We start from the raw sequence: 63,988 nt of genomic DNA on the forward strand, positions 1-63,988 counted from the left end.
CTCTGCCCAATCCTGTCTTCTCCTACTCCCTTCCACAGATGTTGGTTCTTCACAAAAAATCCTGTATACCAAATTCCATCTCAGTGTCTGCTTTTGGAAAACCCAGTCTGAGACATTGCCAAACCTATGATCTTTTTTAAAAAACCTGTTTTTCCAGTGGCATGAGATGTTTGAAATAGCCTGATAGCAGTCCCAGCTCCTAATTTGGGGGAATCATTGTTGGGTTCTCTGGTAGAAATATTCCTCCTCTGGGTACCCTAAGTCAGCAGATCCAGACTTTCAGAAATGAGGTAATACCATTGAGGATGGGTCATCATATGTCAGTGTGAGAGATACTACCTAATTATACTCCTTGGTATAAATACTCTAGATCCATGTATTTTGGGGGAAGAAATAGCCCTATTTTAAAGCAGATGCTACATGCTGCAGAGCAGCTCCCAGTGTTTCAAGGCATTGTCTACTAGCTGCTACTGCAATGGACTCTTCAGTGCTCAAGTCCACTGTTTTATAAGGCCAGCTATTTCTGGGGAATGAACTATTCCCCTAAATAAATCATCCACCCAACCAGTGTATGGAAGAGCCAGGATTCCATGCCAGGACTCAGATTTTTCCACTGGATTGATGGTTTTCAACCTTGACTGCATGTAGGACTCACTCAAGGGTTATTAAAGATGCTGATGCCTGAGCCCCAACCCACACCAAATAAGTCAGAATTTTGGGGGGTGTGGCACTGGCATTTTTTACAAACGTGTTCCAGGAGTTGAGGACCACTGCACTGTGTCCTAGACATGTAGCTCTCATTCTCTACCACCCCACCCAGGGAAGGGGGCTCTGTGAGCATATAGTTCTCATGTGGGTGAGAGTCAGATATATTAGGAGAAAGGTTTACTTGCAGGGAATGAAAGCATGGAGCTGTATTTCTGTACTGTTTTATTTTATTTTATTTAAAGATTTATTTATTTATTTTAGAGAGAGAGAGAGAGGAGGGGCAGAGGGAGAGAATCTTCAAGCAGACTCCCCACTGAGCACAGAGCCAGACACAGGGCTTGATCCCACGACCCATGAGATCGTGACCTGAGCCGAAACCAAGAGTCAGGCACTCAACCGACTGAGCCACCCAGGCGCCTCTGTATCTCTGTACTGTGTTTTAAATAGGAATAGTTTGGGAAAATGTCATATTTTACACCATTTTAAACTGCAATTTTTTTTTATTGTTGCTTTAGGCTTAATCGTAGATACACTTTATTTTCCTTGCAAGAAAACAGGTGGAATGCCAAGAATTATCCAGAGAGAATTGCACTCTGCTGCAGGGCAGGAACCATGGCTGTTTTGTTCAAGGAGGAATTCCCAACATCTAGGCATAGAGCTTGACATGGCACACAGTGAGTACTTGATAAATTTCACTGGATGGGTAAATGGATGCTGGAGTGAATGAATGTGACGCAATACCATGCATTTCTGTGGGGATATTCCCAGTAGAGATAGGATGGAAGACGCTCATCCTAAGGGTCCTGGATGAAAGCTGCAGCTGTAGGGAGCAGGGACATTTATAGGGAACATGGGGAGGCAAAGGAAGTTTAAGGTTCCAGTTAGGGAGACTGACCCAGTTAAAGGGCCAGCTGGAGAGCTTAAGTTGGGGAAAGAAGTTCGTACATAGTAAGCTGGGAAAATAAACTAAAAGCATGAAATGGTGGCTGAGAGCAGTTATCTCATTACTTGCTGAAAAAGAGCAAAATCGAAATATTTGGAAAGAGAAACCTATTGTTAAAGTTGAAGAAGAAAGTTGGAGGGAACCATACACAGCATCGGGGTATGAAGTGAATGGTGTTATGATTTGTTAGAGTGTGGGCATAGGTTGGGATTTTGAAACTTATTGGCTTAGTGGTTTTAGTTTGCAGAGGACAGAAAGCCCTGTTGTGGCATTGGAGATATTATTGTGGGACTTGGGGTTTTCAGAGGTCTTGTTCTTTTTTTGTGGGTTTGGGCGCAGATTTGCGTAGCACGTGCGTCACAGAAGTCGCATTAAGAGAGAACTGGACACTGGCTGGGTTTTCCTTACACTGGGCATTAGGAACTTGACTCAAGTTGCCAAGCCAGATCCCTGTGCTCAAGGACTAAGTGATGATTATACAAGTTATTTATGCAGTGCGCCTGGAGGTGAAGGGTTAGCTCTCCTTCCAGCCCTCCCCCTGCCCTTCTGGGGGAGGGGACCCTGGCCGAGAGCAGTGTGAAAAATGGATTAATGAATTATGAAATATGTGCCACGGGTGACACTGTGGTCCACATCAGTTCTTCAGTTTCTCCTTGGTCAGTGACTAGTGCTAACTCCTGACCGGTGTGGTTAAGGGGACAGTTTTGATTCTGGGGATGCTCTTCTGGGTGTTTCATGACATCTCTTCCCCACAAAGGCTGAGGCTCACTTAATTTCACCTCTTGTCCTTTTCTCTGTTCAAGACCATAACCGGCAGCTCTCCACTGTTACCCAAGTTTTGTCTGACTGGGAGCAGAGCGGCTGGGGCTGCAGGGTGCCCGGAGAGCCTGTGGTTCCCGCCCCATGTTGGGTCTGTGGTCCCTAGCGCTCTGGGACCTCCTAAAAGTTAACTAGCCTTCAGTAACCGGCTTCCTGGATGAGCTGGACGGTTAGACAGCACCTTTATGATTTCCCATCATTTCCCCTTCTAACCTGCTCTCCTTTCTTGTTCCTCCGCACGCCTGCATGGAACCTCCCGCAGCTCTTATAGCTTTCCTGATCACATTAATATACCCCCCAAGTCTGGTCAGATAATCACAAAAGTGCACACCCTCATCAAACTAGCGTTTCTCGCCTTGCCCAGGCCAGGCTCAGTCACAGAAGCATGAGATGGTGGAGGGAGGGCTTGACTTTTTGTCTTATTCCCCTCCCTTCTCTCCTCCTCACTCCTACCCACCCCACCCCCAAACTGTACTTTATTCCAGGTGACAGGAAGGTCTTCCTTGATAGGGACAGTTGAAATCTGGTATTCGCCACCCATAGGTGGAGCATATCCTAAATGTTCATTTTCTTTTAAGATTTTTTTTTTAAGATTTTTATTTATATATTTGACAGAGAGAGACACAGCAAGAGAGGGAACACAAGCAGGGGGAGTGGGAGAGGGAGAAGCAGGCTTCCCGAGGAGCAGGGAGCCTGATGCGGGGCTCGATCCCAGGACCCTGGGATCATGACCTGAGCCAAAGGCAGACGCTTAACGACTGAGCCACCCAGGCGCCCCTCCCCCATTCACTTTATTTTTATTATTATTATTTTTTTAACATATAATATATTATTTGTACAGGTCTGTGATTCATCAGTCTTACACAATTCACAGCGTTCACCATAGCACATACCCTCCCCATTCACTTTAAATACACTATTTTTTAGAGCAGTTTTAAGTTCCAAGTAAAATTAAACAAAGTATAGAGAGTTCTCATACAGCCCCTGCCCAGCCTTCCCCCAGCCTCCTCCACTGTCAACATCCCCCCACCAGAGCAGTCCCTTTGTTACAGCTGATGAACCCACACCGACATACCATTCTCACTCAAAGCCCGTAGTTCACATTTGGGTTCACTCTTGTACATTTTATGGATTTTGACCAATGTATAATGATAGGTACTCACTAGTACAGCATCATACAGAATAGTTTCACTGCCCTGAAAATCCTCTGTGCTCCACCCATCCCTCCCTCCCTCCCCTGTTATCTCTGGGCGACTACTGATCTTTTTACTGTGTCCCTAGTTTGCCTTTTCCAGAATGTCGTATAGTTCGAACCATATAGTATGTAGCCTATTCAAATTGGCTTCTTTAACTTAATAATATGCATTTAAGGTTCTTCCATGTCCTTTCATGGCTTGATAGCTCATTTCTTTTTAGTGCTGAATAATATTCTGTTATCTGGGTGTGTACCAGTTTATTCATCCATTCACCTACTGAAGGCCTTAGACCTTTCTTTCATGTGTCAAGTACCAGATTCTTTATCTCTCAAATTCTAGGGATATATACCAAGCTTTCTGAATGGTTCTATTAAGGCTACCCTAACTTAATATGGTAGGCAGAATAATGGCCCCAAAGATGTACACATTCTAATCCCCAGAGCCTGAGAGTATTTACATGGCATGGCAAAGTGGAATTAAGTTTGATAATCAGCTGGCTTTAAGATAGGGAAATTATCCTGGATTATCTGGTTGGGCCCAATATAAAGGTCCTTAAAAATAGAAACAGAAGGCAGAAGACTCTGTGTCAGAGTGATGTGATGTGATGTGATAGGAACCCAACATGCTGATGCTCTGAACCAAGCAATGTGGGGGCTAAAAAGGGGGAGTCATTTCCCAAAGGAAGGGGACTCTTGATATCAGAAATGGGGATGGGAAGGATGCTGAGGAAAATAAGCAGGAGCTGTCCCGTTAGATACTTCTATAAATACATGCACGTAGTTAGGTATAGCTGTGGATCTATGTACAGACGTACACACACGCACATGCACATGTACCTACAAGGACGTAGTTAGGAAGAAAGACTGTGTACAGCTTTTTTTTGGTGGTAGATAGTTTTTTTTTTCTTTTTGCTTACCTGGATTTTTTTCTATAATGAATATCATCATTAGTGATATAATAAAGAAATAAAAGATTTAAAAAGAAACTAGGCATACTTTTCCCAAGAGTCCTTTGTTACTTTCCTGACATGAATCTGCCTTTCCTGCTAAGGTCACAGGCAAGAGCTCTTTGACTTGGATGGTTCAAAGCAGCTTGAAACACAGTGATCCTTCCATATAGCCAGGCGACTCACCCATATCCACACCACCCTGCTTATGATGCCACCAGATGTAATGGCCTGTTCACTGAGGTCTGGCCCATTGTCATTGTTCCAGAGAAACCTGCCCCTACATAATGTCCTGAAAAAGAGGAACCTTTTCCCAAGGTCAAGGGAGACCTGGAGAGGCCCCCTGCAGTGTCCTTGGTTCTTGGTCCTTTTCAGTCTTGGGAGAGTCTTGGGAGAGTCTTGGGAGATGCCCATGTTTTCAATAAGAGGAACACTATTTCTGCAGGCAGTCTCTAGCTGTCTTTCTCCTTGCATCTGGTGCACAGTGGGTGTCCCAGAGGAATGCAAGGATGAGCGGTCCCACCGAGAATTGCTTTCCTGTTGGTTTCTCTGCCCTCGCCCCTGTTGCCAGGACACATTCCTAGAGGGTAGCCTGGGATCCCTTGATTATCTGGGGTCTGCTGGTCAAACCTGGCATCACATTACACACAAGGGTCCTCTCTGAGGCTGTGGACAAGGCTGACCAGCTGTCACAGTGTCTTCTTTCTCACGTCATAGCCATTCTCCCCTCTCTGCGTCCCCCTTCTCCTCCCCACCCCCTCTCCCGGTGTGTTGTCCACTCTAATTTCCTTGACTGGAGGGACCTGGATTCCTCTCCTTGGAGATGAGTCTTGGCCCTCCTGGGGCATTTCAAGCAGCCTAGGTCTCCTCTCCACTCCCGCTGATTGTGTCCATGGTCCACCCCCAAGCAGAAGGAGAGTCCTGACCAGAGAAGGGGAGAAGTGGCCTGTTTCCTTCCTCCACCCTTCTCCAAAGAAGGTCTTCGAGCCCCAGGGGCATGGCGAGTGGGAAAACAGAGAGATGAGCATGAACTTCCCTTCCTCTTATCACAGCAGTGATTTTTGGTCACTCCAAGTCTGGCCCAAAGTTCCTCCTCTGTTTGGAAGAGCTGGACTTGCCTGAGTGTCCAGGAGAACCTCCCATTTTCCTGGCAGGAGAGTATGGCTGAGGCACCTGCCTCCTTCTCTGTCTTTTTTCCTCCCAGGCTGTCAGGTCAGGGGCCAGAAAGACCCCCAGAGGGATGCACGGGAGATGTGCTCAGTCAATACCTGCAGATAGGTGAGCACAGCCTTAGGAAAAGAGCTCGTGACTCATTCCTTCCCTGCCAAGTGGGAAATGAAACTCCTCATGGCTGGGACTTTTACATCCACCATCTCTAAAACCTCAGTGGGCCCACAGTCCAGGATTTCGGTTGCTTCTTGCTTAGCTTCCTCATGCTGGATCAGCAGAATATCTATGTGAGGCTCCCATTTCCATCACTCAGAGTAGACACGCCCCCCCAAGCCTAACCCTTCTTACGCAGTGGGCTCCAGCTTGGTGCAGCCTCTGGATCCTTTCCTGGGACCAGTGAGAGGGCATATAGGCATTTCATCAGTACCTCATGCTACAAACCAGCAGAGGTTTGGGAAAATCAACTCTTTGACAGGGAAGAGGCCACACACTCCAGGTCATGTTGTGTGGCAGCTTCTGTCCCTCACATGCCTCAGGAGGGGACCAGGATCCCCAAAGCCCCTTCTACCAGAGCCTTGAGTAACTTGGCTTCTTCTCTACCCCAGGCCCTGGACTATAACAGGTTGTAGATGTAGGGCCAGAAGCCAGGAGCAGAAGGGCTGAGATGACTCTGGGATTTGACTGGGTACCAAACATGATAGCCCAGAAGCAGAACATTCTAACCCCTTCTGAACACTGGTGGAACCAAGGTTCTGCAACCAAATGAGCAGCCTGAAGAGAGTGGGTATAGTCATAAGTGTTCAGAGATAGGCAGTGAGTTAGTGTGAGGCCTTCGGTTTGGGGGATTAACTAATGTTAAAGGTTAGAAGAGGTAGCAGTCCTGGAAACTACAGACAGAATGTGGGTAGGGAGGAGATGAGATAGGGTGAAAGGGACACCACCCCTGTGGCCCAGCTTCTTTCCCACCATGTGGGAATTGTGGTGAAGACTCCCCTCTGGGTCAGTCCTCATCCAGTGAGAGGAGCAGCTCCAGTCTGAGGCCCAGCCCACCTGGAGAGAGAGCAGCAAGGGACTCGTAAGTATAGCGGGCTGAGTAGGGAGGTGGGATCCTCTCAGATATAAAAGTAGCAGAAGCGCCTGCAAGGAGAGGTGGCTATTTCCTTGGCCTTCCTCATTTATTTCCAACCCTTGTCCCTGACGCCGCACTGTCATCCAGATCCACTGGCCCAGATTCAGCAAGGCTGGGCCAGCTTTCTCGTCCTGTGGCCAGAATTGTCATGCATTTTTGGGTAAGGTATAAATCACAATTCTCTCATGTCTTTGCTGTGGAAATGAATGAGAACTGCTAGAAAGAAGCAGTAGCTTCTGGAAGACAGATCCCGATCCACAGACTGTAGGTTTCAGGGTTGAGAAATGATCAGCCATCAACTCTTCCATCCACTGATTTCCCATCTATTTAGCCAGCCGGCCAGCCAGCCAGCCAGCCAACCATCCATCCATCTAATCTGGACCAACTCCCTTCCTTTTCCCTCCCTCTCTCCTCTCCTCTCTTCCATCTTCTCTTTCTTATCTTCCAAGTAATATTTTAGAATCTGTTATGTACCAGGTTTCTCAGATGTGGCAGACTTCTTCAAAGCATAAGAAGCTTCCCAGGAGAGAACTTAGTCCTTCACTGAGCCCCACATCAGCTCCTATTTGCCCTTGGCTTCTCCCACATATGAAGGAGCAGTTCCTGGCCTGATGGCGCTGAGCCTTCCCACTTTGAGAAGCTCACAAGTGCAGGAAGCAGGGAGGAGAACCCACATCTTACACTTACATGTTGAATCTCCAAGCCCCACTTTTGTAAAGGGATGCTGTATCATCTAAGATGCCTTAATAACAGCAAGTATTTTATTGCGGTGGTCTTCTTATTGGTCTCCTTGCTTCTAGGCTTCCCACATCCTATTCGATGTTCCTCACTACTATCAGAGTGAACTTTCTTCAATGTCCCTGTCCTTGTCTCTCTCCTACCCGAAGGCCTTCGTTGGCTCCATATCACCCATAAGTCAAAGTTCAAGCTTCTTAATATGACCCCAGGTGCCTCTAGCCCCATGCCCTTCCCACTCCTGTCACATACTTTACATTCCAACACCACCAAACGGACCTCCATGCTGTCTTATGCCCCCATGCTTCTAAATATGCTAATCCTTCTCCCTGGAACTTTTTACCATTATTCCATCTTTGTGCTTCCTTTGAATGGTGCATATTCTTCTACTGTTACGCTCATCACACTGTATTGTAATTTATTTGCTCTGGTCGGTCTTTCCTACCAGACTGTGAGCTGCTGGAGGACAGACTATGAGTTAGCCATAACTAGTCCTTGCACAGGGCCTGGTACTTAGGAGGCCCAGTATGTATCTGTGGGATGAATGCACGCATAGATGGACGACGGATGAAGGAAGTCCTTGCACAGGGCCTGGTACTTAGGAGGCACTCAGTATGTATCTGTGGGATGAATGCACGCATAGATGGACGACGGATGAAGGGAGTCTTATAAAAGAACTAGAGTAGCGCTGGGACAATAGGGTTAAAGTGTCTGTGTAACAGGCCCCTGGAGAAGACAAATGGCCTCTTCCTGAGAGCTCAGAACTTTGCAGAGAGGATTGACCTGTGGCTGTGGCCAGGCAAGGTGCCTAAGCCAGGAATGGGGAACTTTGGGATGATATGACCACCTCCTGTGGGACTCACTTCCCGTTTCTTCTAGATAAAAGGTCCTTGGAGAGCCAGCCAGCTGGAAGCACGTGTGCTGCAGGGGTGAGCGTGCAGAATGAAGGCTGCTGAGAGCGAGGTCCCAGATGTGCACTTCACTGTGGATAAGCAGAATATCTCCCTCTGGCCCCGAGGCAAGCACCAGCCTCTGCTCAGAATCTGCTTGCTGCTCTGTGTTCTGCTGTTGGCGGGTCCTTCAACAAATGTTCTCTTCTTCTTCTGGTAGAGCCTCCTCCCAGGACTGGCCCGTGTCTGGTTCTGAGGAAGCCTCTCACGGTCCAGGCTACACTCATCATCTTGACGCTGGGCCTGACCTCCTCCAACCTGCTGTAGGCCACTCTCTGTAAGTCCTCAGGTTTTATTGTCCCAGTTTTGTCCTTCTCCACAGCCAGCTCCCTCAACGTCCAGACCCTCTCCTTCCTGCTGTCCAATTGTGTCTCCCACTTCTGGCTTTTCCATTCGTCTCATTTCTCCTCTTTCCAGGTGCATTCATGGGGGTCCCCTGTCCCCAGTAAGATGAGCTGCTCCTCTCTCCTTCCTGATTCCAGGGAGATTTTCCTGATTGGGATCAGCATTTGCATGCTTGTGCTCAAGGATATGCTCTTTTGTCCGCAGGAAACATTCACCCATTTCTTCATCCCATGTCATCCCCACCCCGCCCCCTGAGCTGTGTCCCTTTTATTTGGAGCCTTGTGGGCAGCCCTTAGCAGTGAGCAAACTGTTTCCTGACCCCACAAAAGAAGGACTTCCAACTGTGTCCTCAGCCCCAACCGACGAGGTGGAGAATCTGCCAATGAGCAGAGAGATCTCCTGGTTCACCATTCTTACCAGGACCCCTTCATGCTTTCTTCATTCTTCTTCCCATTCCTGCTAAGGTCACATCAAGGGAGGCTTCCTACTTGTTCACCGGATGTGTGACTTATCTTTCCTCCTCTTTTGCGTTGCCCAGCCCCTCATGTTCTCTGCTAGCAGAGCCTTCTCCCTCCCACCAGGTCTCCAGACAGCAGGGGAAGGGAACATGTGTCTTCTCCCTTCAAGGCTTTGGGACAAAGTTGGTCTCAGACTCAGAGCCTCTGAGCAGAGTTTCCTCTTGGTTCATCATTGGTCTCCTATCTAACATGCAAGCCTGTGACCTGAACAGAGAGTGACAGTGGGTGGGACAAGGGAAGGGGAGAAATTGTTTCATAATTCCCTCTTTCCGTATTCTCTGGAGGAAAAGTCACTTTCAGATTGGAAGTCTGTCCTGCCTGGCTGGCTCCCATCCTGGCCACAGGGGGCCCGTGGGCAGATGTGGGAAGCGTGCTGCCCTATCTGATGTCACTGCAGGGGAGAGAGCTGGAAAGTGGGTGATGGAGCCCGGGGATGCAACAAGCAGGTAACTAGGGCATCCTTTGTGCCCTGAACACACAAAGAAAATTTAGGACTGGGTACTAATCCCCACTTCTGCTTGCCTGTGAGGTCCTCCAACAGAGTCTGTGTTTTATTAGTCTTTGCATTATCTGCATCTCCAAGAGTTCCTGGCCAGCACTCAGTGCCCATCGCGCGTGTTTGTTGAATGAGTACATTACAAATGAATGGAGGGTAAGCAACAGGTCTTTGGGTAGCTTGAGCCTATCCCCTCCTTTCCCTTCCTTTTATCACCCTGACAACACTCCCAGTCCCTGGCAATCCCCTTGGCTGACCTCTTGACTTTCTCAAATCCAGATCCCTGGTTTATGCACACAATATCAGATGTAAAGACCAATGCCCAGTTGCTGAAAGGCCGTGTGGACAACATCAGCACTCTGGGTTCTGAGATCAAGAGGAATAGAGGTGGTGTGGAGGCAAGCAGCATCCAGGTCCGGATGGTGAATGCCAGCCTGGATCATGCGCGTTCTCAGATCGGGAAGTTGGAAGCCGGTGTGAGGGAAGCCGATGCACAGATCCAGATGTTAACAAGAAGATGGGAGGAGGTCAATGATTTAAATGCCCAAATTCCAGTGTTAAAAAGAGATTTGGATAAAGCCAGTTCTTTAAATGCAAAGGTCCGGGGACTCCAGAGCAGTTTGGAGAACATCAGCAAGTTGCTCAAGCGGCAAAGTAAGTGACTCAGAAAAGAATGTTGCAAGCTGACCAGTGGCCCGTGGGGCCTTAACAGCCTCAAGCATGAGGCCGTCAGGCTGGTGTGTGTGGAAGGAAGGGGAAGAGGAACCGGGCAGGCATGGTTGGACAGTTAAGAAGCAAGGGCTCAGCAGTGGGCTTGGAGGACTTAGGGGCTGTTCAGGAGAGAAGGGACCAGGAGCCAGCATGGGCTCTCACACCAAGGCACAGAGTATGAAGGCATTAGGGAGTCTCTGTCCTGGCCCACACCTAGCTATTTATCCATTGAGTTCCTTCCCCAAAGCTGGGGGGCTCAGCCCCTTGTGATGGTCGACAGAGAATTGCTTCCCTCTCGGGGGATAGACAGATTCTTGATCAATGTCTCTAACTCTCCCCTATCTTAACCCAGAGACTCTACCACTCTCAGCCAGACTTTCAGCAGGTCGGACAGTGTCCCTGAGCCCCACACAAGGACCCCAGGACCCCAGAGCCCAGCTCCATCCACTGCTGTCTCTGCAACCCCACTCGAGAGCCACCTGCAGCCAGCACCCAGAGGAAACAGGGACCCCAGTGTTCATCTTTCACCTTGTTCTCCAGATGACGTTCTGCAGATGATTTCTCAAGGTTGGAAGTACTTCAAGGAGAATTTTTATTACTTTTCTCAAATCCCAAAGACCTGGTACAGTGCCCAGCAGTTCTGTATGTCCAGGGATTCACACCCGACCTCGGTGGCCTCAGAGAGTGAACAGGTGTGCTGTTCTGATGGGCTCTCGGAAGGGGGTGTATTAATAGCTGTTTCAGGCAGGATGGGCAGGAGTATGGTGCAGTGACAAAAATCCCCAAATATCAGTGACCTGAGAGTGGGGGATTACTTCTCAGTTACACTGCATGTCCAACAAAGGCCTGCAAGGGGTTCTGCCCATTGTGGTTACTCAAGGACCTACGCCAAAAGAGACTTCATCTCAACGTATGTTTCCACAATTGCTGAAGCAGAGAAAGAGAACATGTTGGCTCTTAAGCTTCTGCCTGGAAATAACAGACATCATTTCTGCTCATACTTCACTGACCAAAGCAAACGATGCAGTAGTCCCAGCTTCAGAGAGGGCTGGAGGTACAATCTTTCCATGGGCCCAGAAAACAAAAGCATTTGTGTATAGCATTAAAAACACTACGTAACCCAAGAAATCTCCTACCTGGTCAGCAGAATATTGAACGAGCCCCTTTCATCTGGGAGGTGGGCTAGTAGAGTAAGAATGTGTGCTCTGGAGTCAGTCTAGAATCCCAACCCTGCCCCTAACTAGCCCTAGAGCCCCGGGTAGGTTACTTAACTTCATTAGCTCAGCCTGTTCATCAATGAAACACACATGATAATAGTCCTGCTTCAGAGAAGAGCTGAGTAGATGCATATTAAGTGCTCACTACGTTTAGTTATTATGATCTAGGCCCTTCTCCTGGGGTCCCTGCTCTGGGGTTTAGCTGAGTCTTTCTTGTGCTTAACACCTGCTTCCTGAGGGGCCGAAAGGCCTGAGTCCTGTGTCTGTTAGTTGTGGGGTAAAGACAAATCAGAATTTGGAAGATGGACTCTGGGTAGGGAGAGGAAGGGGCTTGAGAGAGGTCAGTGTGTGGTGTGTCCATGGAGCTGTCACTGAGGACAGGTGAAGGCCACCCAGAGAGACAGATGTTCCAGCTGTGAGTCGTGGCGATGTCTCACTCCTTCTCCTTCCCTACAGGAGTTTCTGTACAAGGTGGACTTTTCTACTGGGTCGGCCTGACCAAAGCCGGGAGTGAGGGGGATTGGTACTGGGTAGGTAAGACTCCATTTGACAAGGTCCAGAGTGCACGGTAAGCCCCAGAGCCTCCTTTCCAGCCTGATTTTCCTAGGCCAGGGCCAGGGCACAAAGGATGGGGTGACTACAGGGTTTGTGGTTCTTCCCTGTTCTCTGCTACTCATTGCTCATGGGACTGGGGACAAATCCGTGGCCTCTCTATGGCTTCTGGGGTTTGGCAGCATGGCTTTCCACCCAGCCTCAGCAGGGCCCCTGTTCTAAGTCTCAGGCTTTGCAATGTGGGTTTGCGTAGGGCCTTGAGAGCGGTGGGCTGGCTTGGCCCTAACTTGGGGGAGTGATTGCAGGTTTTGAGGTTGACAGCTCACCAGTCCCCTTCCTCTCAGGCATGGGAGCAAAAACGTGATGCTATCACCCAGGATCATAGCTGGGTATGAAGCCACTCATTTCTTCGTTGGAAACAAAGTTTTTCTTTGTTTTTTCCTTTGGTAGGTTCTGGATTCCAGGTGAGCCCAACAATTTTGGGAACAATGAACACTGTGCCAATATAAAGATGTCCTCGCTTCAGTCATGGAATGATGCCTCCTGTGACAATAAGCTCTTTTTCATCTGTAAACGGCCCTACATCCTGTCGGAACCATGACAGGACTGGCCCCAAGCTCGCACATTGAGCTCCAATGCTTGTCAAACTCAAGAAAATGCCCCTTTCTTCCAATTCCAGGGTGACTTTGCACCTTCATTTTCCTGGCTTCAGAATTATCCCAGAGGCATCCTGGAGTTCATCTGCTTTGGCTGGGAATTCTCCGACCCCATAGAGGCAGCTGGAATGGAAGGGAGATCTTGGGAAGGGAGAGGAAGGCGGAGAGGATTTAGAAGTTCCAACAGCCTCAGTAAGGTGATCAGGAACTTGGGGTTCCCTGTCCTTTCAGAAAAGCCTGTTTTATCACATGAAAGTTGCTCCAGACCACCCAAACAATTCTCCTGATACCGATGTTTAGAGCTTTTCCAGTCGATCCCATAGAATTCCCAGTTGCCTGCCTATGGGGGCCGAGTTCTTCTCAGTGGGAAGAGCTCTGTACTTGGTGACCCTGTCCAGGCCATGACCCTACTGCCCTCTCTATCATCCACATCTCCTGATGTTTGAGCCCCTTCTTCTCTGAGATGGGGGCAACTGGGTCAGGTCAGGGGCTGACGTGGAAACAAGCCCCCTTTAGAGCTGGATCGGTATCCACGTTCCCTCTCGCTCCACCTCACTAGGCAGACTCCGTGGTCCAGCTCTGTCTTCTGCAGGCCTCCACCCAGCCCAGCCCCTCTGCCTCACCTCCCGCACATCCTCTTCGGGCTGCATTTCCTCTCTGCCCTTTAGGTACAGAGGAAGTGGTCCTCTGTCCCTAGAGAGTTCACCTGCAAACTTCATTAGAATAAAATGCTGCCTGGGTAAACCATGTTTTACCCCTGTGAGCATATTTAATCCTGGATGTACAGATGAATGTGCCGGCAGGACCTTCTGCTCTGCTGGACATAAAGTTCTGGGGCATCCCAGTTGGGGGTTCAAAAATGACAAGGGGTAGAGAAGACCCAGCCCTGGAAATGCCACAAAATATAAGCAGTATTTACCCCTGGTTTTTATTGAAATAAAGGAGAGTGAGCTCTGCAATGTCACACCCCTCTTGGTGGTCTTTCCTCTCCGATGTTCACTGGACAATCTTCTCTTGCCTGGCTTTACTCCTGAGGGGGAGACTTGGCAACGTTTCCCACTCTTCACGAAGACCCTGCTCATGGGTATCAGGTCCAAACCCTGATCCGGTGGCCAAGGCAGGGATCCAGGGCAGGGGCTGTGCCTTCCAGGAGGAGAGCAAAGGGGGGAGCAGGGAGGATGTAGTGTGAGTGCAGGGGTGGGCTCAGCAGAACGCCCTCCTTTCCTTAGGTCCTCATTAGGGCCCTCAGTAGGGTCCTAGGGATAGGACATCTTCCTTTAATGACTGTGACCAGCAGGTGGTGTTCTGGGTGCAAGGGGATCAGGCTTAGGGCAGAGGCATTAAGAGTAAACTTGAAGAAACATGGGACAAATGGGATTTTTAAATGATGGCAATGGATAAGGGATGGGCAGGCAGTGATCGTGTCCATGCAGGAGCATTTGCGGGCCAGTTCCAGAGCCTGCTGAGGTCTGAGGGCGTGGGTGTGTCAGGGCAGAGAAGACGGGCAAGCCGGTGTGGCTACTGCAGGCAAGAGATAATTCTACATTTTCACTAAGAAATATTTTGTGCTTACTCATAAGTCCAAGCAGCAAATTAGGGGAGAATTTTATTTTTTCCCAGTGTTGGATCTCTGGTCATAGCACAGGCTGATACAGAAATCAAATACAAGCTGCTTCTAGGAAGCTATCCCATTGGGTTTCCAAGTATCGTGCTGCTCTCCATTTCACTCTCCCACTTGCCATGTTAGTCCTGATATCTGGGCTGCCACGTTGAGTAGCGTGTGTGGCCCTGCTCCACACTCCGCCTTCCTCCCGAGGTGGCACTTGTCACCGGGACAGCTGATTCAGAAACTTGTATTGTAAGGTCTACAATTTCATGTGCTGCTGTGAATCTTTGAGCCTGTTCTCATCAGATGGTCACCCTGCCTCGCTAGTTCCTCTGTCCACTGGACCAGCTGCACTCCACCCAACTTTCAACCTACTGGGTTCCACGAACCCATCTGCCCGCCAACCCAGGAAGCTATTCCAACAAGCCAATATCACGTCCTCCTGCAGGAATCAGGGCCGCTGTATCTTCTTGTTACTACAGCGCCTGCATTCCACAGTCCTTGCTGGTTCACTCGCCCACAGGTATAACCCCCATGGGGGTTGAGGACACCTGTATCCTATGTGGTGTCCTCCTCCTCCAGACTGTGGGTATATGACTAAGAAACGACTGTCAGTCTCATCCGTTCAGTGTTAGATGCCATCTGTTTGGTCGGCTTCCACTATTTAGGGCAGGAGATCCTTCCCTCACTGCTATGGACTGAATGGTTATGTCCCCTCAAAATTCAGAGGTTGAAATTCTAACCTCCAACATGATGGTGTTAGGAGGTGAGGCCTTAAGGAGGGAATTAGGTCAGGAAGGTGGAGTCCTCACCATGGGTTTCGTGCCCTTATGAAAACAGGCAGGAGAGCTTGCTTTTCTCTCTCTGCCAGGTGGGTTTACAGTAAGATGGCAGTCTGCAAACCAGGAGGAGGGCTCTCAGCAGGAACTGGATCTGCCGGCACCCTGATCTTGGACTGCCCAGCCTCCAGAACAGTGAGAAGTAGGTTTCGCTTGTGTAAGCCTCCTAGTTTGTAGTATTCTTGTTATAGTGGCTTGAATTGACTGCGTCACTCACCACTGGGATGAACAGGCAGTGAGCAGAACGAGGCTGGTCCTGGTGTGAAGAGGTGAGCAGGACCATCCGACCACTTCTCTGGGAAAGAATTTGGGGTAGCAATACCCAGGGGATGAGGCAGCTAACAGGGAAGTCCAGCTGGAAGGCCCTGACTTAGAGAAGGGTTGCTAGGGGCACCTGCAAAAACGAGGGCTAAGCAGAAGCTCCAAGGCAGAAAGGCAGAGCACATGGGAGCGAATCTGGCAGGGAAAAGAGAATGGTGCAGAGGAGAGGGGAGCTGATCTGCAGAGGGGAGGGCAGCGAGTGAAGGCACAAGGACTCTGGCTGCAGAGCTTCCTGGTGCCACCTTAGATCCGGCCCAGCCCTCCTGACCCTCCTGGGTCCTGTGCATGTGGATGCTATGACAAGACTTGCCCCACCCCTCCACCCCATCGTCATTTTTCCAAACAGAAAGAGCCTGAGTCAGTGAGGATATACTGTTATTGGGAGTCTGTGCCTCATGTGTCAGGGTCTTGTGATCTTGACTCACTTATCCCCACATATAGGGTTCACTTCTCCAGTGAGGTCGCTTCATGGGTACCTGCCTTTCTGCATGGTTGAGTGAGGGCCTTCTCCCAGTCACAGACTTCTTGTGTCTGGTTATGTCCTTCCACATGGGAGAAGGGGCGAACAAGTTTCCTGGAGCCTCTATCATGAGGGCACTAATCCCATTTATGAGGACTCCACCCTAATCCCTAATCACTCACCACCTAATCCCTCCCGAAGGCCCCACTTCCTAATACCATCAGATTGGGGGTTAGTATTTCAACATACAAATGTGGAGGGGGACACAGACATTTAGACGGTAACAATCACTGGGTGCAGCCCACACTTAAGGAGTGCGGAGTTATGCCCTACTTTCTTGAAGATGGAGTATCTACACAAATTATTTGGGATTTTTCTGTGTGGGAGATTTATCTATTTGTTTATTTATTCAAACATTTATTTTATCAGTATGGATTCATGGGTTTTATACTTTGGATTATAGCCCAATACAACTTCATTTATTTTCTTGCTCAAATTGTTCCAGTTTTGGCCAGTAAGAGCTCTTTTAGGTGGCTCCTGTGTCTTTTTTTAACATTCCTTCATCATTTTTTTTTTAAAGCATCTCTTTACTTCCAGGCACAACAAGATACTCCAGGTTCATTTTGTATATTTTCTGCCCTGGTCCTAGAATCAGCCATTTCTCCAAAGAGCCCTGGTTTCATTTTTTTAGATAATGATATTAGAAACCAAAATCTGGGTGCTGTGTGTGGCCACCGCAGCTGGGATGTGAGTGCATTTTTTGGCTGAGAGAGCTAGGTAATGTATATGTGGATACCTGATTTTTTTTTTTTTTTTAAAGATCATTATGCCTGCAATATGGTGACAAGACTTGAGGGGGGCAAGGCTAGAGGCAGGGATAATAGTTAGACGATTAACCGAATTAAAGCCGGGTGAGATAGGGCACCAGGACCTGTGATGGGAAGGATTGTTGTTACTGTTGTTGGATTTGCTGTGGGATGCAATTTAGGACACTTTGTGCAGCTGGGTGCTCACATCATGCCCCGAAGCTGCCTCCCTCCAGCCTTACCCTTTGGCTGCATCAGCTTAGCATCAGGGCCAGGCAGACTCTCCCCAGGAGCAACCTGGGTAGCTCCTTGCCTACAACCTCATGGTTTTGCAGCTTCAGAGGAACGAAGTCCCTTTTCCAACAGTTCCAACAAAAATCCAGCATTGGGTGACATGCTCATCCCTAAAGCAATAATGGAGATCAGGGAGATGGGTTATGTTGATCGATCCGCAAGCTTATTCCTGGGACTGGGAATTGGGTCTGGGCTTAGCCTCCCCCCTGCTGGACAGGCTGAGCAGGAGGGAAGGGTACTTCTCAAGACAAAGATCAGCAGAGATGCCAGAAGACGGGAGACTGTCAGCTCTCAGCTGCTGGGGGTCCCAGCTTGCAGGCTGCAGGTCTCCCCTTTCCATCAAAACTACCTGATCTAGCTACTCCCTGGAAGACAGCTGGCCACCCTGTGTCATTAAGGGTTGATATGGGTGACTGAAAAGCTTCTTCAGTGGGCGCCTCGGTGGTTCAGTTGGTTAAGCATCTGCCTGAAGCTCAGGTCATGATCCCAGGGTCCTGGGATCAAGCCCCGCATCGGGCTCCCTGCTCAGTGGGGAGTCTACTTCTTCCTCTCCTTCTGCCCCTCCCCTGGCATATGCTCTCTCTTGCTCACTCTCTCAAATAAATAATTAAAAAAAAAAGAAAGAAAAGCTTCTGCAGCTAGGGGTCTGTACCTCTGAGAGTGTGGCCCTGTGCCCTTCAGTAGGTCAGGAAAAACCAATGTGTAAGAGGTCCCAGTGGATGAATGGTTCTGGTATTAATGTATAAAATGTCATTTGATTTATTCTAGCCAGAGAACAGAGAAACCTCTCAGTAAGGATGTAGCAACCTCCTGGTGTTTCCTGCTGGCAGATGGTGTTCTTATAGGAGAAATAAGAGCTGAGAGCCTGGGATGGGAGGGGAATGGGGACAGAGAAGAGGGGGCAGGACTGAGAGTCCTGCCGGTCACGCCTGAAACCACCACAATTGCAGGACTATGCCCTATCTTGGCCCAGACTCTACCCTTCCAGTTCTGCTTTTGAGGCTCCCTCAGCTTCTCAGACCCCAGAAAGAATCAACTTCTGAGTGGCCCTGGCCTGGGCCCTTCCTGAGTGTGGGGAAATGGAAACCAAAGCGGGCTCTTGCTTTTCTTCTGCCCCCCCCCCCCACCACCGGGGCCTCTTCTGGGCCTCTGGGGAGGGACCTCAAGCAACTCTCCTTTCAGACAGAGGTGAAGGGGTTTGCTAGACACTCCTGGGGTGTCAGGCAGAGCGGTTGACTGCTCCAGAAATGGGTGCCTTAAAATTCCTCCTGTGTCCTTTCCTCTCAGGTCAGATTGCAATGGATAGGAGGAAACAGGCCAGCAGATGCTGGATCTGCCCTCTACACACACACACACACACACACACACACACACTGCCATGGAGTCATGAACTGCGTATAGACAAGCACCCCCTCCCTCGCCCTGTACATGTGCTGTGCACTCAGCTAGCTGCTGGCCGAGTTGACAGTGGCCTCCGTGACGCAAGCTCTTCTTGGGCAGAAGCTGCTCTCCCGACCCCTCCCCGGGACAAGGCACTTGCAGGACAGCGTCTCCACCATTTCAGTTGAGCTGCAGGCTTCTTAGCGCTTGGAGGGCCTGTGGGAGGCTGACTCCGGGATCTGGGAAAAAGCCGTGGGAATAGGATGTAGAAACTGAGAGTGAAAATAGGAAGAAGCCACACAAGAAAGACGGCACAAGCCATTTGCAAGGTAGTAACTGACATCTTGTCACTGGGTCGCTGGTGAGAGAGGGGACAAATATGTAATTAGACTTTATGAGTTAAAGAAAATGTGATCCGTTTTGGTAAGATTATAACCATCTGAAGTACTGGGGAACGAAGGAACGAGAATCCGCCATTAACCTTTGAACTGACTTAGGGAGAATTGATTCTGCTCATGAACTGACCAGCCAGTGGGAGTATTGATTCTGCTCATCTGTTAACCCCCTTGGGGGCTGGGGACTTGGGGCTCACGTGGCTCCACCAGGACGCCTCACTTCCCTGTCTTCTAAGTCCAGGCCCACAAGCAGCAGGAACCCCCTGAAGCAGGGAAGTTACAGGATCTCACTGCTAAGCAGCGCATTGGCTTATCCATCAGTTTCTTTTTACTTAGTCTCAAACCAGATCAACTCAAGGGAGCATGGAGGCAAGCAGCTAGAGGTGCAAAATTGGATCAAGTTGGGTCCTATTTGCTGTTTTCTGACACCAGCCAATTCTCTGAGATCAACTGGGTATTCCACACTTCAAGTCAATTTTCACAATGACTTTTGGAGTTAGCACAGACCAACAGGTTAAGGATTCAATCCCACAAGATTGCCCCCACTTCAGATGCCACCTGCAAATGGGTTCTCCAGACAACCCACACTTCTGCAGAGCCAACTGCAAATCGGGGGGCTCCCATGACCCCCCTCAGCTTTGAAAATGACTCACAGAACCCAGGAAAACACTATGCTTACTACTACAGTTTACAGTAAAGCATACAAATGAACAGCCAGAGGAAGAGGTACGTAGGGCGAGGTCCGGAAGAGTCCAGAGCAGAGGAACCTCTGTTCCTGTGCAGTTGGGACGTGACCCTCTCCAGGCAGGTGGATATATTCACCAAGCAGGAAACTCCTTGAATCTTTTGTAATCCCATCTCCAGGCCCCCTCTCCTACCTGGAAGTCCTGGATGGGGGGTGGAGTTGGACAGGTAGGAGTTTGGTTTTTCTGGGTTTGGCTCCCATCCTGAAACTATCTAGGGCCCTACCCTGAGTCACCTCATTAGCATAAACTCAGGTATGCTGAAAAGGGGCTCTTTGTGAATAAAAGAAGATAGTCCTATCACTTAGGAAATTCCAAGGAACTGGGGACAAAGACCAAAAACAAAGACCTCGTGTTACTTGAGAGGGTCTGGGGCTAGATTAAGAGTCAGCCCCAGGTCACAAGGATGTTTTTCTGCAAAGCTGAGATGGACCCCCGCCCCCTCCTGAGTGGCCATGAAAAAGTATTTGTGACTCGGGCGCAAAGGCTAGCTTTGGGGACTATGCTGGAGAGTGGAGGGTGGGGTGAGGGGCTTGAGGGGAGGGCCAGTGCTGATGCTGGCCAGGAGAGGAGAGGATAGGGCAGACTGGCGCCTGGGAGCCTGGAAGGACAGGACGCTGCTGGGGCGATTCTGCAGAATCAGCAGGGGAGGGAGTTCCTACTCAGGGGCATATAAGTCCGGAGTATCTCAGCTTTACTTCCCACTCCTACCCGCGCACCGCACAGCCTGGGAGGGGCCCGTGGCAGGGAGCAGCGGTGGACGGTAAAGGAAGAGATGAATGGTGACAGGGTCCACTTCTACACAGACAACCAGAGGGTCTTCCTGGGCCCCCGAGGTGAGAAAACTGAGGCGTCAGCCCATCCTCCTCAGGGACTGGCTTGCTTGTCCCCCCGCCCTTGCCATTTTTGTCAGCCCCTCCCTGGCAGGCCAGAGCTTGGCTCCTCCCTGTCTCAGCCTCCAGAATAAATAGGCGAGGGCTGAAGGTGGGTCAGGTGAGGAGGACGGAGAGCCTGGTGCACACCCCAGCCTCTGCATGAAACCTCCCCAGACCCTTTCTCTTGGAGATGGCAACCTGGCAAGGAAAAGGTGAGCTTTGAATTCGGAGGGACCTGGTTTTGAGTCCCATCTCTGCACGTTGGGTTGGCCCCACAAGGACTCAGGGGCTCTAGGCTGGTGTTTCTCCACCTTAGAATGGATTTCCCTGTACACTGTTTAGCCCTAACCACACCCCCAGACTCAATAGGCATAGCTCTTTGTAGGACACCCATGCCGGGCTTTCTGACCCCGGCAGAGGAAGACCTCAGCACTGACCTACGTCAGTTTGTGGGAGATGCAGCTGTCCCAAAGGGCTGTGAGTCCTGCTCTGGTCAGGGTTCATGAGCAAGCCTGGCCTTGGGACTCAGAGGTCAGGTTCCTGCTCTGTCCCTTCCTGTCTCCCTCCTTTCTTCTTCCATGCAAACTACATGTTTGTTGCCCTTCTCCATGCTGGGATCTGTGCCCTGTGCACCTCCTCCGGGTTCTGTGGTCTTCTCTTTGCCTTTGAGTTGCTACCATAACCCCAATTAGCTCTGGTGAACACTTCCTAGTGCTTTATTTCCCATCTCCATGATAAGCATGGCCTGTGTTCTCATCCCCATCAGTGCAGGAGACTGAGCCCGAGGGCTGACCCTGTCCAGCCCGCACAGCACACTGTCCTCCTGTCCACCGGCTTCTCCCTTGCAGGGCTGGATTCTGCGCCAGGGGCTCCTGCAGCCCCCAGGAGGCCAGGGCTTGTTCAGACCGGCATGGCAGTTTTGGCTGTGACTCTTGTCTCCTCTCTGGTGGCTCTTTTTGTTGTGGGTAAGCTCCCAGGTGACCCGAACTCCACTGCCTCTCTCTGTCTTCCTGCATAAAGGTCCCACAGGGGCTAGTTGCCTACCCTCTGGCCCCAGGCCTGAACCAGATTTTACCTGAAACTCAACCAAGGCCCCCGTCCAAGGGGGGGGGGGTGTCTTCTCAAGAGCTGAGGCCCATGGGGGAAAGTCCAAGGGGTGCCATCTCCCTCCTTCTGGGACCCTGACTGAGGGTGGGGTAGCCTGTTCTGCCAGCCTTAGTGCAGAGAGAGTGTGCTGATCCAGGAATGGGTGTCTCAGTTCTCCAGAAGCCGAGACCTCCGTTGGAGCCCTATGCCTCCTTCCAAGAGTTTCCAGCCATGATTCCCAGAGACAACACAACCGGACAGTTAGGTGTGGAACCCCACAGTGAGTAGCCACAGGGCGGTGGGGGTGGAGTGGGGAGCTGGGGCATTCAGATGCCCAGACCCTAGGAGAAGCCTCTCCTCTGATGCCTCCTATGCCCCTGAATGGGTTCCAATTTTCTCACAAGAAGACACGATCTTTTTTAAAAAAAAAGAAAGTTTCATCAACATGTAATTGACACATAATAAGGTGCAATATTTAAAGCATGCACTCTGATAAGTTTTGACTTAACGTGTATCCCCGTGAAACCACCACCACAATCAAGATAATGAGCATATTCATCATCCTCCCCCCACAGTTTACTTGTGCCCTTTGACGTCCTTCCCTCTCCCCTCCGCTCTTCATCCCCAGGCAACAGCCCATCTACTTGCAGTAATATAGACTAGTTGGCTTTTTCTAGAATTTTATGTGAAAAGGATCCTATGGTATGTACTCTTTTTTGCTCCTTTATCAGCATGTAATTTGCAAATATTTTCTCTCAGTTAATGGCTTGTCTTTTCATTCTCCTAACAAGATTTAAATCTTAATAAAGTCTAATTTATCATTTTTTTCTTTTATGGATTATACTATTGGTTTCATATTGGAAACCTATCCCAAGGTCACAAAGACATTTACCTATGTTTCCTCCTGGAAATTTTGCACTTTTTGGTTTTACATTTAGGTCTATGATTAATTTTGAGTTAAGTTTTATATAACAGTATGAAGTATGAAGTTAATTTTTATTTAGCATAGGATTACAATTGTTGCAGCACCACTTGTTGAAAAGATTATCATAATTATCATTATCATGAATTACTTCTGTGTCTTTGTTGAGAATCAATCATCCATATATATGTGGGTCTATTTCTAGATTCTCTGTTCTGTCCCATTGATGTATTTGTCTGTCTTTACAAGGCAGAATATTTGACTGGACTTCTCATACCTTCAAGGGCCACCAGGCCCCACCTGGCCTTACCACAGCATAGTGACTGAGACCTCATATATTTACCTAGGTACGGCATGAGGAATAGGGCAGGAATCTTCCAGAAAGGGTCCCTGCCTACTTGGGTTCTTCTCCCAGAGAGCTGGCATCGAGAGACTTAGACCATGAATATCTGAGATAAGGTCTTAGCTTGTGAGGTGAGCAAAGGGTACTGGTAGGACCAGAGGCAGCTGCAGGTGGGGTTGGTGGGAATGATTATGCGGATAAAAGGGGCTACGAGTTCCCTGAATGACCGCAATGACCGGGGCTTTCACTCAGGTCTCCCATATCCTCAAACTGTTCTGTGGGGACTCTTGCTCTATGTAACACTGGGTATGCCAGGCCTTCAAAAGGCCCTTTCCACTCCAGGGTCTACTATCACCTGGAGGGCCTCCACCATAGCCCTGTGTGTGGATTGAACAGAGGGCTGCCTCTATAGGTACCTATTTTGTTTAGTTTCTGGAATTTGTGATCAGAAATCTATGTTTGCGGTCTACACTGTTTTTAGGAAGTGAATCAAGATGCCTCATGCTTAATGTACAAATAGAGTGGAAGACTAAACATGGGCTTTATTCATACCTAGTTTCTTTTTCATAATGACCTGTTTATTTATTTGTTTATTTTTTTAAGATTATTTATTTATTTGACAGCGAGAGAGAGACAGCGAGAGCAGGAACACAAGCAGGGGAAGTGGGAGAGGGAGAAGCAGGCCTCCTGCCGAGTAGGGAGCCCAATGCAGGGCTCGATCCCAGGACCCTGGGATCATGACCTGAGCTGAAGGCAGATGCTTTACGACTGAGCCACCCAGGCACCCCCAAAATGACCCATTTAGTGGTGAAATGTCAGTGGAGTTAAACTTCAGCAGCTCTCAATGATATAATCAGTTACCTTCAAGTTCAGTTACAATGGCAAAATAATCCAAGCCTGACCAGCATGACTCTTAGTGGTAGTTAGTTTATAGTAGGCAAGTATTTCAGTCCTTCTGTCCCTCAGTTCATGGGAGACAGCTAAGTCCACCTTTATTTTATCTTTTAGCCCACAGTCTCAGGTGGCCCATCCCCAGGGTCTGGGTGGCTGCAGTGAGCAGGAGGCTGCTTGAGGAGCACTCAGGGCTGTGTCTTAGACATGTCCCTTAGGAAATGTAAGAACACTATGGTTGGCCCATATAATGAATGCTTCCCTGTGTAATGGGCCTCTGTGGCTGCCTTCTCGATTTCCTCCCTCCAGATCCCCACCACTCTGGCGGGATAGCAGGGTTGCAAGAGACTATCCAGATGTTTAAAAGCCATGTGGAGAATTCCAGCACCTGGAGCACGGAGGTCCAGATGTTGGCTTGCAGAGTGGACAATGTCAGTTCTCAGATCCAGGTGCTCAGCGGTCATCTGGAAAACGCCAGTGCTGAAATCCAGACGGTAAAAGACGTTCTAAAGGATGCCAATACCTTGAGTTTCCAGACCCAGATCTTGAGGAGGTCCATGGAGGGGGCCAGTGCGGATATCCAGAAGCTAAAAGGAGATCTGGAAAAGGCAAATGCTTTAAATTCCCAGACCCACAGTTTCTTAAAAAGCAGTTTAGAAAACTCCAGCATCGGTCTCCACATGCTGAGTGGAGGCTTGGGAAACGCCAACGCTGAAATTGCGATATTGAAGGCAGGACTGAAAATGGCAAATGCCCAGGCCCAGTGGGCAAACAGTAGTCTAAAGAATGCTAATGCTCAGATCCAAGTTTTGAGAGGCCAACTGGCTGGTGTCAATGACTTAAGGGCCCAGAATCAGATTTTAAGAAGCAGTTTGGAAGGAGCCAATGCTGAGATCCAAAGGGTCAAGGGAAGCCTGCAAAATGCCAATGCTTTAAACTCCCAGATGCAGACTTCTCTAAGAGTTAGTTTAGACAACACCAGCTCTGAGATCGAGTTTTTAAGAGGTCATTTCCAAAGGGCTGGTGATGAGATTCACTTGTTAAAAAGAGATTTGGAAACTGTCACTGCCCAGACCCAAGTCACAAGCAATCGTCTGGAGCAGACAGATGCTCAGATCCAATTATTAAAAACAGAGCTTGAAAATGTCAATGCCTTAGATTCCAAGACTCAGGTATTAAATGGTTATTTGAAAAATGCCAGCAGAGAGATACAGACCCTAAAACAAGGGATGAAAACTGCTGCAGCCTTAGGTTCTAAGATCCAGATGCTAGAGAGCAATCTGCAGAAGGCCAGTGCTGAGATCCGGACGTTAAAAGCAGATTTAGAGAACACCAAAACACTAACTACGAAAATCCAGGAGGAGAAGAGTTGCCTGGAGACAGTCCATGTGGCCCTTGTTTCCCAGGAGCAGCTACAGAGGACCCAAAGTAAGTGGGACGGGAGAGCTTGGCCGGGGAGGTATGGTCTCTTGGGTGGGTAGAATCTTCTGTCCCTTCAGCCTTTTGCTTACTTCAAAACTTTTTAAAAAAGATTTTATTTATTTATTTGACACAGAGAGAGAGAGAGGGAGAGAGTGCACAAGCAGGGCGAGCGGCAGGCAGAGAGAGAAGCAGACTCCCCGCTGAGCAGGGAGCCTGACACAGGACTCGATCCCAGGACCCTGGGATCATGACCTGAGCCGAAGGCAGACGCTTAACCAACTGAGCCACCCAGGTGCCCCTGCCTTTTGCTTACGTCAACATGCATCCCCCTGGGAAGGAGAGTGAGAGCTGGAGAAGGGCTGAAGCCACCCAAATAGGCTCGATGTGCCTAGGCAGTGGTGGAGGTGGCATAAGGCCGCCGTCCCTGCTCTCAAGTGGCTTGTCCTCTGGCCAGAGTGTCAAAACAACACTTGAGAAATGAACGATGTGTAGAAGGCATGCAGAGAGGCGTAAGAGGTGTTACGTGAGGGTCAGGTCTGGGAACTGGGATGGAGGGGAGCAAAAAGAAGGGAGAGAGAAGGGACCTTCCCAGGTCGATGTCCTCTGGTATAGAAAAGGGATCTTCTGAGTGGGGGAGAAACCTTTTGGAGGAGAAAGGATCAAAAGATGCGTTGTGGAGAAGAGAGCCCTTGAACTGAGTCTGGAGGACTAGTAGGTGTTTGCCAAACAAGTAGGGTAAGAGGATGGCAGGTTCACAGGCATGAAGACGTGAAACCATGAGGTTCAGGAAACTTCAGACAGTTCTGTTGGACTGGACTGTGGCCAGGAGGGCAGGTGATGAGGTGCGGGCTGAGAGGCTAGCCGGCAGGGGCCAGAACGGTGGCTTTCAAGCTGTTTTGAATGTAAGCCTGAAATTCATTTTATATTGTGATGCAGTATAATTATGTATCACACACACACTCACTCACACACATACACACACACACACGCTTCAAAAGCATAAGTTTTACCACACGGATGCACTCTGATATTTTATAATCTATTCTTTAAAAAAAAATAACACCTTGATACTTCCCACGAATGGGTTGATGATTGCACTTTGAAAATCACTATGCTAGGAAGCTAGGCAGACCTGGAGAGACACCAGAAGGATGTGGAAGGCCTCTGAGTTTGGGTTTTATCCTTCAGGAGATGAGGGTCTATTGGAGGGCTTCAAGAAGGCTGACCAGATGGGTCTCTGAACTGAGAGGGAAAAAAAGAAGGGAGAAAAGCAGCGAGATTTGGACCTGCTGAGCCTGAGATGCTTTGGGGGTATTCAAGTAGCTGTCATTTGCAGGCCATCTGGAGTGTAGGTGACAGGCCCTGGCTGCAAACAGAGCTGTAGGAGCCCTGGGCACATTGGTTCTGGTTGTGGCAGTGGGAGTGTGTGGGGTGCTTACATGAGATAAAATGCTTTATGGGAAGAAAGCTGAGGGCAGAAACAGGAAGTCAACCTTCAGGTGGCAAGAAGGGAAAGAGGTGTTTTTGAAGAAGACTACTAGAGAAGGCAGTCTTAGAGGCAGAAGGAGAACCAGGAGATGGATAGTTGGGGAAGTCAAGGAAGGAGGGAATTTCAAGAAGGAAATGGTTAGTTCTGGTGAATGCCTGAGAGGTTACATTAAGTAACCAATAAGCACCCACTGAGTCTGGGCAATTTACAAGTCATTGGGAATGAAGTTCCTGTGGAGAGTAGTGTGTGGCCTGGAAGCCAGACCACCCTCAGCAGGGTGTGAATGAGAGATCAGGTGTACGAGCCATTCAAGGACCTTGGCTGAGGAATGGAGGAGAGCGATGAGGCTGAGGTAGGGGGATGGCATGGCAGGGGGAGGGATTAAAAAACATATATCATTGATATTTGCATTATAAAACCTCAGTATTGATTATAGACAATGTACAGATATTGAAAAAGAAATGATGAGAAAATAACCACTTGTATTTCCATGAATATTTCTACACTTTAAAAAAGATTTACTTATTTATTTGAGAGAGAAAGGGAAAGAAAGAGAGCATGAGCTGGGGGAGGGGCAGAGGGACAGGGAGAGAGAATCCCAAGCAGACTGCACTGAGCACAGAGCCTGACGAGGCACTCCATCTCACCACCCTGAGATCATGACCTGAACCGAAACCAAGAGTTGGACACTTAACCGACTGAGCCACCCAGGCGTCCCTCTACATTTTCTATACGAGCCCACTGGGAGCATTTTGGTGAACTTCCTTAAGAGGGTTTTTCTAGATTAAGAGGATAGGCTTGATCTGAGGGTGGGAGAAAGGAACCAGCAAAGAGGGAGGCAGTGGGAGGAGAGAGAGACAGAGAGACAGAATGAAATGAGTAGCTGAGGGATTGACCTTGAAGGGTTGGGACCTTAAGTACTTGAACTTCTGAGGCTGGGAGGGGGAGGTGGGGTGGTAGGTGGTCACCCAGGTTTGCAGATGTGGGAACAGGAAACTGAGGGAACTGATCTTTAGTGGTGTCTCTTCCTAGGTAGAGTAGGAGGTCACTTGCTAAGGGTGAGAGAGGGGGCAGTTTGAGCAGCTGCTGAAGAGACTCCCCGTCTTGGGCACCTGGGTGGCTCAGTCGGTTAAGCTTTTGCCTTTGGCTCGGGTCATGGTCTCAGGGAGCCTTTGGCTCAGGTCATGGTCTCAGGGTCCTGCATCAGGCTCCTGGCTCAGCGGGGAGTCTGCTTCTCCCTCTCCCTCTGCCCCTCCCCTCTGCTCCTGTTCTCTCTCTCAAATTAATAAATAAAATCTTTAAAAAAAAAAAAGACTCCTGGTCTGTCAGAAACCTGGACGTCCACCCTTCTTAATGCCTCTCCAGTGCTCCCTGCTGTCCTGCTAATGCCCTCCTATGTCCACCTACTGCTTTAGCAGAGGCCCTTGTTTCTCTACTATGGGCCACATTGGGCTCACCCAGGGAGCTTTACATATACTGATGACTGGGACCCACCTCCAGAACTCTGACTTTTGGTGGGGAGGAGGGTCTAGGATGTAGTGTGGGCATTAGAATTTTTTCAAAAGCTCCCTAGGTCGTTCTAGTGGGCAGGCAGGACTGAGAACCATTAGCTTAACTTTTTCTTAAAGGGCCAAATAGTAGATATTTTGGCTGAACAGCCTCTGTTGACGTGAGAATAGTGGTCGTTCTAGTGGGCAGGCAGGACTGAGAACCATTAGCTTAACTTTTTCTTAAAGGGCCAAATAGTAGATATTTTGGCTGAACAGCCTCTGTTGCAGCATCTCAGCTGCTGTAGCAATAAAGCAGCCAAAGATGGACGTAAACTAAAGGGTACGGTTGTGTTCCAATAAAACTTTATTTATAAAAAGAGGTTGCTTGAAGGTTGCAGTTTGCCAATCCTCAGTTTAGACTACCGGTTGTTCGGCTTCGGAATGCATCAGGATCACCTGGAGGGTTTGTTAAGACACCAACTGTTAAGAAACAATTTCAGATTCAGCCAGTCTGGGGTGGGTTTGAGAATTTGCCTTTCTACTTAATTCCAAGGTGATGCTGATGCTGATGCAAAACCGCTGGTTTACACACTCAGCATCATTACTGAGACATTTGCAATTATATTCTAATTGGTGTCTCTGGCCTGGTTAGGATTGCCTTCTTCTTGTTCAGTCTCCACACTGTCACCAAGTTGGTATTAGCATAGTGCAAATCTGAGCATACTACTATCCTTCTTAAAACGCTTCAGGGCTTCCCAGTGCTCACAGGGAAAAAAAACCCCCAAACTCCTTCACACGAGATGGACAATATAGTGCTGGTGAAGCTGTCCAAGTTCGTCTCCCCTCTCTTATGCACTGACCATTCCAAGCACTTGAACAGGTCAAGCCATGCCATGCTGTTTCACACCTTCACACTTTTTGTGTCTACTTTTCCCCCTGCCTGGGATGCTCTCCTTGGCACTGACCACCAGGCAAACTCTTCCTCAGTCTTTTAAGACTTACCTCAAGTGACATCTCACCTGGGGTGTCCTTCCTGAGTGCCATGTGTAGCCCAGGTGACATAGACCATACCCTCTTTTATGGCTCTGTTCTAACATGCGCATGGTCTTCCATGAATGTGTCTTCAGCACCTTTTTTACACATCTGTCTCGTTTGCTAGACTGTAAGCTCCTTGAGGGCATGAATCGTGTCTTACTGATCTTTGTATAATAGTCCCTGATTCACAGAAGTTAAAAATCATTGAACCATGGATGTTGAACAAAAGAATAAATGAATGAATAAGCGAGTCTGTTGTGGCACCAATTCAAACAGCCGTGATGCAGATGGTGTTAAAAAGCAGGGTGTGATAGTGGGGAAGGATGAGAGAGCTGAGAGCACAAGAGGCTTGTGCTCGTGGAATGAGTTTTCAGAGCTTGAAATGGGGAGGTCGGGTAGAGCAGGTCCCGAGGACAGTCCTGGGTGTGGGCAGCTGACATGGAAGGAGATGGAGGGAAGGAAGTGAGTGGTGCTGTGGATGGCTGCAGAGTCTCCCGGGGAGATGGAGGGAACTGAGGTGCAGCAGACTGTCCGGTGGTGGCAGTGAGTGGCAAGAGAGGGTCATGGAGCCAGAAAGCAGGAGTCTGGAAAGAAAGCGTTGTCTGGGTAGCAAAGCTATCTGAGGATCCCTGGGGGGATGCAGCCAGGTGTCCTGAGCCGCTTCCCAGTGTACTGGGTATCAGGCTGGGGATGCAGCCTCCCAGGCCCTGCCCCCCGGAGCACTGGGCATCAGGCATTGCGTGGGCTTGTGACCCTCGGTGGCCAGTCCCAGGAAAGTTCAGGAAGGGCAGCTCTTGGGCATCTGCAACCAGCCCCTGGTTCTCTCTCGTCCCCAACCTTTGCTCCAGATCAGCTTCTTCAACTGATCCTGCAAGGCTGGAAAGTCTACGGCGAGAGCTTGTATTACTTTTCTCACGTCAAGAAGTCTTGGCACGAGGCTGAGCAGTTCTGTGTGTCCCAGGGAGCCCACCTAGCCTCGGTGACTTCTGAGGAGGAGCAGGTCAGAGTTGCAGGCTTGGGGAGGTTGGTGTTGATGGGCTTGGTGTGGGATGAGGGACTTTGGCCCTTCCGCCTTCCTCCTCTTGCAGCGGGCAGGGCAGAGGCCTGCGGTCTCTTAGGTCAGTCAGGGAATGAATGTTGATTGAGTTCCCATGAGCATCTTGCTCTGGAGGTAGAAGCACTGACAGCAAACCTTGATGTCCTCCATGACCAAGGGAGACACCCCGAGGCCCACAGCTGTCAGCAGTGAAGAAGGGCAAAGGGAGGCAGCAGTGGGTGACTGCCTTTAAAGTGTTGGGAATATAACTTCCCTCCCCAACCCCTCATTTTCCGTTTAGCTTCTGCTGTAGTGGTCAATCCTGATTTTAACGTCAGTGAATCCAGTGCCTGTGGAAGGCCCACGAGCAGGAGACCCAGGCTTCTTGGGAAAGCCAGACACAGAAGTTTGAGGACCACCAAAGGCAATGTAGAGCCTGGTGGCCCATCCGTTAAAGGTCCTTAACAGAATTTACCAGGGTTATTGTCAAAGGACCATCATGGGTTTGGTCCATTTCAACTTACGGAACTGCCCATCCTTTGTGGTTCTCCTGAGACTGTTCTTGTACGTCTGTCAAAGGACGTGCTATTTTTTTTTTTTTTTTAATGAAATACATCTCTTTAATAATCTATGGCCAGGTCAGTCTTTGTCTCAGTGAACCCACACTCATCAAGTCAACCTGGGAGAAGTTGGGCTTTCTCTGAGGGGACCTGGGTCCTGGCCTCAATCCTGGACAAACCATGGAAGGTGCAGGGAGGGGCAGAGGAGTGGCTTCATGCCCCAGGACCAGAGAGAGGACAGCCTAGCCTCCTTTTCCACGTGGCTGGGAGAACCAGCTCCTCACACAGGGTCAAACAACACTGCGTTTTCTCTACAGGCGTTTCTGGTAAGGTTCACGAGTACCTCTTACCACTGGATTGGCCTCACAGACGGGAGTGAGGAGGGCTCCTGGCGCTGGGTGGACGGGACACCATTCAATGTTGCCCAGAGCAGAGCGTGAGTCCAGCACTGTCTGGTGCTGTCCCAGGCACACTCTGGGACAGGCCTGGCTGGAGACTCTTCATCCTTGTCTTGTGTGTGTATTCCTGCCCGGTAAGCGCTAGTGTTGTGTGTGTGTGTGATATATGTATATGATGTGTATGTGTGATGCTTATACAGAGTAGATGTATGACTGTGTATGTGTTGTATGTGTGATATGTGTGTATATGTGATGTGTATGATGTGTGTGGGTGTGTGTATACACATTGGTATAGTCGTGGTCCTTGTGTGGACCCCTCCACAGAGGGGCATCAGAACAGGATAGATCCTGGGGCTGGCAGGCAGCCTATGAGTGGGTATTCCTGTGTTTTCACTGTTGTTGCTGTTCTTTGTTTTGTTTTTTTTCTATCCTTTTTTTTTTAAAGATTTTATTTATTTATTTGAGAGAGAGAGAATGAGAGACAGAGAGCACGAGAGGGAAGAGGGTCAGAGGGAGAAGCAGACTCCCCGCTGAGCAGGGAGCCTGATGTGGGACTCGATCCTGGGACTCCAGGATCATGACCTGAGCCGAAGGCAGTCGCTTAACCAATTGAACCACCCAGGCACCCTCCTATCCTTTTTTTTAAAAGATTTTATTTATTCACTTCAGAGAGAGAGAGAGAGAGAGCGTGAGGGGGAGGGGTAGAGGAAGAGGGAGAGGGAAAAGTAGGCTCCCCACTAAGCATGGAGCCTGATGCAGGGCTGGATCCTGGGACCTGGAGATCACAATCTGAGCCGAACGCAGATGCTTAACCATCTGAGCCACCCAGGTGCCCCTGTTTTTTGCCTACCCTATACACTTTGTAGGCCCTGCCTTCATCAGAAGGTATCTAAATGTGAATTCTGGGGTGGAGGCTTACAGCTTCAGACACCCTTCCTATCCCTTGATCCTCAGTAACTAAAGACAACCTCAGCAGAGCCACCCTTAGGGCACCCTTGGGCCCAGCTACATCCCCACCCAGGGACACCAGGAGATGAGAGACCCATGTCACTTCAGCTCCTTATACCATAGTCGGGGGAAGGGACACTTTCTTCGTCTGGCAGAATAAAGCCCTCTTGTTTCTAGGTTTTGGGACAGGAATCAGCCAGACAACTGGAAGCACTGGGACGGGCAGACGGAAGACTGTGTCCATATTGAGCAGAAGTGGAATGACATGCTCTGTGACACCCCCTATCACTGGGTCTGTAAGAAGCCCATCAGCCAACATGTGGCCTGAGACAGGCCAGATCTGAGGGGTCGCCGTTGCTGCCGGCTCTGGACCCTCCCCACCCGACGCCTTGTGAACCTCTGAACCCAACTTGTTCTCTGGGGCTTTCCATTTGGCCTTTTGTGTTTCCTGCTCTGTCCTTTCATTTAACCCTTCAAACATGTTTATATCACGTAACCCAGTGGGATCAAGAGCTCCTCAAGGCCAAAGGCTTGCTGTGCCTCTGTTTCTGCCTCAGCAACCCTCACGGGACTGTGAGACATCAGGTCCCCAATAAATACTGAGTGCACGAAAGCTTTGTACTTGTCTCTGCAATGGCCATCATACTCTTCTCTCCCTGAACTGCTTCTCCTTCCTCAATGTCCCTTCTGTCCCGAAACAAACATATCTTTGTTTAAGGGCTTTATAGCTATGAATGTTTAGTTAGTTCACTGGAAAACAGCAGAGGTTTAACACAAATTACAGGGACATCATACAGGTGGTACAAATTCCCAAGAAGTGATAGTGATCCCAGGTATTCCCTGCAGTTCCTTTGTTGCAGATGGGGTTGGAGCTGGATTTTGCCAGGCCTTTAAACCACTCCCCAAACTTCTTCCTGTCCTGTGGCTAGCCTCATCTCATTTCCCAGCTGTTAACTTTTGATGCCATATCTCTGGCTTTGGCCTCTTCTTGTGGCCCCATCCTCCCTTCCAGGGACTGGGGCTTTCTGCTAGCTCAATTTAGAATGAGAGTTTCTTTGCCCTGCCTCATGGAGTTACACAAGCATGCACAGGGAACCCAATGAAGATTTCTGGAGCTTTTCCTCTCCCTACCCTTCATGCTCCTCCCCAAATCCTAGCACATTCAGTCTCCCCCCAACTCCCATCTTCCTCTCTCCATGCTTAGTGAAACTGTCATGCCCTGCATGGGACCCTCCTCACTGCACTGGGGTCTGGAAGGAGCCTCCAGGAAGAATCCCAGGGAGCAGGTGAGCTCATGCTGTCTGCTTTCCCAGCCAGGAACTCGGATTATAGTTGTCCAATGCCAAATGTTTTATGAATTTTGTCCAGTTTTCCAATTGTGGACAACAAAAGGCCTGGTCCAGTTATTCCACTGGGACAAGAAATGGAAATCTATCTGTTATGACTTCTTTGGCTGAACAGGACTTTAATTCGTTTGTATTCACATTTTCCTTTTGGCTTTTCTTTTGACCTTTTCTTTTATGGCTTCTTAGCTTTTTATCAACCTTAGGAACTCTGTCCTCTATTACAGGATTGAAATCACATTTTGCTGTATTTCTTCTAATACCTTTATAGTTTTGTTTTTTGTTTTTTTAGATTTACATATGTTACTGGATTTGATTTCCTGACAGTTTATTCCTTGGCATTTTGCATCTATATCAATATAAATATATGGGGATGGGCTAATTTTCTTTTTATGTATTTCTAGTCTTTGTTTTAGGGTTTTCGTAGCTTATGCAAAAAAAGTAGGAGACAATATTAATATGTCCCACTTTTTGGGAATTTACTCAGATTTTCTTTGTGGCCTAGTAGTGTCTGCTCACTTTTTATAAATGTTCCACAGGCATATTTATTAGATTAGGCTTGTGATTTTAATTTTTCAGATATTCTATATCCTCATTTATATTTTGCCTACACAACCTATCAATTTCTCTAGGAGGATTTGTGTTAACTCTCCCGTGTAGAACATTTATCTATGTTTATCATCTTGTCATGTCATATTTCTAATAGCTTTTGATTTATGTATTTCAGTGTTACTTTAATGTCTAAAGATTCATAACCATGAAGTCTACTTGAAGACTTCTACATTTTATCAATATTCATGCAATCCAGGATTATTTACTCCGCCTCTACCATATACCAGGCATTCTTCCAGGTTTTCAGGATTCAAAAGTGAAGGAAACAGGGTGTCTGGGTGGCTCAGTCAGCTGGGCATCCATCTCTTGATTTTGGCTCAGGTCATGATCTCAGGGTCGTGAGATTGAACCCTGCGTTGGGCTCCTTGCTTAGCACTGAGTCTGTTTGAGATTCTCTCCTTCGTCCTCTGCCCCTCCCCCTGCTCTCTCTCACTCAAATAAATAAATAATAAAATCTTTAAGAAAAACAACCCAAAGTGAATGAAACAGATAAAAATCCCTTTCCCCTCTCCTCCCCAAGCCAGCATTTTAGTAGGGAGGAGAGGTAGTTAGGACATCTAGCCCCTTCTCATAGCCTCAGGAAGAGTCCTCCGGAGCCTGAAACCTGGGCGTGGTGACATCCTGGAGTAGCAAGCTAGCTGTTTTGTTCTTTGTTTGTTTGTTTGTTTTTAAGATTTTATTTATTTATTTGACACAGGGAGAGAAGCACAAGCAGGCAGAGGGAGAAATAGGCTCCTGGCTGAGCAAGGAGCCTGATGTGGGACTCGATCCCTGGGATCACGACCTGAGCCGAAGGCAGATGCTCAACGACTGAGCCACCCAGGCGCCCCTGTTTGTTATCTATCTAACCAACCATGGTCTGAGGCCTAAAGCTAATGGAACAGGGACAGGTAAACACTCACACGGCAGGGTCAATTCTCATGCCTGGGCTGGACCTTTCTCTCTACAGAGAAGGTCCTGAAAGCTGCAGTTTCCTCAAGAGACAGTCAGAAAGGCAGAAGAATTAAGTTCTCCACAGACTGAGTGGAGCCATGTGGGGAGACAGAGTGAAGTCCTCAGTTGTCCTGGGGGAAGTGGTCAGCTTTTCACCCTGGAGTGCCTCCCCACCCAGCCGCTGCTGTGGGAACCCTGTATAGCGGCCACTCTCGGTGACCATGGATTGCACTGCTGGTAGACATAGGCTGTGATAGACAGCTGCCACCACATGGGGTGTGCTGTTGGCACGCTGAACCCACAGCCTTGTCTCCCAGAGCCATGGTTTCCAGTCTAAGGGAGGCTGGAGTCTACACATTGGGAGTTAGGGGAAAGCCCAACTCTAGCAAGGGAGAAGACATAGACTTTTTGGCTGTCATGAAATGACCTTCCAGGCTTGGTTTTCTAGGGCCAGGGAATAATTTCTCAGTCAGGAGAGTAAGCACATTCTGGAAGCAGATGTCACAGCATTTCGAGGATGACATAAGTCACTAGTTCAGAAAAAAAAAAAAAAAAAATCTACCTGTGCTTATAGTCAGCAACTCTGAGTGTCCTTTACCAACGAATGCCCCAGCCCTCTATACTCTGGAATTCTTAGAACACCTGCTCCCATATACCCAGATTTGGGCCTGGGTGTTGGTCAGACCCCCTCATATGCCTACACCATGCCTACTGGAAGGAGCCTCTCCCTTTGCGTTGCTCTTGCATTTAAGGGCCAGTTATAAGTGCTTCTACCTCTATCTGCTGCTAGCAATTCCTACAGCTCAAAGCTAGCCAAGCCCAGGGACCCCTACCACAAGTGAGAGCCACAGGCCCAGAGTTACAGAAGAGTGAGAAGGCCTGGGCTACTCTCGGGAGGGGTGACAGGATAGAAGGAGGTCTGCTAGCTGGGCCTCAAGAAGGCTTGCTCCTGTGGGACAAGCCCCACGCAGCAGGGTATCCAGCACACAGCTCTGCCTCTCAGTTCCCCTCCCCTCCCCCAAACAGCCTGTAGCCTACTTCCTCTTGAATCTCCTCAAAGCCCTGCTTTTGTTGCAGTCATATCCTTCTTAGATCTGACAAGAATTTCCCACTCTACCTGGTCCCAGGATTGGGATTCCAGGCCCTCTTCACGGTAGCCCCAACAAGCCTTTAATGACGTCTCTGCTATAGGGTCACCAGAACCGAGCCCTGGACCTCAGTGTCTCCTCAACCAGCTCTTACTGCAGCTTCTGCACTTTTGCTCAGAACACCTCTGCCTGGGTCACTTACGCCTTGTCTGTGTAATAGCCAAGTTTCTGGGCATTCTATCTGGAGTGTAGTCATCACTTACGATGTGGTGGGAATCACGTGAGGCAGGAGAGATTGGTGGTTATAGACCCAGGCTCCATGGCCAAACTGCCTGGGTCTAATCCTAGCTTTGCCCCTGTCTAGCTGGGAAAGCTGGTTACTTGACTTTCGTGTCTCAATTTCCTCTTCTGTGAAAAAATTAGAGTACCCCTCTCTTGAGGCTGTTGTGCAGATTAAGAAAGTTAATCCATAAAATGAGCTTAGAAAAGTGCGTGGCCCATGGATCCCATGATACCTGCGTTAGCTGGTATTATTGTGCCAATGGCCTAATTGACTCCTTGCTATAATTCTGAGGAAGCTTCTATCACAATCTCCGCTTTACAGATGGCAAGGTGAGGCCTAGAGAGTTTGAATGTCTTGCCTGCGGTCCTATAAAGTCCTGTGCTGCAGCAGCTCTTCCTCTTGGACCCACGACTAACCCTCAGGCCCTGTAAGTCTCAACTCTTTGTGAGGTCCCACAGGCTGCCAGGCTCGAGGCTTCCATCCATCTACTCTTTCAGGAGGCTGTCAGGCACCTTTCTGCATCTCGTCAAAGCTGGAGGCCACTGGCTACTGCTGAGCACACTGGCACAAATGAGGACTTGAGCTGGGTGTCCCTGACCTCTCACCAGCTTCCTGGGGACAAAGGCTGTGGGTCTGTTCCCCTTCTCTGTTCTTGGTGGAGAAGCACTTCCGACCCACGGTTAACTCTGCTGGTGATGTGGCCAAGATAGTAACCCCAGCGCATGCCCAGTGGGAGTGGAGGAGGAGGAGGAGCCTCAAGGGAAGTGAAGTATGGGGCATGGCAAGCAGGCAGGGCCTGTGTGCTGGGGCACCAGGCCAGCCGGAAGTGTGCGCCTGGGCCCAGTGACCCTGGGATAGAGGACATTCAGAAACTGACCAGCAGGGTAGCCTTGGCTAGTCACTCAACTTCCCTGGCACTGATTTTCTCATCTGCACAATGGGAGTAAAGTCCAGTTCCCAGGAATATGATGAGATAAAATCATACATAGTATGTAATAATAATATGAATTTATACGAATATGAGTAATAATGTGAAATTGCCAAATTGATGTAGATAGGAATTCTGGGCAATATAGACTTGTCTCTTTATAGTTTCTGATCCCTGGGCGCCTGGGTGGCTCAGTTGGTTAAGCAACTGCCTTCAGCTCAGGTCATGATCCTGGAGTCCCGGGATCGAGTCCCACATCGGGCTCCCTGCTCGGCGGGGAGTCTGCTTCTCCCTCTGATCCTCCCCCTCTCATGCTTTCTGTCTCCCATTCTCTCTCAGATAAATATAGTTTCTGATCCCTTTTAAAAATGTCATTCTTTGCCTTCCCTTATTTAAAGCTGTTTTTTTAAATTGTATGATCCATTTTTTATTATAATTTTTTTTATTATGTTATGGTAGTCACCATACAGCCCAGTGATAGGTATTAAGGAGGGCACGTATTGCATGGAGCACTGGGTGTTATACGCAAACAATGAATCATGGAACACTACATCAAAAACTAATGATGTACTGTATGGTGACTAAAGCTTCTTTTTTTTTTTTTTTTTAGCAGCTCTTTCATGTTTTGACTGAGCTACAGAGATTAAGGGAACTGTGTTTGAGCCACAAACTGATCAGTGTGATGAGGGGCTGCCAAGGACCCAGGCAGATATGGGGAGTGTTCCTTTTAGCTGGGCCCCAGGGTAGGAAACAGGAAAGATTGATGAAGTGAATCTGCTGGGACAAAGGACAGAGCAAGGGCCAGTTTCTCTCTGTCTCAGGGTGGTGGATACAGTGGATTAGCTCTCCCAAACCTCGTCCATCCCCGCTTCCTTCCTCCTTCCCTTCTTCCAGGGTGCCTCCCCGCACTGCAGAGGCAGGAAGGCTGAAATTCCATTTTCCAGGACCCCTTATTCTCAGGGTTCTGGATGCCAATTAAGATGATCTCCTTAGAAACAGGTGTGTGAGCATGGCCATCGGGCAGAGCTCATGTCCCTGTCCTTTTATTTATTTTCTGTGGACAAGCCACGGGGTGGGGACTTGGCATTTCTCTGCAGCAGTGTCCCCGGGGCCCCCGCTCTGGGGGAGTCAAGTGGCAGCCCCAGCAGCACTGGTTCCCGCTTCCTAGACTGCAGCATTGGTGGTGTGTTCTCCAACTGAGCCCCTCTGGCTCCACCAGCCCTCCCGGTGATTGCGTTAAGCGCCTAAGTCCCCGAATTAAATCATTTAGCATCTGCTTGGAATACCTAGAAGAGTTTCTGATGCTGCTCCGAATCTTGACTGGGGTGAATGGTCTGAGGCCTTTGATGCTCCGGGCACCAGCGATGACACAGGCCTCTAATAGGACAGCTCCATTTTTGAAAATGACACTCAGAAGCAGTGATGAAGGGACAAGGATCTGGAAGGACCTTAAGTCCCGGGTGACCATGAGGAGCAGAGATGCACCGCTGACCTGCACCTTTCACACTGCCAGAGGAGAGAAAAGCGAACTTTGTTTGTTCACTAGGCCATTGCATCTTCGAGGTAGGGGCACCAAGTCACCATCGGGTGTAACATCTTAGCTCAGATTGGTTCATGTGATTGCTCTCCCTCAGGACATGGGGCTCAATATAGGAAGCCAACAGACAAGGTGCCAGAAAGGGACAGTTGGAGTTGATGGAGGGGAGCAAGTATGAAGGAATAGCTTCTGCGGTTCTCATACTGGATTCCTGCTACACACCAATTTGTCCATTCAAGGGTTTAGAATAAAATAGAAAATGTCAATAATGTCCTTTTTGATGCTCAAGCAAATTTAAGTAAATGGGTAAATGATCTCCATTTTAAGCTTTATTTCCACACATTTGGCTCTTTTGGTTCTGTTTGCTGGCAGACAACACCAAATAAACTTAGAGCAAACAAAATTATTTTCCTTCTTAAATATATATATATATATAAATACATATGTGTAAGTATATTTATATATGACCCATGCTTATTGTGAAAAATGCAAGACATATAGAAGATATGAGGCACAGATCTTACCTCATTCCCAGGCCCACTGCTGGGGGGAACCCCAGTTAAACATTTGATGCACCCTCTTCTCTTCCCTTGCCCTTCCCTTGTAGGCAATGTCATGGTGGAAGCTGAAGACAAGATGGGGCTGAGGAGGTGGCCGATATGGCTAGGAAACTGGCTATGGAGTTAAGTGAATAAATAAGTAAATACATTGAGGATAACGGGAGTCAGGTTTCTCGCTCTTGGAGAAGGGAGTTACAAATTAAGGAGAAACACGAGAAATCTTAGCTATTGGATTGGAATGGGAGGTATTAGTGTGAACTCATGCTTTTTAAATCTCTAACTATTTACACAGAAATACATATATAACTATATATATAGTTGTATGTGTGTGTGTATGCTTGTGTGTGTACATATGTATATTTCCTATCTGCTAAAAGGATTTAGAAGGATTGCATCCCAAAAAGAATGAATAATCAAACATCCAAATCTTTGTTTCTAAGTTTCATTTTGCACTAAAAGAATTGAGTGATTCCATGGCTGGGCTGGGAAAATCCAAGATGAGCCTTTGTTGCACAACTAAGAAAGCATGCAGAGAGGGATGGGGTCATGTCAAAAGAACAGAGAAGCCAGCATGAAGGGGCTCCTACAGGCCAAATCTGGGGCCATTTAAGCATTGAAATAGTGATATGAATAAATTACATCTTATTAAATAAAATAGAAAGTCATGAGTTCATGCTAAATACAAAATGAATAAATAAATGGGGGAGAAGGAAAAGCTCTTCTTCACAATAGGATGTCAACCACTTGGCCACAAAATGGTGGTTAATTCAGGCAGGAGTCAGCAATGGATGCTAAGGATATTGGTGATTTCCTCACAAAATATTTATCAATCAAAAGGAAAAATGAGTCCATTTATGGTGAAGGAATCTGGCAGATACCACCTTGACTGAGTGATCAAGGTTAACTTTACTAGTGGTGGGACAGGTCAGCATCATGTATATCCTGAAGAGATGTACAGAGACGGCCCAACATCTTTTCTGTGGAGTCCCTTCCAAGAAGGGATGGCTTAGGTCTGGACATGAGGGAATATTAGGCAGACTCCAGTTGAGGGACAGCCTTCAGAATGAAAGACTTCTCCTCTTTGAAACTGTCAAGATTATGAAGACCGGGCAAGACTTAGGAAATGCTTTAGAAAAAGAATAATGAAAACGGGAATATTCATAGAGACAGAGGGCAATGGAGTAAATGTGAAAAAAAAGCTAACAAGTGGAGAATCTAGGTGAAGGGGCTGTAGGACCTCTTACTGTTCTTGCAACTTTTATTTATTTCAAAATGAACTTTTAAAAGTTTTGTGTATAGGGGGCGCCTGGGTGGCTCAGTCGGTTAAGCGTCTGCCTTCGGCTCAGGTCATGATCCCAGGGTCCTGGGATCGAGCCCCGCATCGGGCTTCCTGCTCCGCGGGAAGCCTGCTTCTCCCTCTCCCACTCTCCCTGCTTGTGTTCCCTCTGTCGCTGTGTCTCTCTCTGTCAAATAAATAAATAAAAATATTAAATAAATAAATAAAAGTTTTGTGTATAGCCATCAAGTTTTTCTGGCAAATGTATACATGTGCATACATATATTTGCATACATGTGTATACATGTATCCAGAAGCGCAGACCCCAACCTGGATTGATCAAATTAGAATTTTGGGGATTGGTACCCAGGCAGGCGGATTAAGAAAAACCCAACTCCCCAGGTGATTCCAGTGTGCAGCCAAATTTGAGAACCAGTTGCTGTCTGTAATCCCGTGTTCACCAAAATCACCTGCGGAGCTGCTGAAACCCAGATCCCCAAGGGCCAGTCTTCCCAGGGGCGCGACCCGACTGGCATGAGGCGGGGCAGGAGAACCGCGACAGGTGGTCCAGGCCCCGCCCCCGTGCCTCGTGAGGCCCCAGGTGCGGGCGATGAAAGGCCGCGCGGCCCCCTGCCCTTCCGCTCTCCGCCATGGACGCGGCGCCCGCGCCCGCTCTCCTGGGCGTCCCGCCGGCTGAGGTGCTGGAGGACGTGTTGCGGGAGCAGTTCGGGCCGCTGCCCCAGCTGGCCGCCATCTGCCGGCTCAAGCGGCTGCCCTCCGGAGGCTACTCCTCGACCGAGGACCTCCAGTTGGTGCTGGAGCGGCGGCGCGTGGCCAACGCCAAGGAGCGCGAGCGGGTGAGCGCCCTGCCCCGCGCGGGTCCCCAAGGCCACCCGGGCTCGGCTGCTCCCCACCAAACACCTGGCGAGTAGCCGGTGCACCCACTCACCGCCCACCCGCGGGGCTCGGAGGCGACTCGAACCTCCGGCGGCCCGGCTCGGGTCTCTAGCTTGCGAGAATGGTAGCGGCCTTGTTACCCTCCTCCCTCGTCCCGCTGCTCGTTCTTTGACCCTGGGATGGCCTCCTCACCTGCTAGCCACCTGCCACGGGGTCTGGGGGTGGGATGAGGGCACGCGAGGCCCGTGACAACGCCAAAAATGTCTCCCCTCGGCAGGTGCTTTCAAAAAGATTAGCGCGCGGGAGTTGCTCCTCGATCTCGCAGCCGCCCGCGCTGGGTGAGCGCTTGGGGCGCAAAGGGCTCCCACCGCCCCTTTCCCTTCCCTCTGCATCTCTGCCTGGAAGCAAGTATGGGGTGAGGGGGCCCAGTGGAAGTTATTCTCTTCTCTTTTTTAGAGTAAGGAAACACGGTGCCCCGGTGTGCCCCGGACTTCCACTCCAGCCCGTGGCTCATTTCCCAGTCAGGCCGGGACGTGGTGAATCACGACGCCCAATGCTCCTGTGGACCGTAGTCCGAGCGACATCTACTGGTGGCTTTTAGTGTTTCTAACTGAACCGGGGCCCTCAGTGTGTCCAGTCTGGTCTCCCTTCTGCTCTTTGCAAACCTGGGGTTTGGCGGCAGCCCGGGCGGTCCTAGAGAGGAAGCCGGCGGGGGGGGGGGGGGGGGGGGGACGGAGGGCGAGGCTTCAAGCTGGGGACTTGACGGGGAGGTTCTGCTGGGGACGTTCCTGCATGCCCGGGCCCTTTGGAAGTGTAGCCCCGGTGAATCAGCTAGGAGCTTTGGGAAAGGGCAGGAGGAGAAAGGACCAAGTGAGAGGAGAAGACCAGGGGAAGTTGGAGAAACTGCAAGAGTGGGAAAGCATGGGATTACCAGGCATTAGACCCCTTGTGAAAATAACCCTGTGATCTGATGGGATGATGTGGCCTCAAACAAGATTCTGATCCAGTAGTTTGCCTTTTCCATGGGCCTTTCCATCAGGAAGCAATCACTTTCTGCAGAGAATTCTTCCTGGTTTTATCCTCTATTTTAAAGCTAATGGCCTTCATTCTTCTTTACAAGGATGAAATTAATACACCTGAAAAATAGAGAAATGACTAGGGAACAGAAACACCCATAACACAGATATAACTACCATGAACTAACATTCTTGTATATATCCTCCCAGTCTTTTTTTCTAGTTATGTGTGTGCACATACATAATTATAAAATTGTGAGATGGTACAGTTTTCTATTTTTTTCCACTTTATCGAAAGCGTTTCCTCATTCTTTTTAAAAAATTCAGTTAACATAGTGTATTATTAGTTTCAGAGGTAGAGTGATTCATCAGTCTTATATAACACCCAGTGCTCATTACATCCGGTGCCCTCCTTAATGTCCATCACCCAGTTACCACATCCCCCCACCCCCCTGTGCCCCAGCAACCCTCAGTTTGTTTCTTATGATTAAGAGCCTCTTATGGATTGTCTCCCTCTCTGCCCTCTCTGATACCGTCTTGTTTTATTTTTCCCTCCCTTCCCCTATGATCCTCTGTTTTGTTTCTTAAATTTCACATATGAGTGAAATCATAGGATAATTCTTTCTCTGATTGACTTATTTCACTTAGCATAATACCCTCTAGTTCCACCCACGTCGTTGCAAATGGCAAGATTTCATTTTTTGATGGCGGAGTAATATACCATTGTATATATATTACCATAGCGTCTTTATCCATTCATCTGTTGATGGACATCTGGGCTCTTTCCATAGTTTGGCTATTGTGGACATTGCTGCTATAAATACTGGGGTGCAGGTGCCCCGTCAGATCACTACATTTGTGTCTTCGGGGCAAATACCTAGTGGTGCAATTGCTGGGTTGTAGGGTAGCTCTATTTGCACCTTTTTGAGGAACCTCCATATTGTTTTCCAGAGTGGCTACACCAGTTTGCATTCCCACCAACAGTGTAACAGGGTTCCCCTTTCTCAGCATCATCACCAACATCTGTTGTTTCCTGACTTGTTAATTTTAGCCACTATGACCGGTGTAAGGTGATGTCTCATTGTGGTTTTTATTTGACATTTCTTCATTCTTAAGCATTCTTTCAAAGAACAGCTTTTTACTGCATACTCTGTCATATAAATGGACCATAACTCATCCAGCCTTTATGCTTTTCACAGCTTTTTACTGGTCTTTATGTGCATGTCTGATAATTGCTCTCAAATAAAATGCTAGAAATGGAATTACTGAGACATAGGATGTATACAATCTCACAACTTTTGATGCCAGTTGCCCAACTGCTTTCTAGAGAAGTTTACTAATTTTAATCCCTTATGGGATATAAGACTGTTTTCTTTGTTTATCTCCAATGCTGGGTATGACTAACAAAACAACAATATTACCAGCTTGGCACATGAAAAATAATATCTAATTTCTATTTTGTTTTGTAGTTCTTTTATCAAAGTTCCACATTTTCACACCTTTATTGGTCTTTGTATTGTGCTGAAATGGGATGACTATGTCCATTGTTCACTTTGATCTGGAGTGGGAGAGGGCTCTCAATAAATATGAGTACAATATGAGTATATTGGCTTTATGGTGTAGTGGAAGCCAGTTTTTCCAAGGCCAGTTCCCTTTGGGGGATGGTCTTCAATGTTCCAGGCCTCAGAACTGAAGGATTAGACCCTGGAAAATTATAAACATGTGGCTAAATAGCCTTATTCTGCCTTTCAAATCTTGCCAACATGCAGACTCTCTAGACTCTAACACTTGACTCGATTTGGCTGGGAAAGAGGTTAAAGAGTTGATGGCTCAGTGCTTGAGTAGATAAGTATTTGCACATTTTGTTCATTATCAGTACCACTTAGGACTTTCTACGTGCCAGGTCAGGAAAAAGTGTTTTATGTGTAATTGTGTTAATCACCACAAAACTTACAAGGTGGGTATTTCCCACTTTACAGATAAACAACCATAGCTTGGTAATATGAAGTATCCTACACATTCTTGTAAGCTAGTACATGGTGGAGCTGGGTCTTAAATCCTGATGTTTTGATTTAGAGTTTTAGCCACTACCCCACTGCCTGAACATTACAGCGGGTATGCTATAAGAGGAAGAGGAGGGGGTTCAGCAAGAACACAAACCCCCTCTCTTCCAGCCCATTCACCCACAGTGCTAAGTTTATGCCACTCCTTCCTGGACTGCCAGGAACCGCGCTGCTGGGGGAGCGGTGACTCTGGCCTGTGCCTGCTTCGGTTCACCACCCAGACAAGAGCCGTGCAAACAAGCCCTCACAACCCTCTTCTGTGGTCTGGGGGCGGATATCTGTACAAATTAGCCTCTCTGTATGTCACTGTGCTTTTTTTGTTTTCCAGATAAAAAATCTCAACCGTGGTTTTGCTAAACTGAAGGCACTTGTGCCATTTCTTCCCCAAAGCAGGAAGCCTAGCAAAGTTGATATCCTTAAAGGTGCAACAGAATACATACAAGTTCTCAGTGATGTTTTGGAAGGAGCCAAAGACTCTGAGGTAAAGGCTTAAGAATTAAGAGCAATATCCACCATTTACTGAGCCCTTTCCATGTGCCAGGCAATTTATAATGTTCCAGTTGTTTGTAACAATCCTGTGAGTTATTTATGATCCATGTTTTATAGAGGAGGAAACCAAAATATGGCTAAAGGCCACATAGCTAAGAGATGTCAGGACTGGGGTTTGAATCCAGATCTGTGTAAGTTTTGGAGCCAAGTTCCTGATTATCTATATACTTACCTCCTGTCACATCCAGGGCATCTAGTTCCTAACTGCTGAATCTTTAATAGAACCTTGATTGCTAGGGCATGAGATAAACCCATTCTGTACTGGTGGTTTTCCATTGGACAGGACCCAGAAAGGAAGAGGCATTTCCCTTGGAGAGGCCCTCCCTGAGGGACAACCTTGGTGGAATGTTCAGCAGTAGTTGTGATGCCAGTCTCATGGGGTTTGCAACCATTTGGTGGGATGAAATAATTGAACTTGCTTTGCAAACCATGAAGCACATAGTTGTCACCACCATTATCAGGGTGCATAGCTCAGAAGTGTCCATTAGGCAGTGGAAGCTGTAAGCTAGTTATATGGGCTGGTTGCATGGTCAGGCAAGCCTTGAAGACCTGTTAAGTGGATTAGTCATCAGAGGAGGTAAGGTATGAGGAGAGAAAGGCCTTAGAAATGAGCCTGAAGTGACACCATTGACCTGAGGGAAGAGGAGCCATCAGAGAGGAGAAGGTAGCAGGAAGGTGGAGAAGAAAGATAGGGCCTAAGGTCAGGCAGGGGAGAATCTTGGGAATCTGAGGGTAGGAAGTAGTGCAAGAAGCTACAGAGAGGCCCAGCATGTGAGATGTGGGATAGGAGTGGGCTGGAAGTCCAGGTTGAGTGTATGTAAGTGTCTGAAGTCCAGGCAGAGCACAATAGCAAACTTCAAGTCCATTAAACCTGGAAATCTGAGACCGGAAAGAAGGATCAAAAGGTTGGAAGAAGTGGTTAGATCAGTGAAAGTCTTTTCTATGTAGCGATGTGATCGTGTTTAGGGACAGAAGAGAAGGACATATACTAGGGAGTAGAGAAACCCAATCATTCTAGAAACTTAGGGCAGGAACGGCCAGGTATATAATGGTACTTTCCATTTTTTTTTTTCCTTGTCCACTAGTCCTACTAGGGTGACTTCTGAGAGGATACATTCTGCAACAGTGGGAATGGATTATCCTGTTAGCCAATTGGATGCTTGGGTTGTGGCATGACCATAGTGTTTGCACATGAGCAGGTGGCTGCCTTAGTTTTTCCTTGCATGTGTAACAGAAGTGCTTTGTTTTGTGCTGCATTTATTATAAACTACAGGATCTGCTCCATGGGATAATCTTTTTAATGCAGTTGCCAATTGCATAATATTTTAAGGTTCTAGAAAAAACAGTCTATTGAGTAATGATTTTCTTTTCATCCATAACGTAAGATTGCCCTTATCATTTAAATGAAACTACATTGATTAAAATTTTGAACTATATTAAATATTCAAAGTCTGACTGTTCTGTTATACTGTTTGACAACTAAATATGGTTTCTAGAGACAAAATCCGGATCACCAGAACTATAGGAACAATCCTTCTGAACCATCTATGTCCTTGGCTAGAGATCTATCCAGAAACATCAGCCAGCATGCCTGCTGTACTGCGGGCTTGAAGAGCGAGGAGGAAAGGCCCTGGGCAGATGGTGGCAGTGGTGAGTCAGCATACACTTGTCGCCAGAGCGTGATGTCTACGACTGGAGTTATCTCCCCAACCAGGAGTCTGGTAAAGTGTTTCTTCTTAAATAGCCACATAGAGGTCAAAAAACTCAAAATATTTTCCTTGAGGTGTGTGGAATTTTCCAGGCTAAAAGATGATTGAAATAAGATCATTTTGTGAAAGTACCTAGGTGGGAAGGGGAGTTTGCTAGTTTGGAAAATCTGTTATTATGTTTCCAAATCAATTGGTAAGCAACTCAAGGAGAAGGCAACCCCTCTAGAATTATCCAGTACAGACCTAAGTTTACTTTTTGATGACCCTAATTAATTCATCAAAAGTTTTTCTGACTCTGAGGTCTCCAGAAAAAGAAGTAGCTTGCCATATATAAAGTTCCATGGTGACACCACATACCCATGCACATGTGTGCACATGCATGCACACATATTTTTAGTTGGCCTTGTGGGAAAGCAGCATTTTCTTTTTTTTTTTTAAATTTAAATTCAATTAATTAATAGTGTATTATTAGTTTCAGAGGTGGAGTTCAGTGATTCATCAGTTGCATACAACACCCAGTGTTCATTACATCCTGTGCCCTCCTTAATGCCCGTCATACTGTTACCCCATCTCCCCATCCCTCTCCCCTCCAGCAACCCTCAGTTGTTTCCTATAGGAAGGCAGCATTTTCTAAGTAAAAACAAGAGTTTATTATAATAGCTCTTATTACTTTGCCAAACTAATGAAGCTGCTAGATAGAAGTAGCAGCCTGTTTCTCCAAGTCCACAAAGTAGACTTTTTGCCCTTGCTGTGTCTCATTGTCACTCTGATGACACCCCATGGTCCATCCTACAGCATGACTGCTATAGAAACAAAGGCTTGTAGGAACTGGAACCAAGCATACTGTAACAAGCAAGTTGCTTAGTGTGAGGTAAGGGACAGTGGGAGCTGTGGAGTCACAAATGATGGTTGGTGATGGGAGGCAGTTTAGAATAGCAGTTGAGCGCAGGTTCTAGAGACCAAACACTGGGGTTCAAACACTGGTTTTACCCCTTGCTAGTTGTGTAACCTTGGGTGAGCTGCTGAATCTCTCTAATCCCCAGTTTTCCCATCTGTGGAATAGGAATGATAATTGTACCTACCTTGTACATTAGGTAATTGTGAGGCTCAAATGGGATCATGTCAGTGAGGTGTCTAGTGTCTAGTGCAGTGTTTGGCATGTCAGTGTTCACTTGGACATACATTATTAAATCTGCTTGACTCATCACGAGCAATCAATATTGATTGGTGAGCAATCAACAATCAGCCACAGGCATCCTAGCTCTGTTTGTAGCAAGTGTTCTGAGTTTATTGACTTGGCCCTTAATAATGCTCTATTCTGGTTTGAGGTCTTAACAGGCTTCCTCCTGACTGGCTGGCCGTGCCTGCCGTTGCTGACTTGATTACTGTTTTCTAAGGATTCTACTTTTGTACATGCTCGGTTTTAGATTTTCATATTCTGGCCACTTGACCTATAAACCAAACCTTCTCTTGCCAGTTAACCCTTAGGAGAAATAATTCCCATGGCTACTGCATGAGCTGACAGGGAATGACTGAGAACAAAAGTAAGGAGGAAGATATGACCTGAGCTGAACCTTGAACCTGTTCTCTGTTAATAGTGGTAATGTTAGTTTTAATATGTTCTGTGTATTAAGGCAAGACTCTTACTTGCATTTAATCCTGACTGATCCTTAGCAGGAAGGTATTACCATGTCATTCTTGTGGCGAGCTGCCTGACTGCACCTTCCTGCCGGTCCTTTTGGGCCTAGGCTGGGCCTGGAATCTGAATGGAAGACAGAGCAGGCTTATGCTTGGCAACACCAGCAGCAAGGATGTACAGGACGTCCTTGTCTTCCAAGGATTGTTGATTCTGGAAATAGGCCATTTATAGTACGTAGATTTTAAGTGGGGACTAACATTTTCTAGTAAGACACAGAGAAGTTCTAACTGCAACTTTCTTTAAAAAAAGGGAGACATATTTCAGTCTTTTAGCTAATGCAGTTTAAATTGCTAGTTGAAAGACTGTGCTAATTCTTAGAATGAACAAAGAATCGTGTTTCTGAGATTTTTTAGATATGCATGTACCTTCTGCCAAGTGTGATTTTTCCAGGCCTGAATATAAAGAGTGCCATTTTTTTACAGAAATGTTCTAGGATTTCATCAGTTTTGTGAAGGGTTTCTCATTCTTTGACATCTAAATCATTTATTGTTAACATAAAGGCATTTATTCTGAAACAACTTCTAGAAGGGCTGCAGATAGAGTACAAATAACTTTTTTCCTGACCCATTTGAGAGTAAGTTGCCAGCTTAATGTCCCATCACCCCTAATTAGTGTGCATTTCCTATAAATGGACATTCTCTTGTAGACCACAGCGTAGCTGTGAAATCAGGAAGTCGATGTTGTGGCCTTACTGCCGCAAAATCCTCAGGCTCCGTTCGGGTTTTCACCAACAGTCTGAATGTCCTTTCTAGCAGAAGGACCAGCTGAGAATCATGAGTTGTATTTAGTTGTCATAGCTCTTTAGCTTCCGGCTATCTGGAATATTCTGTTGGTCTTTGCATGACTTTTATTATGACCTTGACACATTTGAAGATTGTAGGCCAGTTGTTTTGTAGAATGTTTGATTTGTGTTTGTCTATTTCCTCCTGATTAGATTCAGACCCAAATCTTTGGCGGGAATATCACAGAAGTGATGTTATTTTCTACTCATTGCATCCTATTGGATGGGGTACATTTTGATTTGTTCTATTACTAAAGATGTTCACTTCAATCATTTGCTTAATGCAGTGACTGCCAAGCCTCTCTACTTTATTTTTTTTTATTTTATTTTTATTTTTTAAAGATTTTATTTATTTATTCATGAGAGACAGAGAGAGAGAGAGAGAGGCAGAGGGAGAAGCAGGCTCCCAAGGAGCAGGAAGCCCGATGCGGGACTCGATCCCAGGACCCTGAGATCATGACCTGAGCCAAAGGCAGACGCTCAACCATCTGAGCCACCCAGGCGCCCCAAGCCTCTCTACTTTAAAGTTAGCTTTTTCCCTTTGTAATCTGTGTTTTGTGTGGAGATGCTTTGAAGCTATCTATATATCCTATTCTTCATCAAACATTCTATATTTGTGAAACTTTTATTTTGGGGCACCTGGGTGGCTCAGTCGGTTAAACATCTGTCTTCGGCTCAGGTCATGATCGCAGGGTACTGGGATCGAGTCCTGCATCGGGCTCCCTGCTCAGCGGGGAGTCTGCTTCTCCCTCTCCCCCTCCTCCCCACTCGTGCTCTCTCTCAAATAAATAAAAATCTTAAAAAAAGAAACTTTTTATTTTGAAATATAGATTCACAGGAAGTTACAAAGATAGTACAGAGAAGTCCCATGTATCCTTAACTTGGTTTCCCTTAATGGCTACATCTTCTGTAACTATAGTACAATATCAAAACGAGAAAATTGAAATTGGTACTATGTGTGTATAGTTTCCTGTCATTTTACCACATGTGTAGATTTGTGGAATCACCACTCCTGGCAAGATCCAGCACTGTTCTACCCCCATAAATCTCTCCTGCCTGCTACCCACTCACTGCCCCCACATTTCTACTCTCCCTACCCCCCTGGCAACCACTAATCTGTTCTCCATCTCTATCCTTTGGGGAAAGTTTTATACAATACAGAATCATGCAGTATGTGTTCTTTAGAGTCTGGCCTTCTTACTTAGCACAGTGCCCTTTAAATCATCCCAGTGGTTGTATTGAAAGTCTGTTCCTCCTTTTCATTGCTGAATATTAGTCCATGGGATGGATATGCCACAGTTTAACCATTTACTTATTGTAGAACTTTTTTTAAGAGGAGGAGGGAGAGGGAAAGAGAGAGAGGCAGAGGGAAAGAGAGAACCCCAAGTAGGCTCCACGCCCAACACGGAGCTGATGCAGGGCTCGACGTCACAGCCCTGAGATCATGATCTGAAACGAAATCAAGAGTTGGATGCTTGGGGCACCTGGGTGGCTCAGTCGTTAAGCGTCTGCCTTCGGCTCAGGTCATGATCCCAGGGTCCTGGGATCGAGCCCCGCATCCAGCTCCCTGCTCTGCAGGAAGCCTGCTTCTCCTTCTCCCACTCCCCTGCTTATGTTCCCTCTCTCGCTGTGTCTCTCTCAGTCAAATAAATAAATAAAATCTTTAAAAAAAAAAATGAGTTGGATGCTTAACTGACTGAACCACCCAGGCACCCCATTTTTTTATTGTAGAACATTTTGGTTATTTCTATATTCATTTATATTTTTTATATTATAGACACATAGTTTTCTATTTAATTCATTAGATTACCATCATAATATCATAGTATTTCATGATTTATTTTGTTATTCAGATTGTCCTCATTGTGGCCAGTGAAAGCCCCTTCAAATGGGCTATCTTTCTGCTTGACATGTCACTATCATTTTTTGATCACTTCCTTTCTGGTAGATGTTCTGAGCTTGAGCATCATGTACTTTCCCACCCTGAGCCTTGGAATGAATCTTTCATCAAGGACACTGCATGTGTAACTCACTTCTTTCTGTGCTGTCTCCCCCATGGTGGCTCTTCTCTTCACCCCTTTTGGACTTTAGCACCTGTATTAGTTTGCTAGGGCTGCCGTAACGAAATACACAGATTAAGTAGTTTAAACAACAGAAATTTGTTTCTTGCAGTTCTGGGGGTTGGAAATCTAAGACCAGGACGTTAGCAAATTTGGTTTCTTCTGAGGCCTGTCTCCTTGGCTTGCAAATGATCTTTCCTCTGCGTGTGTGTGCCCCAATTTTCTCTTATAAGGATACCAGTCATATTGGATTGGTGCCTACCCTTCATTGTATTTTATTTTTCTTAATTTAAATTTTAGTTAACATATAGTGCAATATTGGTTTCTGGAGTAGAATTCAGTGATTCATCATTTACATACAACACCCAGTGCTCATCACAACAGGTGGCCTCTTTAATACCCATCACCCATTTAGCCCATCTCCCCTACCCTTCATTTTAACTTAATCACACCTTTTAAGGCCCTATCTCCAAATACAGTTACATTCTGAGGTATGGGGGTTAGGACTTCAACATATGAATTGTGAGGGGACATAATTCAGCCCAGAACAGCACCCATGACAAGCTGCCTGAGCATAAGAACCCTCTCCCTGGCTCTGACATTCTACTCAGGCCATCCCTCACCACACACGTGGACATCTCACTCTACTTGGACTCTGGCTCACCACGTAAGGTCACCTACACACATGCATGCCTGCTGGATTTGGCATGGACGTCTTCTCCCCATGCTACCCTGCCCCTCTGCCTGGGCACCCTTCTTACCTGGCTTGGGTCCGACTCTCCATGCCAGGTTGCCCTTCCAAAGCCCCACTCCTGCTGATTGGACTTTACCACTTTGCACTGAGCCACCTGCGTTGTGGGCACTTCCCTTATCTGCTTGGTCTCTGACATCCTCTGACATGGCCATCTCCATGTGTGGATGCCATCCTCACCCTGCTCAGCCTCCAGCACTTCACTCAGGGCCACCGTGGATCCCCCTACCTCGCTGTGAGCTAACAGCATTAGGACTGAATTGTTTAGGATGGGAAGGGGGAGGTGATTTTTTTTCTCTTTGAAGTGCCTACTGTGTGACTATCTTTCTGGTTAGTTTTCTCCTTGTTAATAGGTTTAAATCTGAGATCCTTATTGGCATGTGGCTTGAGCAATTATTCAAAATCACTTTTAATAACTTTATAAAAGCTTGCATTTTATAATCAAGAACCAGGATGGGGGCGCCTGAGTGGCTCAGTCGTTAAGCGTCTGCCTTCAGCTCAGGTCATGATCCCAGGGTCATGGGATCGAGCCCCGCATCGGGCTACCTGCTTGGCGGGGAGCCTGCTTCTCCCTCTCCCACTCCCCCTGCTTGTGTTCCCTCTCTCGCTGTCTCTCTCTCTGTCAAATAAATAAATAAAATTTCTAAAAAAAAAAAAAAAAGAACCAGGATAGAGTGAGAGGGGCCAGGGAAACAAAGCTCAGCCCAGCTTTTGTTTGTCAAACAATTCTCATAAGGGTGCAGTGCAGTTTACCTGAAGAGGTGACTGTATAGGGTTTCAGGGTCCTGGCCAGACACCCTAACTGGAAACCTGGGTGTAGCTGATGTGACTCATTGGATTGAAATGCTATGTACAGAGGGGCTCAGGATCTGGGAGGCAGGCCCCCTCCAGCTTCAGTTTGCAGGCACGGCACCAGTCTTCCTGCCCTTGGAGAGGATCTGAGGAGTGGAATCCTGGTGCTGGCAGAGATGGGCATTTTTGAGGATTTGAGGATGGGGTCAGAACAGCCTGTGCAAGATCAACAACATTCCTGAGAGGCAAAAATCCCAAATGAAGTACATAAGAATCTGCTGATGGCAGGCATGGAGATTAACTTCTCGGGCCAGAGCAGGTTCACTTGGGGACTGAATCAGCAAGTATGTTTGCAAATGGAGAGGGCCATGAGCTGTGTGCAGCCACGGCATCTGGCCTTGGTAGGAATAGGAATCAATGTCAATGTCCTGGCAAGGCTTGTTTAGAACTGGACTTTCAAGGTGTAAGATTTTGCTGTTTTGGGATTGGGCTGGGTGACAAGATGTTCACTGACCTACTATTGTTTATTACTTTTATTTGACACCTGTGTTTATGGCTTGGGCATTTCATATCCTGCAAGGCTCTGAATTTTGTTCAGAGTTGGCTGTGATCCTATAGAGGCATGTCTCTGGACAAAGACCATCCTCAGTGTTGTGGAGTGAGATGCCAATTGTGCTGGGGTCAGAGGGGCTCTGGAAAGGAGTATGTGGATGAACATAAGTGCCTGTTATGGGGTCTGGATGTGCTGCCATCACACACTTCTAAATTTTGGCCTGTTCTGGGAGTATGCCTTGGAAGGGTTTCTGAGAGAAGGAGGCCTCTATGGGTGGTAGATTTCCACTACCTCATCTGCAGATTGTGGTAATCTGTGTGTGAAATTAGTCACTAGGGACATTTCTTTTACTAGCATTTTAAGCTCTGAAACGAGATGGTCTAGCCAGCTGGGATGAATTCATTAGCACCCTGGGAAGGCCTTGAAGCATTTATCTCCTGTTTTCCATCTCACATTTCCCCCAGATGCTGGCTGTATGTGATAGCAAAAATTCTACCTCAGTGTGGTGGTCTAGGCTTCTTGGGAACTACATCTGTCTGTCCCAGTGTTTGCTGGTGGCCTATGGGGCATATTCTGATGGGTTTAGCCAGCAGAGTATTTTAAAAACTTGAACTTCCTTTTGATGGGGTGGGTGCTCTCTGGTTTGTCAGCCCCACCATCCCTTGTTGCATTACCAGTTTAGGCATTAAACTTTGCAGCCCTGGACCAAGAGCACTGGCACTCAGAGTGAAGGCTGCTCTAGTGGTTGTGTTGGCTCAGGATGTTACTGTGTCTTTTAAACTTTGGGGGTTTAGGGATTGGTGCCATGATGATATGGATGCTGGTTGTTCTCCCTGGAACTTTGAAAAGGTGAGATCTGGAGCATACAAGACAGGATCCATCTAACCTTGAGTGATGCCACCCCCAAGGGAGGGTGCCCCAGGCTGCGGGTACTCAGGAAGAGATCCAAGCAGCACCCAAGGAAGACTCTTGAGGCCCCAGTGTGATCAGGATGAGAAGAAAATATTAGAGGAAAAATGAATTCCTTCATGAAAATAAGAGAGTGGGATTTCCTTTGTTATAACTCTCAATCTTCTGTTCCCACAGAAAAATCAATCACAAAAGTGGGTTCAGTGTAAATGTGTGAAGTTTGGTGTGTTTGACAAGCTCTCTACCTGGTATGTGCTCCTAACTCTGCCCGTGAGCTGAACATAATTCGAGAAAGCTAATAATTTCTATTTCTCTGACCTATGATGGGCCTGGTGGTTAAATTAATTGAAGTAAGTCTTCATCTATCCTAGTGGACTTCTGGAGGGAATATTTATATGAGTTTTATAAAAGGCCTATCTCATTGGTCCCACATAGATGCAGAGGAGAATTCCAAGAATTGAGTGGAAGGGTCTCTCAAAGGTAGAGGCAACACTTTTCTGCTATGCTACTGATCTCCTTGAGACAGACTGCTCTTTGGATTAGCAGAAAGCCATCAAGTACTAGGACCACATAAGCTAGCCCCTGTGGGAAGTCAGTGTGTCCTCCCACCCTCCACCTTCTCCACTTGTTCTAATCTCTGGGTTATCCAGAATGGATTAGCAATAAAATGAATTCCAAAGACATAGTGTTAAAGGTAGATCTTCCAGTGGGAGGGTAGGGGCTATAAATACAACTTGATTATTTTGGGGAACTCTTCTGGTCCTCTTTGGATCATTCCTTTCCTTTTTGGAAGACTTTTGTCCCCAAGAATGTGTCCTTCCAGCAACACCAGTGTGGAAGACGGGCCTGGGGCACCGGCCTCATTGGGGAATTCTGAGGTGAGAAGAACGTAGGAGTAGAGTTTTCCTGCATCATACAATTTGCATCAGGTCCCCAAGGGAAGAGACAGACCATTGGGACTTGGTGGCCAAAGCCCTATTCATAATAAAGGAGCTCATTTGCTGGAAGATCATCTGTGCAGCTCTCCCTGTAGACATGAGATGGCAAGGCTATGGTCACAATGCTGAGTTCTGATCTCTGGGTCCTGACTGGACTTTCACATACCAAGGCAGGATTGACAATTATGAGCACAATTTAGATGGGAAGAAATGTAACTTTCTACATTGAATTCTACTTTTAAAAACCCAGTAAGACCCTATGACTCAGATTGTGGGAAGACTGGTTTACCCCATTAAGGGTAAATATTTCTTTGAGTAAATACTGTATCTGTTTAATGTTCAGAATCCCTATGGGGCTTTTTTGTCTCTTACGCCAGCTCCCCTAGGAGATCCTCTTGTCCTCCTTTAGGTACAGCAAGGAGCGTATGTATTATGCAGACTGGAATAGGAATGCTCATGTGATTTTTCCCAGCTAGTCCTTGGAACCCCTGGCCGCGGATGTCCATGGCCCCACTGTGGCTTCTCTTCTCTAGGCCAGGCTTGCTGGGCCTTCTCCCTTTAGAACCCAGGCATCTTCTGGTCTCCCTGACTTTCCCACTCCCAGATGGGCTATGCAGCTGCCCTCAGGCACATACTTGATGACGTCCCTCAGCCATGTGGTCACTAAACTCCTGTGAGAGGCTATATCCCATGAAGTGGGTACAAATCCTTGCTTTGCTCAGATTCTTCTTTGCCTTTCTTGGGTTATGTTCCCTTATGTAACTCTTCCCTATCCCTGGGTCAAGGCCCAGGATGGTGTGGTGTAGGACCCCTTCCGAGGGATCAAGCAGCTTCTACAAACTAGTTCTATCCCCTCTGAATAACTACTTCCTGCTGTTTCAACTTTCCACTCCATTTTTGGTTGTAGGAAATCTTCCCCACATCATATCTTGCCTCCTCCCTGCTTTGTGACCACCTAAGCTGCCATCTGAGCTCTGGCCCACCAGAATCCACATGTTTATTCTCCCTTTCAACAAAGTCAGCTTCTTTCAAATGAGAGCCTTGCTTTTCAGACTATTGTTGCTGGGAACTAAAATCTGAAGCTGAGTGAGTGAGGGCTTCTGGTTGGTATCTATCTACCTCTTTCCCTGTCCCCAAGCCTTGGCTCAGTGGGTGGAGGGAAAGGTACATTGGATAATATGATAAACCATGCAGCTATACAACCAACAACAGTAGTATGCCCACCTTATCAGAGAGGCTGAGTAGGAAGCTGAATCTCTTTCTCAGACTACTCTCTTCCTGGACCCTCAACTATTCAGATGAGGCCAACAGGCTTTTTTTTTTTTTTTTTTTTTAATGAACTGTGAGAATAAAGCAACAGCAATAATTTTCAGCAAGTTTTCATATTCTGATACTTAAATATTACATATCTGTAATTTTCTGGCTAATACTTAAAACCAAACTAAGACAATGGTATATAATACACTAGACTCTAGGCTATAGGATCAAATTATCCTTTAACTCTTTGGGTAAACCCAGCAATACCTGAATTTGTCTCTTAGGTTTAACACACTCTGGATATGTGAAAATTTTTTAAAAATTTAAATGAAACTTTTAAAGCTAAATTGGAACTCAAAATGTTAGCTTAATCATGTATATAGTGGAAAGACTTGATCAAGATCAGGAAAGTTATTAATACTTATTTTGTGCTGGGCACTATTCCTGGTGGCGTATACATATTATTTAATTTTCATGACCACCTTGTGCTGTATAATTATATTCATTTTACACGTCAGGAAACTAGAAAACCAAAGTTAAGGAACTTGCCCAATATCCATTGGGTCAGTGAAGGATGGAATCAGGGCATGTGGGTAATAGTGTTAAACTCTTCACTGCCTTTCATTCTAACAAAACTCACCCTTGAAATATAAATAAGACTGGACTAGGAAATAAGTAAATGTGTTTTTATAACCTGAATTAAAGCATGTGACTATAGTACTTTATTATTCACAGTGATTGATTGGAGTGACTTTGTTTTTCATCATGGGTTTTTTTCTTCAAGTTGAGATTTCAGAATATTAAGACCCAAAATGATCTTACCATCTTAGTAAAAACACTGATGGAAATATACTAAAATGCTTCCAAAATTTTTTCTTATACAACTGAATTAAGAAATTATCACAGGTGTATACCACTGTGTGTTCTGTTTCTTCTTATTCTATCATTGACATGTAGTTTTTATTACAAGTTTTAATCGTCCATTAAATGGAATGGTTTTCTTTCTTTTTTTTTTTTAAGATTTTATTTATTTATTTGAGAGAGAGAATGAGATAGCATGAGAGGGGGGAGGGTCAGAGGGAGAAGCAGACTCCCTGCTGAGCAGGGAGCCCGATGCGAGACTCGATCCCGGGACTCCAGGATCATGACCTGAGCCGAAGGCAGTCACTTAACCAACTGAGCCACCCAGGCGCCCAAATGGAATGGTTTTCTAATTTTTGGACATTTAAGTTATGTTCAGTATTTTGTTCTCATAAACATGGCAAATAGCCTGATGTGTTTACCTCTTTCTGTTTTTTTTTAGGATAGATTCCTAGAAGTCGAAGTTCTGAGTCACAGGTAGGTTCAATCTATGACTTGATGCATGGGGCCACTTTATAATACCGCCAGCTCTTAAGTGCCGATTTCACTATATCCTGGCTAACAGTGGGATCTATTAAAATGATAGAATTTTAATAGGTAAAAAATGGTATCTTTCAACTTAAACAGCTTTGATTACTAATGAAACATTTTTTACATAGCTCTTTTGGGAACTGTTTTTATCGTTTAGCCATTTATAAGGGACTTTCTTCTCTGTTACAGGCTCCCCCAAATATGAAAATTGAAAAGGCCAGCCCAGGGCTACCTTCTAGAGACAAATAAATGCAGTCTTGAAAGTTTTAAAGTCTCTTAAAAAAATTGTGATAATTCAAAGTTTAACAATTACCCTTTAAATGGCCTTACTTGTATTCAACACATCTATTCAACTCTTTTTCCTTAATCTCATGCTTTGAAGAAGTAGACTTCAGGGTCTTCAGCCTTCATGCTTATCCCTCAACCCCTATGCAGCTTCCATCCTCATCCTTTCAGGACTTATATCTAATATCTTTCATTCTGTCTGTTTTCATCGCTTGAGGAAGAAGTGCCTATTACCCTTCCTGGGGAAATTAAACTTTAATAGGAATGTAAACTTAAGCTAGAAGAGTATGGAGTGGGAGGCATTGGCCACTGGCAGTGACAATTTTCAAGGCTGTCTAAATACCCAGCTAAGGCCACAAGGCACCTTGAGCATGGAGACAGTCTTCATCTTTATAACAATTGCTCACAAAGAACTAGCACTTAATTTATGCCGTATCTGTTCCCATACCTTATATGTTAGTTGTTCTCAAAACAGTCCTATGAGATAGACCTGAGGATCTCTGCTGTACAGGTGGAGAAACCAAGGCACAGAAAGTGTATATCTGCTTGGGCTGGCATAATATAAATCCTGTACTGGGTGGCTTAAACAACAGTATAACAGTTCTGGAGGCTGAGAAGTCCAAGATCAGGGTCAGAAGGGTTTTGGTTTCTGGTGAGGTTGCTCTTCCTGGTTTGCAGACTTCTTTCTGTGGCCTCACATGGTAGGGTGGGGGTGGGTGGAGAGAATGAGCAGTGTGTGCATGAGTGGGTAAACTCTTGTCTCCCTTCCTCTTATAAGGACACCAGTCCTATTGGATTAAGGGACCCAACCTTATGACCTCATTTAACCCTAACAACCACCTGAAAGCCCTGTCTCCAAGTACAGTCACACTGGGGGGTTAGGCTTCAACATATGAATCTGGTTGGAGGGGGGAGGGGGACAGAATTCAGTCCATGGCTTTTGGCCCCTGACTCCAAAAGTTCATTGCCCTTAACACATGCAAAATACATTTATTTCATCTCAACAGCCCCAAAAGTCTTAACTTGTTCCAGCATGAGTTCTAAAGTCTGAAGTTCAAAGTCTCATCTAAATATCCTCTAAATCATGTATGGGTGAGAGTTGAGGTATGATTCATCCTGAGGTGAAATTCTCTTCTAGCCATGAGCCTGTGAAACCAGACAAATTATGTGCTTCCAAAATACAATGGTGAGCAGGCATAGGACAGACATTCCCATTCCAAAGGGAAGAAATCAGAAAAAAGAAAGGAGTGATGGGTTCCAGGCAATTCCCAAACCTAGCAAGGCAAATTCCATTATATCTTAAGCCTTATGTACTCTTTGGCTCAGTGTCCTACCTTCAGGCCCACTGTGGTGGAAGCATCACCCCACACAACTCTGCAGTGGCCCTGCCCTCTGAAGCCAGGAGGAAACCAACTTGACCCCTGGGCCTGTGGTTGGAATGGCAGCCCTGATGATCTCTGAATTGTCTTTGGGGTCATTCCTCCCTTTTCTGGAAGAGCAGTGCACATTTGCAACTGGATAGCTTTGTGGTCTCATCCTATAGGATCCAAGAAATTCGACAACCTTCCTTCATTCTGTCCTGCTTTTTCTGTCCCTTTTAGTTCAAACCAATACTGTCTTTGTTGGAAAAACCCATCTCTTTTCCTAACCTCTGTTAAGATGGCTGATTAGGTCCATGAGTTACACTCTATGACCTCTTTATCAAATGGTTATTCAGCCATACCCTTAGTGCTCTCTTCAGAACAAGTTTTTTCACTTTCTGCAATGTAGGTGGGCTGAGAATTTTCCCACTCTTCAAGCTCTGGTTCCTTTGTGTTTAATGATTCTTCCTTTAATTCATCTCTCCTCTTGTATTTTACCATAAGCAGTAAGAAGGACCCTAGTTACACTTTCACTATTTTGCTTAGAAATCTCCTCTGTTAAATATCTAATTTTATCACTTGTAAGTTCTACCTTCTACAAAATACTAGGACATCATTTAAGCGAGTTCTCTGCCACTCTATAATAAGGATTTCATTTCCTCTGGAGTCTGGGGCCTTTCCACCAGCTGTGCATGCTGCTTTACCACCCCACTCTGTGTGGCTCTTCCCTCTGTGGCCGGGGTTATGGCTGCTGGTTTTCTCATTCTGATCAGTAATAACTGCACTGTAAGTACTTACACTTGGTATGCTATTTTGTCAATCCTGGGTGGTAGGAGACTTAGTTTTCTAGGGTTGCCATAACAAAGTAGCCCATAGACTGGGTGGCTTGAACAACAGAAGTTTACCTGAGATCAGGAAATCAGGGTGTCAGCAGAGTTGGTTTTCCTCTCCTTGGCTGTTGGTGGTTGACTTCACATGGTCTTCCCTCTGTGCCAGTTGTGTCCACATTTCCTCTTATAAATATACCCATCCTATTGGATTAGGACCTATCCACATCACTGAATTTTTTAATCTTTTAATTATCTCATTAATTTATCTCAGTTATCTCTTTGAAGACCCCATCCCCAAATACAGTCACATTCTGAGGTTCTGGAGGTTAGGACTTCAACATAGCAATTGGCAACAGGGGGGAGGTAGGAGTAGCACAGTTCAGCCCATAGCGGAGGGCAAGGGCTTTTACCCTTACTTTACAGCTAGGAAGTGAGACCCGGGGTCAGTTTTTCCTCGGTCCACACAGTCACTAGGACTGAGACTGGAGCCCCAGGCACTAGACTCCCAGTTCATTTTCTTTTCACAGCAGGCCTGAGCCACAGGGTTTGCTGAACTTTCGCTTGTTCGGAGAGGGCCATCTTCAGGAAACCTAGACTTAGAATTTATCATTGGTCTTGCTTTGAAAGCACTGTCTTTCCCCTCTCTCTCTTGTCTTAAATTTGGTTTCCCTAAAAGTAGGCCATGATTTATAGTTTATATGGGAGACAAACCCAGGAATTACCAGTAGGGGAGTGTGGAAGTAATATAGGGAAGAAAAGCCAGACTATGAAAGATGCATGACTGAGCAGGTTACTGCTGTGGGCCACTGGGGCTCAGTCCTGCTGAGGCACTCTGGGAGACTATGTACAACATGCTTCAGAGGTGTCCTTCCAACACTTAGGACTGAGGGAGCTAGGTTGTTCATCAACCCCGATGGTCATTGTTTGAGAGCTGATCCTCTGGGGTGTCAATCCCTCCAGCACCTCTGACATGCCCTGGGGAAGGCCACTGATAAGTATGCCTGTGCCTGGAGGGTGCTAAGGCACTGTATTAGTTATCTATTGCTGTGTAACAAATTACCACAAACATAGCAACTTAACACATTCATTATCTCACCGTTTCAGTGGATCAGGAGTCACACCTGGGCATGGCTTAGCTGGGTCCTCTGCTTTAAGCTCACTCTCAAGGCAGAAATCAAGGTGTTAGTCTGGGCTGGAGTCTCAGCTGAAGGCTTGACTGGGGAAGGATCTGCTTCCAAGTTCATTTCCTCTAGAACCTTTGGACTGATGACCTCAGTTTCTAGCTGGGTGTTGGCCAGGTGTCACCTTCAGTTCCTTGCTATGTAGGTCTTCCTAGCATTGCTACTTAATTAATCAAAGCATACAAACCAAGAAGGCAATCAAGAAAGTCAGCAAGATGGAGAATCTTATGTAAGGCAATCGTAGAAGTGACATCCCATCCCCTTTGCTGTATTCTTTTTTTTTTTTTAATATTTTATTTATTTGACAGTGAGAGAGGGAACACAAGCAGGGGGAGTGGGAGAGGGAGAAGCAGATTTCCTGTGGAGCAGGGAGCGTGATGCGGGGCTTGATGCGGGGCTCGATCCCAGGACTCGGGCTCAATCCCAGGACCCTGAGATCATGACCTGAGCAGAAGGCAGATGCTTAACAATTGAGCCACTCAGGTGCCCCGCCTCCCTTTGCTGTATTCTGTTGGTTAGGGGCAAGTCACAGGTCCTGCCACACCTAAGGGGAGGGGATTACACAAGGACATGACTACCAGGAGGTGGACGCACTGCGGGTGTCTGTTACACTCTCATCTGCTCACTTCAGAAGTTATTGCTGACCAGAAACATCTTTTATCAAGAGACATCGGGATCAGAAATAATTTTTTATTGCAGGGGCGCCTGGGTGGCTCAGTCGTTAAGCGTCTGCCTTCGGCTCAGGTCATGATCCCAGGGTCCTGGGATTGAGCCCTGCATCGGGCTCCCTGCTCGGCAGGAAGCCTGCTTCTCCCTCTCCCACTCCCCCTGCTTGCCTGCTTGTGTTCCCTCTCTCGCTGGGTCTGTCTCTCTGTGTCAAATAAATAAATAAAATCTTAAAAAAAAAAAGAAATAATTTTATTGCAAATCAGTCAGACAATCTAATTTTAAACTACCTGGTCATTGGGGGCTAGTCAGATGTGATTTTCTGGGCCTGACATGGAGTCTTCTGTGCTTTCCTTTCCCTAGTTAAGGGCTAAACATCTTGGGTTTTCGGTGATGGGGACTCTGAATTCTCGTGATCTTCCTGTGGAGCCAACTGCCGTTCTTGTTCCTTTTGTAGGATTTCAAAGTGAATTTCGAATTGAGTGAGAACTTCAGGAACTTCAACTAAAATTCCATATAGGCTATTAATATGGAAATTTATATATTGAAATTTTGCTTCCTATCTGATATCAGAACAATTCCTAAAGCCACAGGATGACACTAATCTTTCCAGCACTTGTCACATTCAGATGGCATGTAAGAGAAGCTGGAGGATTTTTTTTTTTTAAAGACTGATGACTGGAGGGGAAGAATCACTTTGGGAAAAGAATATATCAGCCTTATCAACTTTATCAGTGTCTTGTACTAGTTCTGCATTTTAAATTTAATTTTTTTTTTTTGTCTCCTCCCAGAAGCCATGTGCAGGGTAGTGGTTAGGGCTTATAAGCTCTGGGGCCATATTGTGTGAGTTTGAATCCTTGCCCAGCCACCCACTAGCTGTGTGACCTTGGGCAGGTTACCTAACCTCTCTGTGTGTCAGTCTCTTCAACTGTAAAATGGGGGATAATAATAGTACTGTCCTTATGGAGTTCTTGTGAGGATTAAATGAATAAAAATGCATGTAAAGCCCTCAGAACAGTGGCAGGAGCCAACAAGAGTTTGCAATTACTAGTTTGAGAAAGTTAAATAATACATCAGGAAGAGAAATTTTTGAGTGATGGAGATGACTAAGGGGATTTATGAAGCCTGCTATTTCTGGACTAAACAAAAATTCTCTATTCCCTTTTTGGGTTCTATTTCAGAAAAGGGCCCACCATAACTATGATTTCAGGGTTCTGGAGAAGATGTTCCTGACTCCCTAGATATCATCACTCAGCACCAATAATGCATAGCCACCTGAAGTGTCTCAATAAACACATGACTTCCTGGT

The 63,988-nt window shown here is 47.1% G+C and overlaps 3 protein-coding genes across 6 annotated transcripts; all 3 read left to right on the forward strand.

Moving 5' to 3' along the window:
- The first annotated feature begins 1,326 nt into the window (after window positions 1–1,326).
- CD207 (CD207 molecule) lies at window positions 1,327–13,252 on the forward strand. The gene is given in 8 exon segments (XM_032410236.1): window positions 1,327–1,382; window positions 8,526–8,664; window positions 8,757–8,873; window positions 10,235–10,609; window positions 11,207–11,358; window positions 12,340–12,352; window positions 12,355–12,451; window positions 12,886–13,252. Coding segments are annotated over 7 exon segments (981 nt in total). The 5' UTR covers window positions 1,327–1,382; window positions 8,526–8,588; the 3' UTR covers window positions 13,037–13,252.
- A 7,401-nt stretch (window positions 13,253–20,653) lies between these two features.
- CLEC4F (C-type lectin domain family 4 member F) lies at window positions 20,654–32,983 on the forward strand. 4 transcript variants are annotated; one of them, XR_004300294.1, is made up of 7 exons: window positions 20,654–20,771; window positions 21,659–21,775; window positions 22,069–22,176; window positions 24,362–25,480; window positions 30,337–30,488; window positions 31,402–31,616; window positions 32,608–32,652. XR_004300294.1 is itself a non-coding variant. In XM_032410754.1 (7 exons), exons 1-7 carry the CDS (start codon window positions 20,711–20,713, stop codon window positions 32,756–32,758), a joined length of 1,827 nt encoding a protein of 608 aa, XP_032266645.1. In that variant the 5' UTR covers window positions 20,654–20,710; the 3' UTR covers window positions 32,759–32,983. The 4 variants fall into 4 exon arrangements, 3 of the variants coding, with proteins under 3 accessions (XP_032266645.1, XP_032266648.1, XP_032266646.1); XM_032410754.1 differs by having other exon boundaries at window positions 31,402–31,520; window positions 32,608–32,983; XM_032410755.1 differs by having other exon boundaries at window positions 20,678–21,022; window positions 31,402–31,520; window positions 32,608–32,983.
- An 8,657-nt stretch (window positions 32,984–41,640) lies between these two features.
- On the forward strand, window positions 41,641–47,332 carry FIGLA (folliculogenesis specific bHLH transcription factor). Its single transcript, XM_032411201.1, has 3 exons — window positions 41,641–41,847; window positions 45,295–45,447; window positions 47,012–47,332. Exons 1-3 carry the CDS (start codon window positions 41,641–41,643, stop codon window positions 47,330–47,332), a joined length of 681 nt encoding a protein of 226 aa, XP_032267092.1.
- The last annotated feature ends 16,656 nt before the right edge of the window (window positions 47,333–63,988 follow it).

The sequence above is a fragment of the Phoca vitulina genome, unplaced genomic scaffold (assembly GCF_004348235.1).
Source record: "Phoca vitulina isolate PV1807 unplaced genomic scaffold, GSC_HSeal_1.0 scaffold12, whole genome shotgun sequence".
Classification (NCBI taxonomy): Eukaryota; Metazoa; Chordata; class Mammalia; order Carnivora; family Phocidae; genus Phoca; species Phoca vitulina.

Bases quoted from the DNA above. Each gene is read 5' to 3' on its own strand.
- CLEC4F (XM_032410754.1), top strand. From the start codon at position 20,711: ATGAATGGTGACAGGGTCCACTTCTACACAGACAACCAGAGGGTCTTC. The intron at 20,772-21,658 runs GTGAGAAAACTG...TCTCCCTTGCAG, and splicing joins GGTCTTCCTGGGCCCCCGAG to GGCTGGATTCTGCGCCAGGG. The intron at 21,776-22,068 runs GTAAGCTCCCAG...TGGGTGTCTCAG, and splicing joins GGTGGCTCTTTTTGTTGTGG to TTCTCCAGAAGCCGAGACCT.
- FIGLA (XM_032411201.1), top strand. From the start codon at position 41,641: ATGGACGCGGCGCCCGCGCCCGCTCTCCTGGGCGTCCCGCCGGCTGAG. The intron at 41,848-45,294 runs GTGAGCGCCCTG...TTTGTTTTCCAG, and splicing joins ACGCCAAGGAGCGCGAGCGG to ATAAAAAATCTCAACCGTGG. The intron at 45,448-47,011 runs GTAAAGGCTTAA...TATGGTTTCTAG, and splicing joins AAGGAGCCAAAGACTCTGAG to AGACAAAATCCGGATCACCA.